Source organism: Anabas testudineus, chromosome 5, assembly GCF_900324465.2.
Source record: "Anabas testudineus chromosome 5, fAnaTes1.2, whole genome shotgun sequence".
NCBI lineage: Eukaryota > Metazoa > Chordata > Actinopteri > Anabantiformes > Anabantidae > Anabas > Anabas testudineus.
Genome location: NC_046614.1, coordinates 20756741 through 20812763, shown reverse-complemented (window position 1 = coordinate 20812763; position 56023 = coordinate 20756741). Strand labels below are relative to the sequence as shown.

Here is a 56023-nt window from a genome sequence, read left to right as displayed (position 1 = left end):
ATGATCCATAAGTACATTTAGAGAAACTGTCCACACAGTGGACAATCTAAGTTTTGATCAAAATGATCATTAACATACAAAAAGTCATATACTTCATTTCATCAAGACTCAGCACAAACTAATGAGCAGTTTTCCACAGTTTACAAGTAAATGCTCATTTGCTTCTATTATAATTTGACTCATTCACCAAGAATGACAAAGGTTCTTTCTTATGAAAGATAATGTTGACATGTTTCACTGTTTCCATAGGAAACGTTATTTTCTTCCCAACAGGAATTATTGACATAAACATCCTTCTGTTCATACAGATGAACAACTTCATAAATTTCATAGAATTCAGTTCCAGTAATCTTTGACCAACATGGTCGTCTCAGTTTGTCTGGTACTAACTCCACTGAGTAGGGGTCTACCACGGCCTCCAGGGGGCGATGTTGACTGGACTCTTCTCTTTGGTGATGCTGGTCTGGACTGTGGAGCTCAGAGCAGAGAGGCCAGTCTCTTTCAGGATCTTATCAGAGGAAGACTGCAGGTTGTTGAAGTGGTTCAGCAGTTTTCTCTGGGTCTGTGTTTTCACCTCCTCCTTGGACAGGAAGTGCACCACCTCCTGGACACACCTGGAGTAGCCCTGTTCAACAGCTGCTGAGTCCACAGCTTGATGCTGCTGCTGCAGTCGTCTCAGGAAGCAAACCGTCATCTCCAGGATGTCTGCTTTCTCCAGTTTGGACTCTGGCTGCTGTTTGAGGAACTCTGGACCCAGGAGAGACTTGAGCTGCTCAATGCTGCTGTTGATTCGCTCTCTGCGCAACTTCTCCACCAGAGGTTTTCTGAGCTGCAGGAAGACAAATAAAGTCATTAATAACATAGTTCTGGATTATAGTATTAGTATAAACAAATACAAACTGTAATGATCCACGTTCAAGTCTTGTTGAGTGTTGAATTTACCTTGTGGGTCAGAGTCAGATGCTCCTGAGAACTGGTCATTGCTGCAGTGATTGTAGGTGCCATGTCTGGATCTGTGTGCTGTAGAGGTCTCTGTAGAGAGAATGTGATCTCTGCTGGCTTCATCCCTCCTATTTATAGTCCCACATCTCCATATCAATGTGTGGGTCCTGGTCTGGCTGCAGTTTCTCACACTTTCAACCAATCAGAGAATTCAGTGAGACAATGGATGGTGCAGCACACTTAATGCTGTCATTGCCTCTGGGACAATAGATAAATCTCAAGGGAGCAGCTATTAGAGGGGACTCAGTGTATCTGGGAAAGAGGTGACCCTGTAAATAGAGCAGATGTGGCTGATGCTGAGACTTTTACAAAGTACGTACTGATCATACATAAATAAGAGCTGAAGGACAAAAAACATATTGTTCATTATAACTTGTGCCATGTTTTCACTGCAAGTAGCAAGTTGTTGGTTTTATTTTGAATATTTGTAATTAGCTGTAATTTGTGGTGACATCTAAGAATAAACATACGACTGAAAACCTCTCACATACCACTTCATAAAACTGGTGATTACAGCAAAATGTTGACGCAGCAAACATGTCACAAAAACGAAGGTAACTAATGTGAGTCAGTTCAAAGCCCTTCATCAGTCCACATGAAAATGTGTGGTATAGTTCTTACCCTATATTCAGTGGACCTAGTCTAGTGGACCAATTAATGAATAAAACCAGATTAATGTAATGTCTTAAAAATGTCCTCAGGGTGGGAGGTTGAGGCAGCTGCTTTCTGAAGTGTGCCAAATCCCTCTGGACAATAGGCGGCTGCTGGTGGGGGTGATGACGTAAATTAACTTGAACAGTTTTCCACACTTCAAGAGATTTTAAAAAGTTAAGGTCCTATAACAGAACGAGGTTGTGTAATCAAAGAGATTGAAATAATTATTTTTAACTTCATAAAATGCCCGAATGATCTGTGTTACTGAATTAATACTCTAACACTTTATTTCACCTAACAACAGAAAGTGAATTAATTTGTATACTAGCAACATACATGCACATTATTTTTAAATGTATTATAATTTGAAAAGCATTCCCATTTATTCCTCTTAGTTAATGTGAAAGACAATGCTCCTTTGTTTTACATTTTCTAGGAAATGCATTTCAACAGAAATGTTTAAAATAGTTTTCCTACTAATATGATCGTATGTTTGTCTGGTAGTTTGCAGGTAGGTGTCTAACACAGCCTCCGGAGGGCGCTGTTGACCAGGCTCTTCTCTTTGCTGATGTTAGAACTGTGCAGTTCAGCAGAGACAGGTCAGCCTCTGTCAGGTTTGTGTTAGAGCAAAACAGCAGATGGTGGATTGTTTAAACCAACTGCGTTCATCCAAACCTTGCTCACTCTTTTTCATGTGTGTTTATGCGTTATTGATGTTGTGCAGGTCCTGACAAATACCTGAAGGTGAATTAATGTGTTGTACATTAGCATGAGTTAATCTCTTATAAAAATAAGTGTTTCAGCTGCTCGTTAACACAATGAAAAGCACAAAACCACAATGTCATAGCTAATTAAAATCTCTTTATTACAATCACATGTACATCATCATATTCCAAAAAGCTTGGTGTAGTGAAAAGTACCCTTGCACAAACAGATGGAGGTGGTGTTGCAGGCTGGATGGAGGGATTGTCGGATGGAGTATAACAAGTGTTGAGTTCCCCAGCAGCAAGCATCTCCGCTTCAGTGTGCTTTTAATTTCACATCATATGAGGACAGCAGCGCTATTTTCAGCTCTCTGTGTCCTTGTGTAACGTAAGCAAAGAGAGTGAAGGGGGTGGGTGGGAAGGAAGGATTCTCTCTTCGTCATCCATTATTCAGACTGTTTGAGTCACAGCCGAGAGAGAGAGGGAAAACGTGGACACAAACTGGTGCAGGTTTGATTTTTAAATCTTTTCTCTCAGAGTCTCAGTGCTTGTAATTTTTGTAAATCATCTTGTTCTCTCACTTTCCAGAGTCACAAGTGAAAATACATATCAGTTTCACCTCTGTGTCCAGGGCATGCTTTGGTCTGCACAAAACCTTGAAGCACAGGGAATGAAAAAGAAATCCAAAGCTGTTTGATTTGAAAAGCGTGGCCTGGTAACCTCACATTTTTAGGCCCGCTCAGTGATTTAAATATTTCCCTGGTTGCAATTTTTTTTTTTTTTTTTGGCTGGAACTAGACATTGGAACATGTTAAGAAAAAACGTTGCCAAGCATTTAAATGAATGAATCGCTCATAAATCATCATCATTCATGACAAATGTTAAAATTATCCTCTCTGGCTACTTCTAATACAGCAAATATACTTGCCAATGACAGCTCATATGCTATGACTCTCCACAGGACACAATATTGAAGTCGGACGGCTTCAGAGTTTCTTTCTGTCTTTTTCATGTCCTGGATCTTTTTCTCCTCTGCACTGGACACAGAGTCAAATCTGATATATCTATCTGAAACAAGAACGAGGATAAAGAACAAGAAGATTTGTCTAAAATGTCGTGGTGTTCCTCTAAGAATTAACGTGTCAGTGATCCTACTCATAATTCATGGATGCCACGTTTAACATTCAGAAAAAAACCGAACCACTTCCTGTGAATTAGGACAATATTGTGATTTTAAAACATACTAATACTACAATGTTAATCTTGGTGCTGTATATACAGCCTCCACAACACAGCTATAAAGCCACAGAATCACATGATAAACAATTGGAGGCGTCTGATGGTATCAGCATGTCCTATTAAATCCAACCTCATCTGCATCTTCTGACAAAATCAATATGTACATGTCATAATGACACAAAACAACAGTAAAATTCAATTTAGCCATTTAAAAAGACTAGAATATTCACATTTCGTGTTCACTCCTTGAAACATGGTAAATCACCAGCAAAGTTTCACCAGCTTTAAATTAAATCAAGTAGATTTTAAAGATAATATAATCTGTTCACATTGGTTTTGTAACCATCACAAGAAAAATATTGAAATATGTCTAACACAATCACAACAAACTGATTTTTGTCTCCATAAATTACTATGATAATTTATAAAGAAAACATCAACACACACTGTCGTTCTATCTACAGTCGATCCACTGGCCTCTGTCCCTTGTACAGAAAGATAGGGAAAACTTTTGATATAAAAAAATGATGTGCAAAAGGTTGTTTTCTTCGGCCCCTCTCCTGGAAAACTATGTAAATAAGTAATGTAAATATCTACATAACCTTTTCTCTTGCCATGTTAGCCTCTAGGATTACTTTGCACTTGTGGTGACTCATCACTTTTGTGCATGTTTGATTTAAAAGAAGTTACTGCATTTGATGGAAACCTGACAGGTAGCGCACACGACACCATCATTGTCATATTAAAACTAGCTTGAGGTATTATTGCACATTTTCCCAAACTGCAGACCTGGAATCAGTAGATTTCAGATTTACTCGTACTAGAATGTCTCAAACTCTGTCAGTCCCGACTGTGAAGACACTGCAGCGGTCTGGGCAGCCTGCCACGATAGAATCATCTCCACACTGTCAAAGCATCATTGTAGATTTCAGTAAACATGCATAAGCTATCACCTGGGTGGGTAGATCTGTAAACATCCTGCCAGCAATAAAGACACCAGCTGGAATGGGGAGCCACGAGCCACGAAGGGTTTATGCTGCATTCACACCATGTTAGCACAAACCTCTTGTCACTACGACTGTGGATCATTTTATACTTATGGTGCTGTCATAATTCTTCCAGACAGAGATCTTGCACGATCACAACAATGGTTTTCTTCTTCCAGTTTTCGAGACCCAGACAATCAGGGGATCTGCTAGCTTGGTGTTTTGCTGGAATATAATATAAATGAAATATATATTGGCTATAATGAAATATTTCTGATTATTTCTGGTGAGAATAGTCTCTGCCAGGAACTACCCTCATTCACAGCACAGGAGGGTTCACTGAATGGTTTGTTGCATATAAAAATGACATGAATCACCAGATCTAGACTGAGGTGAACACCTATGGGACATGGGAAGCATTGACTCTGAGTCTGTACACTATGACTTGAATGCAGCATAAACTCCATCCCGGATACTACAGCAGATGAATCTACAGATTAAAGCTGTGGTTGAAATGCTCTGAAAACCTCTGTGGCACATTGTTCCCCATCTTTGATCATCACAGTTTGACTAATGTTACATAAGCAAGTGAATCAGATCACGCTTCTTGTTATTTTAGTTACAAAAACTCCCACCTATCAATTCTTTAATTGTAAACAGAGTTTCTATAAAAAACATCCAGGATTTGGTATTAAATCTCAGTCGTCATTGTCTGCATTGCTACAGTTGATGTCTTCTGCGGCCCTGATGTAAAAGCAGTCCTATGTGATCTGTCATTAGTGCACAGCCAGGTACATTACACAGATCAGTATTGCTCCCCATACAGGTCTTTTTGAAGATTTAAGCCTAATTTTTTAAATTCTGTCAAAGATTCTGTAAAATAAATGTAGCATACAATGTTGCATGAAACACATGATGCAAACATACGTTTCTCTGACCTTGTTCAATTCTTTGTCATTACAAGCGTCATGCACTGACACACACGTTTTAGCCGCAATGCTGTACAATGGTGACACACCCACACACAAAGCTGAGCTTCAGTTGAGGTGATGTACAGCAATGACGGTGAGGTTCCCACTCTCGCGCACACATTCATTAAAGGAGCAGTCCAACATTTCTGTAAATTCATTTGTTTTGTGCCTTTGCCAGAGCACTGTGAGAAGATGGACAGACTGATAACTGAAGTCACTAAAACACTCCAAGTCGGACATGGACAGCAGGGTGGATACCTATAGCACATTGTGCAATAGATACATACAGTCTCTGCTGTCTTATATTTTGGAGCTGTGTGATATCCACACAACAGTCTGAAACTAAGCTGTTTTCTTTGCAAATGTGGAAGGTATCATTTATTTAAGATAACTTAACCCTAGATTCACAAATTATGGAATATTAATTGGATGAGAATTAATAGCTTGGCTATTGAATCGCTTAGGATTAATTAAACCGTCTTCCACCATCTTCAAAGCTGTCTGATTTTATATTTTGTGAGCTAACAAGCTAGTTGTCAAATCTTTAATTGTGACAAATGAGAAGAACAGAGAGTCATAGTTAAGTTTACAGTCAGGCTTCAGCTGTTTGTTTAAATCTGACAGCTGTGAAGTTGATGGAATATATTTGTTAGTGTTTTCTTTTTAACTCTTTTTAACAAATCCAGCTTCCAGTGCAAAGGTTGGCTAAATATGTCCTGAACATGAAGCTCTGTGCTGGTTCCACGCATATGAAAGAGATGTTCATCTTCTCAACTGACTCTGGAAAAGACAGAACCAGCTAATTTACTAAAATATTGTATTGTTAGGTTAACATCTCACACACAGTCACACACAGTGTTACAGTTAGATGTGGTGTCCATGCAGTTAGACCGTGGTCACTGTCAGCAGGGAGCTGGGACACAGTATGTCCCCCTGGCTGTCCAGTCTGGTGCCATGAGTCAGCAGCTCCTCTACCGTTGTCCAGTCATCCAACAGCTTCCTGTTCCTCAAACGATTCAGCTTCCTCTGACTCAGCTCGAGGACCGTGTTATACCGCCCGTCTGCAAAAGCTCCAGTACCTCTGCTATCTAACACACCTCCATCTCCAAGAGAAGCTCCTCCTCCCCTGCTGACGGCCTCTCGCAAAGTGCCCCCTCTGGCCTGTAGCTGCTGCTGCCTTTGTTCACGGGCCAACAGAAAGTGTTCTCTCCTCTCTGTCCTACTCCAGTACCGACCCATCAGCATGTCAGTGTTGGTCTCTTCATCGGTACTCATCCCACTGCGTTCATCTGCAAGCTGAGATGCCCTATCTCTCAGAAGCTGGCTCCTCGAGACCCGTGAGTTTGTGCTGGGTTTGAAGTTTGGGTTAAGTTTTGGCTGCAGACCAGAACTGGGATGTGGACTTGAACTTTGATTCATGTGTCCTTTCTTTGCATCCCACCCAGCACCAACACCAGCCACTGTGTGGCCTTCCAGGGTGCTGTAGAGACCTCTCCCTCCTCCACCGCCCTGTAACTGGCGACTGGCTGGTTTCGGCCAGGTGTCGTTGACATCGCCGGCCTGAACAGGGTGTATGAGACTCTGGGGCTGCTGCTGCTCTCTGGTTCGGCTCCTCTCCAGCTCCTGCTGGCGCTCTCTGTCCATCTCTTTGTGAATCTGTGCCTCCCTCTCTCTCTCCAGCTCTTTTTCTTTTTGCATTTTCTGTTTTTGTTCCAGTTCCACTTCAATCTCTCTGTCTCTGTCTGTCATCATTGGATCATTCATCAAGGTCCTCTCTTGCGAGTGCCACCAGTCGTGGTGAGCAACCTGGCTGTTGGAGTTGTCGTAGCATCTCTCATGGGTGCTGGGGCTCCTCAAATGTCCCAGGGTTGTGGGCTGTTGCTGGGGTGAGAGCACCAGGCCTGCTGGGTGGGAAGGCATCACACCTGCCACTAACTCCCCTTCCTCTGGCAGGCGTGGTGGCAGGACGTTATGTGGTATGACACCTCCACAGTGGTGCAGGGTTGCTGCGCAGTAGGAGGGGGAGGCTGGATGGCTGGCCCTGCGGCGGTACTCTTGTGGAGGAGGGCGATGGTGCAGCGTTCGACTTCTCCTCAGCATCCCGACTGAGCTGGAACCCTGGTGGTGCTGCTGCATGGGAACTAGAGGTCTCCTGTGGCTGGAGGGAGTGCTGCAGGTGGACAGAACTGGGGCAGTCAATCTTGACACTGTGGCATGGGCATGAGAAGGGTTGAAGAGGGCTCCGCTGCTGGAACTGTGACGGTTGAGACAGGGCCGGTCAGCTTTGTGGAACTGGACGGATGAAACCCTAAAAATATGAACATGGCAGTCAACAAAAGAACAGCCCTGATGTTCTACATCATAGAGGTTGAGAAGTCAGGAGAAGGTTTCATAGAGACAGACTTTACTCGTAAGAAATCATAATTTCATAGCTACGTGCAACAGATTCTAATTTCTTAAGGTTTAATTTCTAATTATTTGTACATTTTTGATAAATTAACATAAAGGTACAGATATTTGGATCTGCTGTTAACATCATTAACTTAATGTAGTGTAAACTGTTTTACATTGGTCTAAACTAGATTAAAGAGCTAAAAATGTAGTTTTGAACCATTAATAAAATGATTCAAGCCATAAATAAACTGCTCCAAACTGTCAATCTAGGGTATCTTCTGTGAAGCACTTAAAATTACAAGACTTATTTATAAGTGATGCCAAACAAACTGTTACTTTTATTTTTAACTTCACAACACTATCTTTCCAAGTTTTTTCTTAAATTTGTTCTTGAGAAATGTGCTTCAGGTTTTGTTCTTAAACTGCAGATTTGCTTATACCCTTGTTGTAATTTAGATAAATTCTACTATGCTTGAATTTGAAAAGCATGCTCTAGTTTTTCCTATAGGTGAACACACCATCACTGCCCATGAAAGGGCCATGTGCACACAATGACATCAAAACGAAATTGAAAAGGAAAGTTGAAGAACGCCAGACAAAAGAAAAGCCTCAGTAGTTCTGCACCACTGCAGGAAGTGAACTGCAAAAGACCTCATATTTATCAGTAGTGGATATAAAATAACACAGCCACACAAAAACTACGCATGTGATTCTATTACATTTAGTCATTCGTAAAGAGGTCTTGCAAATTAAGTAAAAATGGAAAAATATGAAATTTAAAAGCTAAAAAAAAAAGTCATATTGCTTCTCCTTTGCAGAACAGGCTTGCCGAGAGTTATCTGAGCTGAGCAGGGCCACATTTCAGGATATTTCATGGTGATATTCTACGTGAATTGTGCAGTGCTAGTATAGTGTTTACTTTCAAAGGACCATAATGCTTTATATAATATGATATAAAAATGAATTAAAATTCTATAATATCATACCACTGCAGTATTTAGGAAGCTGCGATAAGCAGTTTGAGTGCTGACATGCACAAACATGTAAGCCCTGAAATCCACTAGTGTGCTCTTGAGTGTGTGTACATTTTGTTCTTACCTGAGAATAAATTAAAAGTAAGAAGATATTGGAGAATATCAGAATCAAGTGATCTTAAAGAGGAAATTGTTACTAAACTATTTTCCTTTACTCAGGTCTGGTCATTGACTATTAACAGGGAAACATGGGCTGGGCAGCTGAGTTATAAGGCTTTAAATTTTAAATGTTTTTACTTATGTGCAAATGACACATTAACATTATGTTGACACTAACTATGCACATCTTCTTTTTACTCCTGTGTCATTTTGTGAAGGAGTTGTTTGTACCAGTGGCTACCTGAAAAGTCCTCGCGGTGGGAGGTCCATGACAGGCCCAGTGTTCTCTTCCACACCAAGTGCTCCAAGATGCTGACATTGTGGCTGCATAGTCAGCGCCTCAGGGATTGCCTCCAGCAGCTCACGGTGGCTCTTGGGACAGCTGTCACGCCGCTCCCGCCTTTCACAGGGTTCTCCTTGATGTTGCAGCCTGGCATTGTACAGCCGCATTCGCTTCTCCAGCAGCCTCTGGAAGTGCCTAAATTCCCCAGTGCTAACACTGTAGAAGCCAGAGTCACTGAGCTCCGAGGAGATAAAAGACTCAGAGGAGGGAGAGCCACCGCCTCCAAAACCTCCACAACCTCCTGGGGCAAGGGCCCCATGTGAATGACAGTCTTCCAGTCCTCCCTCTTCCGTCTCCAGCCCTGAAAGATCCCCCTGGTGGAGGGAGCCATCAGTCCAACCCAGACCGCTGTCCAGCTCATGGTGGAGGGGCAGGAAGCCCAGTGGCTTCTCCAGCATGAAGTCCTCGTCATCCGTCTGCAACAATAGGGAGCAGCCCATCAGTACTTAAACAGCCTTGGCATACAGTAGGTATTAAAATATGACAATATACACGTCTGACACAGTTCTGAATACCTGACTGTGGCATCCATTAGGTTCTTCTAAGTTGGTATTGCAGCATCCCATCAGGCAGTTCTGTCCCTTTGGTTGTCGGCTGGTCAGTTCTGTGTCCTGAGTGATTGAAGATATGAAAAACAGAAAAGATTCAGTATGTTTATAGATTCACATTTATACATTTAATAATTATATTAAGTCTTAGTTAAAATATAATTCTTGCATCTGAATCTTCTCACCTGGAGGCTGATGTCCACTGTGTCTCTCGGAGAGCTGGACAGGTAGCTATACCGTCCTCTCTCACAGTGATCTTGTGGCAGAGGCAGATGGCTGTAATAATGTCTGTGTCAGATGACAGGAACAAAGAATTTAGACATTTTAAAGGCTAAATAATTTGTATAAGTACAACTAAATGCCTCAATATACTCATGTATGTGTGTGTGTGTGTGTGTGTGTATACCTGTCCTGGTAGGAGGGGCTGGATGCATTAAGCCCCACCCCCATTCGTGGCAAGGGCAGGTTGAGGTGCTGCAGGTTGAGGGGGAGGGGCTCCCAGTCTCCTCTGTCTGCTTCAGTGCCACAACCTCTCCGACCCTTAATCTGCATGGTGATAGGACGCTGACTGGCCGCCAAGATCCGCAGAGCATCACGCTGGCTCAGGTGTGCTAAGCTCCGCCCACTCACCTGATTCAAGCAGACAGGTGGAGAAGGGAAACATTTGTTCAGACCCACATCATGCACACATAAGTCATTTTCAACTAAAAGAGATGCGCATGACACAAATGTCCAAATCAGGCAGCTGGATATAACCTCCAGACAGCAGGTAATAGAAAGGAGAATTCACAGCAAGTGAGTGGGTGTTCCCGGTCGGTATGCTCAACACAACACCCGAAAATATGGGAAATATTTATCATGCTTTATCATGTTGTGCCGTGTTTCTCTCCTTCAGGCAGCCAAAGTTATATGCGTACTGCAACACAGAGGCTGTGCTTCGATGTGCTGTAAACAAAGCACTTTCCACAGTGTACCTTTTGCGTCATGTCTTGCCTCCTGCATGCTCTATCCAGGCACCACCCCTCGGCCAAACCAAATGGAGCATTTTCCCAAGTGGGAGCGCATCAACCTGCTGTTGTGTATAAGACCAACTCTAAACAACATCTGGACCTGATTCTCCAGACAAGGCCTCTATGTGAAATCAATAAATCAATAATAGAGCAACACATCATTTCGGTTTCCACTTGATGTAAGTCCAGTACTCAGTCTTTTAAGTCAAGTTTGATCTCCATAAACTCATTCAGTTATTAAATGGTCCACTCTCCTCACAAGCTACACTCTAAGGCTATGTTCACATTGGATGCCTCGGTGCTCAGTTCCAGTTTTTTTTTGTCAGCTCTCTTTTTATGTTTCGAAGTGTTAAGTACACAATTCCAGTGAAGTGTTGTGCTAAACTGCTGTGGATGCACAAATTAAATTGAATTGTGAGCCACATGTTTACAGTAACAACAGCAACATCAATTGTATAACCATCAAATTGTATATTTTCCTCAAATACTGTATTTATCAGTTGTGCTTTTCCATAAACGCCTAACAAATCTGAACTGTCCTCATCTCACTGTACACCCTTTTCTCTGTTGCTGCTCCCTTGTGTGTTTATTTTTACTGGCCTGTGTGATGCTGAGACTGACTGATGATGACAGGCAATTTTCACAAGCACAGAAGTGAGACATTACAAAAAAAACATGAATTTAGTTCTGACAGTTGACAGCAGACACATTGTCAGATACTGGATATGAATAAGATCTAGGACCATATGTGAAAGTGGCCCAGATTAAATTCTTTAAACTTTTGTGGAACTAAAATCAGATCTAAGTCACTTGAGGGCAAATTATAAGATTGAGGTCAGTTCAGCATGTAACATGACTGAATCATACTGTGCAACATCTTAATACGTTTTTTTCTGATATTGAAGGTACTTCAGGAAAGAGGAATAAAATAATTTTGACATTTAAGTCTTCAGTGCATTACTGTAATTACATCGTATTGTTGTAGACAGTAATTACAGTTCACACTTATGTGCAGATGTTTATTGTAATTAGTTTATTTTGTGTTGGTTTTAAGTTGGTTACTGTGGTAGGCCATTAATTGTAGGGATGGTAGTTAGACCTCTGACGCCCTCTGTTCACATGAATGTCTTTAAGTAAGACACTAGGTTTCAAGTTCCTTCAGACGAGCAGACTAAGTCTGAGTTTTATCAGGTTATGGGATGTTTGTAATCTTCCTTCCTATGCTGTGGTAGCATGTTTCTCTCTTCATATCAATCTCAAATCAAAATCAGCTGCTTAGCATGTATACAGGCCACACAGCATGGCTGGATGTTAATTGTTCAACTGTAACATGCTGTGTACCTTGATGGAACCAGAAGGTGCATCTGCTATGTTTCACCACTCATTCTGGTGGTTTTTTTTTGTATCAACACACCACAGACGAATAAAAGGGAATTAGTCGACATGCATTATGCAACTGGGTCACAACACACAGATAGATGGTAAATTTATTCCAGGATAACAACCGCTGAATTTCAACCGCAGTTTCAGTGAAATGAATGTGGACACGGTGTCCATGTTTGGGTTAACACCTAGGAGCCATCATAAACCTCAGCCTTCCTCACACACACGTGCACACCCCCCCACACACACATGCAGCTCAGCAGCCCTTGAATTAGACACATGAACAGTATTGTTAACTCCAGCACATCACAACCATGAGTCACCCTTCGCTACATTCAGCCAGGCACACACACGCGTACACATGCACACACACAGTATGAACTGGAAAGCACAAAATGGCACCTGTGTGTGTGGAGACAGAGGACGGCCACAGAGCGACTGTGAGCCTTCAGCGGATGGAGATCACAAATATGAACAACATGCAACAACACACAACTTAACCATTCTTATTATTCAGATTAAATCTTCTCTGACATTTAGAAAATGTAGACATTTAAACAGTTTTAGGATTAAACAGACATATTAGGTTTCTTAATCACACAAATGCAGAGCTATACAGAAATTATAAAAATACACAAAGCCTTTGGTCGCTCACCGTTTGGTCACCCATCCATGGCCCAGAGAGCCAGCAGCCCATCGTCACGGCAACAGACAGCTGCCTTGGTTCCTGTGAAAATCAACGACGCTGGTGCTTCCTCCAGCAAATTCTCTCTTCCTCCTCCTCCCCACTCTCCTGGTGAATCTCTCCTCAGTGTGGCTTTCACTATCACTGTCTCCTCAGCCTCTGTCTTCTCTTTAACATCCTCCTCCCTTCTTCCTCTCTTCTATATTTCCCTCTTCTTTATTTTTTCATTTGCCTCTTCAGCATCCCCTTTCTCGCCCCTCCCCCTCCTTCACAGCTCCAGATTTTTGCATCCTGCACTCACACATACGCTCATGCATGCATGCAGAACTGCAAATGTAAAAATATGCGCAGGCTGACACGGTGCATTCAGAATCTGAGAGGGAAACACGCACAGTCACATACTGAGGAAGGTGTCTGATTGGTGGTGTTTTAAGGCTCATCAGCCAATCGGATGCAGTGGTCTCCCTCTGGATATCTTCCTCTCTGAGTGAAGCTCCTCAGCAAAGCCTCAATATGTGCAGGAAGCAGCCTGTACTGCAGCAGAACATACAGTAACTGAGGAAACACACCAGTTAACCATCCATGTTCTGGTTGTTCTTCTAGGCTCCTCCAACAGATGCGATTCAAAGCATGCTGGGGCATGGAGTTCCTGCACTGTGTCTATTGGAGGTCTGATTTTTTTCAAATCATGTCTAAAATAAGGGAGAATCTGCCTGAACCCAGTGTGGACACATTAACTATATCTTAAACCTCCTAAGACATCAAATCAGTTCATCAGTACAGAAAATGATCAAATAGTTTTTAAATGTAATATTTTACCCACTGTGAAAAGTGTCCATCTTATTCTCAGGGATCACTGTCCTACCAATTGTAGGAGTTGGTAGGTCAGTATTCATGTAACTTATTATTCATATTTTGGTCAAAACAATTACATTTCACATCATACATTTCTAAATGTAATGCAACTGAAGAGCATCTTGTCATTAGACCTTTCCTGTCTGGTAAACACCAACTTCTTTAAAACTCCAGTTTGTAATGCAATTTATGTATTGTTCATTTATTTAAATATTATTTTGTTTGCAATTTAGTAGGATTATTATTAGTAAATGTAGTTGATACTACTTCTGTTTTACTTACAGTAATTAGAATTGTAAATGCAGGACTTGCAATACAGTGTTGTTAAATAATTGTATTGCTACTTTTGTTTTTGTTTTCTGTACCGCTGGAGTCTCACGAACATCCACACACATCTTTAAAGAGGCACCTCACCTCTATCCAAATGAAGCAGTGCTAGTCAGTTAGCATTTAAAAGTTTAGTTCAGCTAAACCTCCGGGTCTCCCAATCTGTGTAATAGTAGAACTGATGGTGAGAGCGATTACATATGTTGTAGCGACCATAACAACCGTTGTCAGGGAAGTTTACACCACATTTCTGGTTGTAAGTTGATTTTAAAATGTCCATTAGTGACTAATTTCCATGTGTCAGTCACGTATCTCCTACAAACTCCTCCTCTCCCCTCCCAGAGCTGCTACCACAGTGTGCACGCAACTGTCGTTCTGCTCCTCTCACCTCATATCTCAAATACTTATAATAACCAGATGGATGGAATTGTAGAGTGAGCATGATTCGGACCCTCTGTGGACGGTGGCCGGGCTTCCACTAAAGTGTCTCCGGAGAGGACACTGCAGGAGATGGACAGTCACCGTGGTCTCATTATGGACAGAATCAGAACAAAAACCTACAGCCTCTCTTCTGCTCTGCAGTCACACTCACATACACATGTATGCAGGCTTCATTTCATCTGATTCACTCAGTGACCCTGCTTTGACTGTTTGGTTGTTATGGTAACCAGCTTCCCTGCTAAATCTGTGTGTGTGTGTGTGTGTGTGTGTGTGTGTGTGTGTGTGTGTGTGTTGCTTTGTTAATTCAGCTATTTATCTTTTTAAAATGAAAAAAGCAGAATCTCTGCAGAGCAGACCTGCCACAGTGCAGAATACCGTTGAAACCAGTGGTATTATGGCAGTGCAGATGTTCATGATCGTGTGTGAGTGTGTGAGTCTGTGTGTGTGTGTCATGAGGTTGATGATGGGTGCATCTAGATGCTCACAGAGCTCTGCCATTTCTGTACTGAAGTATGGAGGCGGAAAGAAAGAGAGAGAGAGTGCATGTGTCAGAGTTACACACACACTTTAGAGCCTCAGCTGCGACACACAGACCTGTCTGTGTCTAAAAATGGAAAGCACAGTTGCTGTTGCAGAGAAGCCACATGAAGATTCTGTATGAGCAGAGTGTACATGCAGGGATTCATGTAACACCCGCCAGCCTATGAAATGAGAAATGGATAAAATCTGGCAGCTAGTGTCAGATGGAGGTGTTACGCAGGTGCAATAAATGAATTAATTTTGTCTCCACTCTTCAGTAACACTTCACAAATCAACCCATGATTTACATTGTAATGGTACAGTATGAATCAGGTTCAATCAAATTACTACTAGTGAAAGGAAAAAGAACAAGTGAGTAATAATTGGGCATGTTAGAGAAAAGAAGAAATAGTCATACTGCCATAAGTATTTTTGTAAATACTAGGCAGCTACAGGATACGGGGGTGGGAAACAAAGCTGAAGTTTGTGGGAAGTTGTGTTATGTAATTAAAGAAGACAATGTGAGAAACAGTTCATCATTTTGTTGACCACATTCCTTCCTTACTTCATATAATTAAAAATGCCTGGACAGTTTGGAAAAACTACAACACTTTTCATGCTTAAATTTTCCAGTAGTATAAGATGCAATGAGCTATGACAGCTTGCTTTCAGCAATCACATGCATTTTCTTTAGGAGATGCACATTCAAGTTTGTAGTGTAAAATGCATATAGTAGTTACAAAATATCTGAATGTAGTTTTTTAAAAAGCTAATAATAACCATCACATTTTATAAGCTCTGAAAGAAAGAGTCAAGTAAAACGTTCATTCCGATTGTTTGGAGTTCATTAATGTGGTCACAATTTTTGTGAGAAAGAAAATTTTCACCCAGTGCAGCAGTTTGCCTTACTGATTAGTTTTTAATAGTTTTTTTAAAAATTAAGCCCTGTGGCACAAATCAATTAGCTAAAATGAGATTTTGAGTTGCAGAAGGTTTGGGTTCACCCCCTTCACAGACACCAGGTGTGTCCTTGAGTGAGACACTCCACGCTAGCTCCCCGGGCGCTGATGTTGTGCCCAATGATCCACCCAGGGTGCTGGGTTAAATGCAGAGGACCAATTTTGTCTGTAACATGTAAATGTGACAAATAAAAGCGTTTCTTCTTCTTCTAGATGCTTTTTTGGTTTCTGTCTCTTTGTGTGATTTTTCTGTAAGGATTGATTGGGATTGGGACATTGTTCTGTTGGAATGTCCAATATACCTATTCCTCACATTTGGCAGGTTTTCCTAGGATGTCCTGAAACCTGAATGACTCCATCTTGCCCTACAGGTTTCCAGTGCCAGAGGAAGCAGGGCAATCCCAGAGCATCACTGACCCACCACTATACTGCACTGTAGGCAGGGTGTTCCTTGCTGATCTGTCGGTCCAAAATGTTCCACAGAACTCAATGGAACAGAATCCAACAACGCCTGTGGTTTATATGATTTTGAGCTTATTGGAGGTGATTTTTGTTGCATTTTTGGGTCAATAGTGGGTTATGTGTTGGAGTTCTGGCATAGAAACCTTTCAGCTTTTAGTGTGAGCCTAACTGTGCAAATTGAAACCTCAGTGCCTGTTCCAATTTGCACAGACTTTGCACAGAAACAGGGTTTCTCTCCACCTGCCTTCTCAGGTGTCTGGTTGCAACCTTAGAGCTTCTTTTTTTCTGCCAATCCAGGTAGTTTAGCCACTGTTCCTTTAAAGTTAAACTTCCAAACCAGTTTTCTAGTAGCATACAGTGCCTTCACTAAACCTTAATATCCTTTCCACCTTTGGGGAAAAGCAATAATGTTGAAAATGACGATTTCTGCTGTTTTCTTTCCACACGCGCGTTTAGTACAGTTTGTCGCAAACAGGGACCTGTACAGAAATCAGTCCTGCGCATGACAACAATGAGGAGCACTTTGATTGGTCGGGCAGTCAGAGAAGCGCTGTGATTGGTCAGATCCTCAGCGGCACCGGAGCGGGGTCAACAACACATTTTAATCTCGACAAATTGAAATTGGTGCTTTACAGCTTCTGGTTTACAGTTTAAACACGTTTTTACCGTTTAACTTAGTGATGAAGTATCGTGTGAAGGTACAGTAGTATCAGATACTGTTAACGTGCATTTCATGAAGTGTTACCTGATATTTATATACTGTTTTGACGGAGTGAGCTAAGTTAGCTTAGCGGGCTAATTTCCCTTGATATTTTAGCTAATAGCTACCAGGAGCACCAGTAGCACCGGGAAACAAGGTAACGAGAGACTCAGAGGAACTGAGCACTGATAACTACTAACCGACTTCGTTAGAAGGTTCGTCTTAGCCTTAGCGAGAAACTGACAGCTGTCTATTCTAGTCACTTTGGTAGGGATGGTGGTTATGAACCACGTTGGTATTTAATAAACAACAAATCATGCCTGAAATGTGCTGCTGTCAGTTCATCTGTCAGTCAGCAGCAGGTTGACCTCTTGTGGCTTTAAGAGGATGATGAGCTGTAATAAGCTCCTCATTCTGAAAGATGAAAAGAAATAAAAAAAAGAGTCCTATGGACATTTATAATGTACTGTTTGTGCCACGTCCAGTGTCTTTTTATCATTAACATACAGGCAGAATACAAACGGTGTACATCCTTTGACTTTACGTTGTTAACTTTTAACTGTCACCCAATTTTACTTTTGGGTGACATTATGGATACTGACCCATGTAAGTCCTGTGTATATTATATGACTGAGAAGTCATTATCTGACTAAAAACTCTCACTACGATTCAATATTTGTCTTACATTATGGTTTACTACTCAAAAGGATTTGACCAACTTTCTCAAATTGTGAATCATTTGTATATGAGACAGGTTTTAGGAGAGCTCTGTGATGAGCTACATGATTCAGATAACTGTGGGAGCATGTGATTTATTAAAAATCAGAGATATCTTAATACCAAAACTGAACAAGTTTTGTGACTTGTCTTGATCATAGTCCATGTGAGAATGTGATGCTTTTAGCAACAGGGATGAGTCTGTCACAACCTGAGATTTCTGCATTAATAACCACTGGTTAGCTTTCTAAACTAATCATTCAGTCACTGAAAATCTATTCCATTCATACATTGCCTGTACTATGTTTATGATAATGACTGATGAACATGGTAGATTTTGGATCCTTTAAATTAGTCATTGATATTCTGGCATAAAATAGTGTCACTTTCCAAATGTTTGGCAAGTTAGAACTTTTGTTTTCTGAGGTGGTGGATAAATATGAGACAAAATGTTTTTCCAATAATAGAGCTGGCAGCTTTTAGATTTGTTTGTCCTTCGCTACTTTCTCCATCACAGTATGAACTGCCCACCCACTAAACGTCTCCGAGGCCTGAACCACGACAAAGCAACTGCAGTGGCCTTTGATGACCCATTTGGAGATGATGAGGACTTTACCCAAGATGACTTGGATGAGATGGACATCATAGCCTCACAGGCTCTAACCTCAACCACTACAGGCTCAGGGCTTGGGGCTAAACCTGTGGAGCCAGCACGTGGATCAGCCTGGTCGTCATCTGTAGGCCATAGCAAACCTCAGAGCAGAGCCACAACAAATCAAAGCAGAGAGAACACACTTGTGTTCAGCAGTAGCACCAAAGGGAATGCTGGGAAACTGAGCAGAGAACCTTTTGGTGAGTTCAGTGCAGATTTCTTTCTTTATTTCTTTTTAAGCTTATGGTATTTTTAAAGAAACAAACCTTAATTAGGATATTTAATTCTGTTGATGGATTGCATTATTATATCATCAAGGTCCTGCTAATCATCTTTCAAATTACATTTCTTTAATCAGATTGAGTTCCGTCCTCTCAGGGAGCAAATAAGTTATTATGTTATTGTTGCTGTGAAAAGTTATTTATTTCTTACACTGGCATCAAATATAACAAAAATAATCAAACAATTAGTGTGAAAACACATGCAAATATATTCCCCTAGGTGCTGAGTGTAACTGTGAATTTCATCTCATTTGATCCTGTTAAATTTCTTCTTGTTCACATTTTGAAAAGTACAACGTTTTGGCTCTTTTTCTGGTACAGAGAGTCTGTGACCAAGAGCCAATTTGGATTTAAAATGTGCAAATTGTACAAATCTACTCAACAGTGTTGTGTCCCTTTGGCAATACAATATACAGACTCTGAGAATGTCTTGAATTTTAAAGCTAAATGAAAATGATATTTTAGCAGCATTGTTAATATCAATAACACGGTTAATTGGTACAAATTAATCGTACTGTTTAGTTGCATTGATCATTGTGTTTAAATGGACAGTAGTAAGCTGATGTAAATAGACCTGGTGTCTATAATCAGGGTAGGGGATTAAAGTAACTTGATTTTCCCGGGTAATTTTCTACTGGAAGCAAAGCAGTGTTGCCTCATTTTTAAACCAATCTCTCCAAACTAGCTTAAAGTAACATAAGTGCTTTTATACTCATTCTCTGGTTATGCAGATTAAATGAGTGAGTGAGTTTGTAAACCTGCATGTCTGATCAGTTGGGGAAATTGTGCATGTCATTTCATTTCATACACTGGACCAAGATGTATTGACAGATCCCTTTTGTTAAAATCTGCAGAAATACTACATGGTGTTAAAGCTCTGTGTTATGTGTTCAGGTAACAGGCAGCAGCAGTTTGGGTCAGACAGAACCGAGTCCTACAGCCTGTTGGAGGCCCAACATGCTGAGCTGAAAAGAAAGGTGAGACTGGTTCATTGTTGACTTTTATAAACTGTTAGAAGAAATCAGCTAAAATCATACAGGGGGATGGACACAGTGATCATAACTATATAAGAAAAACTCATTACAGTGCTTTTATTGTGATTTCTAAGTGAGTCCGGTGTTTTCAATTCTTAACAATTTTTTTATGAGTGATGTTTTATGTATGTTTTAGCTGAAGGAGGTGGAGGATGAGATTTTATTGAAGAATGGGGAGATCCGCGTCCTGAGAGATTCTCTGAAAACCGCTCATCAGGAGAAAGAGGCTCAGAAACAGAATCAGATTTTAGTGGAGACACAGAGACAGAAAGAGCAGAGCGACAGGGAGAAGGAGCTCAACAAGAAGGTGAGGAGCTAAAGAACACACACATATTCAGTGAAATAATCCCCAGAGTTACACAACAACACGTCGTCTGTGTGCAGGTTCAGTCTCTTCAGTCTGAGCTGCAGTTTAAACAAGCAGAGATCACTGAGATGAAAACCAAACTGTTCAGTGCGGACAGAAACAAGACAGCCTCTCCACTCCGTAGAAACAGGTCAGCTACTTATTATTAGTTTTTTTCTGTATTAATTCAAACTCCAGTCATTCTCTGCTTGAACATAATGTCATCTGCTCATAATGTTGGCTTCTTTTTTCTTGTTTTAGTCCTAAAGTGTCCAGCTCTCTTGCCCAGTTGCATCATGGGAGTGGGAGCAGCTCCTCCTCTCCAACAGGAAATGGTTTCATCACCAAGGAGACATTTGGAGCTCAGGTCCTTTCCAGAACGACTCCAATGAAGACGCCAGTAAAGACACGACGAGACGGTGGGCGACTGAGGGTCACAGGATAGTTGTTTTGTTAATGGTCACTTAGACCATGATGGTGAAACTGATGTATTTATTCTGTTAATGAACCACCACTGAATTTTGACCGACTTGTCTATGTTGTTTTATTTTTTTCCCAGCTGATAGAGGGGCGTCCAGATCTGGTGACAGACAGGAAGTGTCTCGTCCAGACCCATTCCTGGCTATCAAACCTGCACACGTACAGCACAGAGGTCAGTTAGCCTGTCAGTCTGCAGCATCTTCAGATAGTTCTGATAAATGGTAATAAATAACCTTCAACAAATTTAAACTAAATGTCAAACTAGTAAACAATTAAAAATTTGAATCAGCAGCTGTAATGTGTCAGTCTGTGAACTTGCCCAAAGCAGACAGTGTAATTACCCTACAGTATTATTCTACATTCAGTTATACCCAGGGAATGACAGCAAGTGGTGAATGAGGTCATATGCTGAGAACATCTGTATTAGGAGTGTTAAAGATGTTACAGAAATTCAAAGGGACACTAACTATCCTAACATTGTGTTGCACAGATTTTAGTTTCATGTCCGTGTTGTACTCCAGGTGGCGTCCTGCTCGCGTTGTTGCTGCAGCAGCCTCTGTCCCCCAGCAGCCTCTCACTTTCTCATCTGCTGTCTATGGGCCTGACTGACTTACACCTGACATCCAGGTAAACATTCTGTATATATATTATTGGAACTTGGATACTAATGCTTAAAATGTAAACACAGTGTTGAAATACTTTGAGGGAAGGTGTCAGTTGTTGTTTCTTCATCACTCAATGGAACAAATACTGGACAATAATAAAGTCTTTTATAAATTATTTCCTATGGTGTTATGGTCACTACAACATCTGTCTAAGTCTTTTGAAACAACCATTGAACACCACAAGGTGTCACCAAACCCACTAACATTTTGCAAAAAGACTTTAATATTATAAAATGTGCAGTTTCTTTGTAACTCTTATAAAACAAAAAATGTAGATTAAAGTATGTAAAATTGTTCAACAACTATTTGTGTCCAGCAGGCTGCTCCACTCTGATGCTGCACCCAGTGTTGGTGGTGCAGCTGCCCTGAGTCCTGTCCAGAGTTTAGCTGTTACAGGGCTGAACCTACTGAGTCTGAGCCAAACGTCAGCTGCAGTGAGCCCCAGAAACAGCAGGTAGACTGTCTTGTACTTTAGTTTTACACAATAGCTGCTGGTACCACTGAAGAATCCAGAAAACAAACAAGCTTCACAGTTCTGTGGACAGCAGAGCTCTCTTGTGGCCAAATAATGTAAAAGCAGCACTAAACAGTCCTCTTGGCAAAAAACAGTATGATGTGTTAATGTTAATAATATTTTAAATGCAGTGTATAACATTGGTTCCGTAAAGTGGATGTCTAAAGGCATTTAGTGTTGTTGGGTATCTAATTATCCATCTGTAAACATTGTTCTCAGCTCAAAATAAAATAAAACATTCAATGTGATTTTGTTGAGGTCATGTCCCGGAGCCATCCTCTTCCTCCCTCTGTTGGACCTTCACCTGTCTCGACTGTGTCAGGCTCTGGACTCGCTCCGTACCACCTCTGCTGGCAGCAGTGGTTCAGACCCTGCAGCTTCCAACTTGCCACCAGGAGGCTGTGCTGCCCCTACTGCTGGATCACGAAGACATGAAGAGACTGGTTTGACTGGGTTCAGTGTGGAGGATGCTGGTTTGGCTGCTCTGAGGCTCCTCTACATGTTGTTGGCCCACAGTGATGAGGTGATGCCACAACACTAATCATACACACTGAAATAAGAAGCAGACATTTAACATATGAATAGTACCTTTAAGTGGCTTTGTCCTGATATAAGAAATATACACTAATTTTGTCACTGTTGCCTCTGCTGCATCTTATTTAAATTAAATTCAGGTTATTTGTTCAGTGCTTGTTGAGTACTATCTGACCTTCGACCTATTCCCCAGGTGGTGGAGGCTGTGTTGTCAAGTGAGAGTCAGAGCAGAGTTACAGAGAACAAGGTATAAACAGTCTTTCACTTAACTCTCAATTTTATTGGCCTGTATTTAACTTTAGAGTAGAAATCTAACGTCAACATATGAACTTTATGAAAACTGTGTTTATTACATGTAATAGTTACAGAATGAGTTTAAAAAAAATTATTTGTTGATGTTTACCTTCACAGACAGTTATTTTCTTAAAAAAAATATGTTGATTAACTCCTCCTCCCTTCTTGTGGTTATAGACTGAGCACTCTGCTGCAGATGTTGGCCTGTGCTCCCAGAATGCCTTGCTGCAGTCACTGTTACGGCTATGTGAAGCAGGAATTGGCTGCAGCAGCTCACAAAGGGAGGAGGTCATGAAGACACTGTGTGTCCTAATTGAGAGGACGCCACAAACACACACCAGCAGGTACACATTTTATCCAAAGTGACTTACAAGTGAGGTACAATTCAAAGGCAGGGTAAGCATAAGGAGGTATTGCCTAAGGACCCCTGCTGGAGTTAGGTCACAGCCAGGATTCAAGCCCTGGTCTCCCACATGTTAACAGTTTCTGAACAGTCTTTGCCAGCACAGAGACAATTGAAGGTTTGAGCACCAACCTGAATAACCTCACAATGAATCAAAAGTAAAATGTGTCAGTCCAATCATAGAAAAACACACGTACACACAGAGACTAACTTTCACCTGAAAGGGACATTGCTGGAGGCAGAGGAGTGGCTGAGCAGGGAGTGTCTGTGTGTTTAAGACTTTCCACCTCCTGTCTGCAGTGATGTAATATCTGACTGATGACTACCTGCACGTATTTACACTCACTGTGGTGATGTAACCCAGAGTGGATTTACAAAGATATTCTATCTCTTGGCATCTACTGGAGCCACTTGTTCTACTCTCTCCTAAAAATTATCTGCAGATTAGGTAAGATAACAAGACATTTTGTAAGAGCAGGCCACAGTGCCCACAGAGGAACCCTTTGAACCTGATTAGTGCAATTTGTGTTAAATATTTCAACACTTCTGCTGAGAGTCAGTTCTGAACATGTAGACTACTTGTTATCCAACTAACCTCAGATGTTGTCACACAGTTATCTAGTGATTGTTTCCTGTTCCTATGGTTACAGAGCAAAGACAAACCTTTATCACTATGACCTTTCACGATATAAATTCACCTACATGGATATCGGCCAATGTGAAACGATAAATTGATGCTTTCAGCTTTGACTATTGATGTGTTCATTTGCACCGGTTTCTTCACTGGTATCTCTTCTTTCTATTTTTCTCTCTGTCTCTCAGGTTGCAGTGTGTGCTGCAGGTGGTTTGTGTTTGTTTGTCAGCAGACGGCAGGTTCCAGACAGTTTCTGAGTGTGTGTCCATCCTCAGGTCGATGTCTGACCATCAGACGCTGGCTCAGCATCTTTGCTCTCAACATGGTGAGGATTCAGAACTGTTCTAGTTACTGCCAAGAGTCTTTTTACCTTAAATATTAAAAGCTGTGAGAAAGTCAGATCAGCTGTGTTTGATGTTTCTTTGTTTGTTTGTGTTTTTAGACCCTTGTGTTTTGCTGAAGTTGTTCCAGTTCGTCAGAACCAGACCAGACAACCAGGCAACACACACAGACTGGATTCTCCTGGACCTGCAGGTAACACACACACACACACACACAAACACACACACACACTACAAGAAATGAAGAACAACCACAGTTATTATTTAGAATTTTATTCAACGTGCTGACAATGGTGTCCGTTCCTCATTACTTAGAAAATTGATCAATGCTGTCTGTTGATTTCTCAATCAATGAGATGAGAGATAAAACAACACGACTACATAATAACTTTTCAGAGTTCTACAATTCTGCCTGTGAGATTTTAAATCATTGTGCAATCGTTTGGTGTGAGATAAGCACAAACTGGACTTTGTGGATGATGTTTCTTGTCTCACTGGTTCCTGGAGCAGCGTGCCCCCACCAACGAACTCCTTTACATTGTTTTAATATAGATCTAAATGTCTGCTTCCTCTCTCCCTGTGGTTTTAAATGGAAATAACTGTTCTGGTTCACCTGACAGTGAGGAACCATCAGCTAAATTAGTTCACCCAGGGTTCCACCTATAATGTAAAAACATGCTTTTAAAAATGTCTTTATAGTATTTACAGCGTTTCCATTTGTTGTGTTTGTGTCTCAGCTGGTTCGTTTGTTGAGCAGACTGATGACGCAGACAGCAGAAAGCAGGACTAACAAATTGCACAGCAGCTGTCAGTGTTACACTGAGGTAAAACGCTGACCCTCGTCTTTACTCTTTAAATGGGGGCATCACACCCTGTGTGAAATCTTTTTACTCACTCCTTTTTCTCTCACTCAGCTGGTTCAGACAGTTGTCATTGTTTTCCATCGCCAGTGGTTGGATCTTCGAGGTTCTCAGGAGCTGACAGACTTAGTAGGTGGGTTGTATTTCAGATCTAAACCATTAGCCTGGAAATATTTAATGTTCTGTCCCTAAAGTTGATGACCGTGAACATTGACACCTCAGATGTTTTTCCTGATGGCTCTTCCTCAGGCCCAGACCCGCCCCCATCACAGTGGTGGTGCAGCCCCGCGGCGTCGCTGCTCAGAGAGTGTCTGCTACTGCTGCACTGGCTGCTGCTGCATCATGGCAGCTTCTCAGAGAGCTGCAGGCCCCTGCTGCACATGTACGACCAGGTGATCCCTGCTGTACGAGACACGCTGCGGAAGATCCCTGAGCTGAGCGAGAGCGAGGGTACACACACACACTCACACTCATTATTGCCACCTTGTTGCTTTCTTATTGAAGGGGATTTTTCCATGAGCGTCCAATAGTCAGTCAGCATTCTGCAGGTTTTTGTTTCAACCAGAGCCTTGAAGCTTTTTTTTTCTTTTGCATTTTATTTTCTCTGGCACTTAGTGTTTCTCAGACTATTTCTGGGCCGTTTGTCAAATTGTCAAGTTCGCCTCTGCCATTTTCTTTTTCAATAAACCTGGTACCTAAGCTGGATTTCCATTGATAGTGATGATGTTGCTTTTTCTCACATTTGATTATATCTCACTGCGAAGAACCTATGGGATCATGTTATCTAGAGGTAACATGAACGGTTTGATGTACGGCAGATTGCTGTGACTGAATTAATTAATATTACATGACATGCCCCTATTTCTTTATCCCTCATTAAAAAACCCTAAATATTACACCTTATCTGGAATATTGGTGGTGACCACTTACTTCTGGGAGTGTAATGTAACATCACTCAGATCTCTGAAGTAAACAGAGCCATGTTTTCCACTTCCTTTTTTCTTTTCTGTCAGAGCTGGCGTTGGAAGAAATTTGCCGCTCAGAGGGAGACGACACTGATGACATGGACACTGGCTCCTGATTGGCTCCAGTCTATGACTCTGCCACTGACCAACAGGCTGACACAACAGACGGTTTACTGACAGCTGATCTGAGATTTCAGACTGAGGCGAGGACAGAATCAAAGACTCTTTGTTTGATGAAGTGGACATTTTGAAAGACGAGCCAGCAGTGTAAACCGGTGACAGAGTCACAGGATTTTATCTGCTGTCAGATTTAGCAATAAAATATCAAGGTGAGAAAAGCTGCTGCAGTCAGTATTTAAGTTAACCTGCTGTATTCTTTCTTTATTCTCTGGCTTTTTTTGCAGCCTCCTCTCGTTCCTTACTGTTTGCACTTAGTTTAACATACACCAGCTAGTTCCTTCTAAATTAAGTCTAAATTTCACTAATATCTATACTTGCACCAATCATTTGAGACCGATTCTTTTTACTGCTTTGTAATGCCATAAAAAATGTAATTTCTTTCTTTCTAAAAAAATAAATTATTCATGAGGCATTTGTTTGATGGGCAGCATTAGGATTGTACCAGAATCACCACTTTAATACTGCTCACAAAGGAAAAAAACGTGTTTTTAAGAATAGTTTAACGTTTAAAAAATTATTTATACTCAACACTCGTCTGCATAGAAAACCTGAATTACAAGTTGTCACTTTGGATTTACTTTGTGTTAAACATAATTAATTAAACCATCAGTGAGCTTCAGAGGTGCTTATACTAAGTATTTTTTGCTTCTATCTATTCATTGGATAGAGGTTTCCCCGTTACCAGTTGTTGTGCGAAGCCCAAAGTTCGCTGTTTATAGCTTCACATTTACAGTACAGATATAAGAGTGAAGTCAATCATCTCTTCTTAGTCTCCACAACAGATTTAAACGGTGCTTCCCCACATGTAAAACCATTATTTTGAGATAAACACACTTCTTCAAGCTAAATTAGGCCTTACAGTTACCTTTTGTTTTGGGTTTGGACAGTCTGTGTTTGTTCAAAACAGGAGGTGTCTGATAAACTGTGTCTCCTTCCTGGAGGATGTTTGACTAAACCTATACTGGCACAAAATAACTCTTTCCTGTTGGGCAGTCACAAAGTAAACTGTGTCAACACATTCTCAATGTTAAAATTTGGATCATTACAGGATTGTTTTCTGTTTAGTGTAGGTTGTACTACTGGTGGTAAAGGTGAAGAACACAGCAGGAATCATTACAAATAATAAAGTTTCCTTAACTAAAATCAAACAAAAACCACTCCAGAACCAGAGCGTTGTATGAAACATCTTTTATTTATATAACTGAGGTCTGAATCATACAGTAAATCAGTGTAAGGCATCCTGTTAGCTGCTGCACGAATGCTGCTCAAAGACTGGCTAATATTGGTCAAAGGGAATAAAAGACGTTGTTGGGATCATTTTAGTTCAGTTTTGTCAAGGTTGTCTTTTTATTATTGTGATTTATCCTATTATCCTAAGACGTGATTAAGTATCATATTTTGGTAAGATGCTGATCACATATAGTATTAATACAGTGAACATCTTTGTTATTCAAGGAAAAATGGACAAACAAGAAACATTAATTAATAATTTATATGTGACATCTATCAGTTGTTTTGTCAGGATAACTGTTCTTTTGTGCATCACATCAACACAAGAGAAGTAGAAAGTGAAGCCGAATATGCTAAGTGGAAAAAATATAAAGCAGTCATTGTTCAAGATGATGAGACACTGATGTTTTAAACACTCTGGGACTCGTTTTCTAATGTTACTTCTCTGATTATTTCCAACAACGCTGACCTGTCCTCCTCTGATAATCTGACAAAGGATCTGGGAAGAAAATGGGAAAATAAACACTGAGGAAAAAGAAGCAGTCAGCACTCAAACTCCTTCAAAGCACACTGTTCAAAAGCAACAAGGGGTGTTTAGGTCCTTTTCATTAACTCTGTAAAGCAGAAATGGTCACGTAACCAGGTGTGTCGAAAGTGCATCAATCAAATATTCCCTGCAGGATGCCGTCGAGTCTAAACGCACACTTTGTGGTTTTCCATCACATCCGTCCACAAAGGCTGCAACACTGGACGCCGTACACTTGGATGCACTTAAGTCACCGTATAATTCAGAAAAATTAGGTTACACAGGTTATCTGAAGATGTAGTAACCTGTTATTACCAATCTGTAAACATGTAGCAGACCAGTAAACCGATTTTTACCTATGTGTGACTTCACACAGCTTTGCCTCACTTCTACAGTCAGACTTTGGATCGAAATTGTGTAATCTACACGCCCAATTTTGTGTTTCTGGTTTCTCCGGCCTGTCTGTGGCTCTCAACCACTAAGTCATTTTGTTTTTAGCAAATTTAGAAGACATTTTTAACCTCTGGAAACTGAACCCTGCCCACTCACCAACATCACCCAGTTCAAAGTCGTGGTTCACTGATGTGTTTTTAATAGATCTCAATGGCACAGAAGGATTTACACAGACAATACTTGTTCAGTCAAATTAATGCATTGTTGGTTTTGGTCTTTTAGTGGGTTTTAACATCTGTGTATGTTAAATTGACTGACTTCACGTCAAATGTCCCAACTTAAAAATCCCAAATTAACACTATACAGTCCCAAGTTCTTTACTCAGTGAGCAGATGAGGAGTACCTGAACACACCACTGGTTCAGGTACTTTTGATCCTTCGATGTTGGCTCTTCCTGGATTCTTCGGGGGATTGTTTACACACTAATAGGGAACGTGAGCTGAGTTTAGACCCTGGAGCTGATTACTGGAAGACATGGAGTAGTTTCTGGTGTCAAGGTCGTCAAGGTACAGTCCCCGTCGCAGGTCAGGGGCCCTGAGTCAGAGGAGACTGAGTAACAGCTACATCGAAAATAAGGCACCTGATTGTCAAGTAATCCAGGATCAGACTGTCTCTGTTGTTTCTGGTGTTTCTGTTTTGTGTGAGAACGAATAGTCTGTGGGAGTGAGTTTTGTCGGATCTTCACCTGTTTGAAGATTCAGAGATGGGTTTTAGATTGTGCTTCACGTGTCGTTTGGTGCAGTTGGTCTGAACCACGTGGAAAAGTTGAAACGCAAAATCTTCAAATTCTGACAAATGACAGCAGGTCACAACACAGCTTAATGCTTCTTATGTTTGTTTTTCAACTCACCAAGTTAGTTATAAATAGGTAACTGATAATGAGCCATATTAGTCTTATTTGATTGCAAACTGTTTGTGCAGACTGGTTATAAGAAGACTTCCTGAGTATCTGAGTAGTGTAAAATCAGCAGATGAAATCATGCGGCAAATCATCTTCAGCGAGCGAATCCACCGACGTTCAGGTTAACTGAACCAAACAGGTCACACGTGAAAGCACTCTTAGTGTTAGAGTTCATGTTGGGCTTACGTAGGGTCCTCACAACCATATGAGTGTTAGTGTTTTTCTGTCCATGTTGGCACCACCTGGTCGTCCTCTTGTGTATTCTGTGGTGTCGCGTGTGAGCTGTGATGCGTCTTGTTTATGTTGTGATGGTGAGTGCAGGGATTGGTCAGCCACGGGTGCATCAGCAGCTCAGATGCCTCCAGTCTCTCAGCAGGTGACTTCCTCAGCATGCAGCCAATCAGACACTTGGCCTGTGGTGACAGCCAGTCGGGCAAGCTGAAGGTCCCGCGGCGGATCTTGGTGAACAGCGCAGCAGGCTGCGTGTCCTGGAATGGGTATCGTCCAATCAGCATGGTGTACAAAGACACGCCCAGGCTCCAGATGTCTGCGGCTCGACCTGAGTAAGACCTGTTCCCATTGGTCAGCAGCTCCGGGCCGACGTAGGCCGGGCAGCCGTGCCTGTCGGTCAGAGAGTCGTCGCTGTGGTTACCATGCAGCAGGACGCAGTCGTCGAGTCCAAGCAGAGCGAGACGAGTCCTGCAGAACAAAACCACACGTTTCACAATTTGAATCTTCAGCAGTGGCTGCAGTAGTGTGTGTAGTACTAGTACCTTAACTACAGGTGCTACTGCGAGTATTTAAATCTGTTCCACAGTCATATTATTACTCATTGTACTGTTGACAGCAGTATATTTTATTACACCATTCATAGTACTTTCATTAATACAAGCAGTGTTATTAGAAGTATTAGTATGGTAATGTTGCACATTCAGCTGTTTCAGAAGTATTATTTGCAGCATTAGCAGTATTTTCTTTTTTGTACTATTATTATAAGTAGTAGTGTTTTTGCAGTGTTTTTACCTACATCTACTGACGACTAACCTGCAGAGCTCAACGGTATAAGTATTATTACTTCAGTTTTAGTAGTGTTATTTGTACTTCATCTGCCTTGCAGTTGATAGTAGTATGCAGTGTCAGTAGTATTTGTAGGTGAGACTCACCTGTATCTATCAGTGAAGACGAACCTGCGAAGCTTCAGGTCCCTGAGGATGACTCCGTGTTGGTGACAGTGCATCACGGCGTTCAGCATCTGAGCGAAGAGAAGCCTCGCCTCCCCCTCATCCAGACGCTTCCTGCTGCGCACGTACGCGTGCATGTCACAGTGGTGAGCAGGCAGGAAGATGTACACGTTGTCCTGCCCAATCACCACGTCCAGCAGTCCGCAGATGTTGTCATGGTGACCGATCCGGTTGTAGGCAGCCAACCGCTCCTGGTAACCACGTAGAGGGAGCACCTGAAACCACGGCAACCAGGAGGGACAGTTAGGATAACATAGTAACAGTTGCCATGGACAAAAACCTCATTGTTGGTGTGTTTTATAGTATTCTGAGTATTTTTAACAATGCTACTAGTAGTATCAGTAGTAGTATTGACTCTATTTTTACTTGTGTAGCAGCATCACAGATATTTCCAGAACTTTTATTGGTATATTTTAATTCTTTGCACTATCAGCAGTATTACTGTTGTTATTAGTCGTACTTAGTTCCATTAGTAGTATTAGTAGTAATTTCACAGGATCAGCAGTATCCGTTTTGCCTGTAGTCTTAGAGCGTTACCTGGCAGGTGTACTGCTGCTGTGTGTCAGCGTGCACAGCCCTGTAGGTCTCCTCCCCTTCGCGGCGTTCAAACAGGAAATACGGTCCGACTCTGGATGGCGACTGGTTCTGACTGGGCTTCGGGGTGGGGCTTCTTGGCCTGACACGGGGTGACAGGCCAGTTGCTGGAGGGGGCGGGGTCAGGCGGGCTTGTTTACATCTTGGTATGTTGTCCTGGGGCTCGTCCAGCAGCCGCTTCAGACACAGTTGAGACCTGGCTGACACTTCTCCCACGCTCATCTGTGATTGGAGCAGACCAGTGACATCATCAGGTTAATTCATTCTCACATCTTTATTCTGTCACAGCAGCAGCACCTTCAAAACGCTTCACATGCACTTATTGAGCTGGTTTCTCATTTGTCACGTCAGCGAGAATCAGATCACTCCTCTGCTGCATGTCTAAGTGATTCACTGTGTATGGACATGCTCTGAGGACAGATATCTATAAATATTTAGACAGAAGCCTTTTCTGTACATGCTGCAGCTCAGGAATAGTTCAGTGCATATTTTGCAGCCTTTTCACTTTAACAGGGAGATTTAATAATACGTTATGTTAATGATGTTGTGGAGACTCAGACTGTTACAGGCTACAACTTGAAGCTGTTTCCTTTCTGCACTGCAGCTCCCTCTGCTGGTGATACAATCTGCCCCCCCCCCCCCACCTCCCCTTAAGTAATATTTACACACATACATAAAAGTTTTATTAATATCTCAGTGCTCTGTGTCTCGGCCGCTCACATGTTACACTGTTGACGCGTCTATAGGCTTCATGATGCAACTTCCTGTAAGCTGACAGTCAGTTTCAGATCGTTGCATCAGAGCACAACAGTTTATAGTTTAAACAGGCTTTACATACAGTCAACACCTCCACACACACACACACACACACACACAGTGAGAGAGAGTGAGTGTGTGTTTTATAAAAAGTTTGTCAGAGCCTGCAGCCACCGCTGTGTGAGTGTGTGTGCTGTGTGTGTGTGTTTGCGCGCTGTGTGGAAACTTGCTGTTGGCCAACGCTGCTTTCACTCTGGTGAAACAACCTGAGTCAGTGCGTCGCCATAGCAACGTCATCCTCCAACACACACACACAGTGAATCAGTGTCGTGCGATGTCTCGTGACTTCAGCTCAGTTTCTCCATCAGTTTCTGAAACTGCAGTTTCACAATCGGAGCTGAGAACGCAAAGAGAAAACTGTGTGTTCGGATCCGTCTCCATCAGAACAGCTGGATCTCCAGCTCTCTAGGAAACTGTAACAGCGCAGACACTTTGGTGTCCTGTCTTGATCCTGCAGGTTCACGTTAAGACTGAGACTGAACTTTGGTTTTGGACCTCTCAGCTTCATGGATCAATCTGTTCTCAGTTCCACTCTGCATCTTTTTAAAATCAACGTAAAAGTCAACAGGATGCAACTAACTGTTATTATCATTTAGAAATAATCTTCAGATAAATTTTATCCATTAATAAATTAGTATTTTGACCAGTGAGTGCAAATCACAGATGTATTCAGTTGGTTATAGTTTTATATAAAAAGACCAGAAGAACTGCACATTTTCAATTGTAGGAAACTGAGACTAGTATATGTATACTAGTATGGGGCCTTTTTTTAATCCAGATTTATCATGGAAGCATTTCTGTCTTAAATGACTTTTACTAATTAACTAAAAGTCACCATCCTCATTGTGTTTGTTTTCTTCTTGTGTGCTCACTCCTCCCTCAAAAAACTTGATTAAAGTTAGTAAATACTAGAAATTTGAATTGTAATAAACGACATGCTGCATTTAAAGGTGGATAATTAACATACTGCTGCATACTAGTGAACTCCTAGATCAGCTGCTGCTCTTAAGCACTAGTGGATCATAACAAAGTGCAGTACTTTAGTACAGTTTTGGAGTATTTCTACTTGAGTACTTGTCTTTACAACCATTTCAGAGGAAAATCTGTTGCATCTTCATGCTTCCATAATGTAATGCAGTATATAATATACAAGAAGTCCATTCTGCTAATGCTTTTATTATTAGTATCAGTTTTTTAAAGTAACTTTACTGTAAAGTACATTTATTCAGGTACTGTACTTTTGCACAATTTGCATTTACTTATCTGACATTTTAATTTAATTAATAAATGATGCATTATTAAGAATTAAAATCCAATCAATTATACCTATACCAGCTGCAGCATTAATGATTATACTGCAGTAATATGTTTAAACTATTCTGCACAGTGAGTACTTTGAGTTACTTTAGTATATTTAATACTTAATACTTTAATACTACACTGTACAAGTACTGCTTTCACTACTTATTTATTACATAGTTAGAGTAAAAGATGTGAGTACTACTGATCTCAGGCCGGTTTCTCACCTTGTGGTTTTCACACAGACCAGTTCCAGGAGTAGAAACCAGTAGGAACCCAGTGGAGCTGCTGTGGAGCTGGTCTCTGTCTGTGTGTCTGCAGCACAAGTTGCTGACGACATAAACTAAAGGTTTTCTTGGATTCTTCTTCTTGGATTGTTGCACCCGGACCTGGGACCAGCAGCTCAGGGACTGGGACCAGCAGCTCAGGGACTGGGACCAGCAGCTCAGGGACTGGGACCAGCAGCTCAGGGACTGGGACCAGCAGCTCAGGGACTGGGACCAGCAGCTCACGGACTGGGACCAGCAGCTCAGGGACTGGGACCAGCAGCTCACGGACTGGGACCAGCAGCTCACGGACTGGGACCAGCAGCTCAGGGACTGGGACCAGCAGCTCACGGACTGGGACCAGCAGCTCACGGACTGGGACCAGCAGCTCAGGGACTGGGACCAGCAGCTCACGGACTGGGACCAGCAGCTCACGGACTGGGACCAGCAGCTCACGGACTGGGACCAGCAGCTCACGGACTGGGACCAGCAGCTCAGGGACTGGGACCAGCAGCTCAGGGACTGGGACCAGCAGCTCACGGACTGGGACCAGCAGCTCACGGACTGGGACCAGCAGCTCACGGACTGGGACCAGCAGCTCAGGGACTGGGACCAGCAGCTCACGGACTGGGTGACGTCTTTGTCTCCGTATTGTTGCCTCGGTTGCGCAACTCGTCGTCGCTCAGTCAGCTGTTAGTTGACTTTCTTTTTCAGCTTCGGTGAAAAAAACACTCACAAAAACACAGAAACAAAAAGAAAATGTTGATGAAAAAGATTTTAAAAGGAAACTTTAGTTAAATATCCGGGACTGAGGCGAACAAAGCCGAGTCGAACCGAGTCCTGTTCGGAAATGAAAGAATCCCCGTGTTTCGGTCTCGTTGAACTCCAGTCTGGACTCCGGACTCCGGATTCTGGTCTCCTCGGATGCTGGTCTCCTCGGATTCTGGTCTCCTCGGATGCTGGTCTCCGGACTCGGGTCTCCGGACTCGGGTCTCCTCGGACTCTGCTCGTCTCCAGAACTTTCAGCCGGACTGACTCGGGGTATGTTTGGTTACGTTGTTTCCTCCCGCGATGTCGTCATCCGGAGGGGCGGGGCCTCGATGCTGCAATCCTGGAGCGATCAGTCGTCAGAAAAACGAGACGTGAGCACATGTATTAAAATACTTAAATTACTGCAGGTACAACCTTAAAAAACACCTTAACTAGGGTGTTTTCTTTTTATAATCAGCTACTTTATCATTACCACTACATCACAGAATGTAATCATTTAAATTTGATTGTTTTTAATAGGAGGAAATTCACATTCAACATAAACAAATGAAAAACTAAAGCAGAATTTAACCAAAACTCTGATATCTTTTATTTAAATAAAGTAATTGAAGTACATTTTATTCTCTGATTGATTTAAGAACTACACTTTTTTATAGTAATGATTAAATTAAAACCTAGGCTGTGTTTTAAAGGAACATTTTATAAGAGCTCAGTTGATCCACAGATGAGAGAAGGATTTTATCTTTAACTCAAAGTGAAAATGTTAAATGCTCATATTTAAGTGCACAGATACAACATGAGACTATTTTCATGTCTTGAACTGAATCCTTTGTGAGTTGGGTACAAACTAAACATATTATAATACACATTTCTACAGAATGTGTCACTTTACTTTTAATACTTCAAGTAGCTTAAAGTTTTTTTATAGTATTTTTTTTTCCTTTTGCTTGAATATCAGACTTTTTCTTGTAATGTTTGTGTATTTCTACACTGTTCTGCTTTTCCTTATTTTTATTAAATGCTCTTTTTTATTAGGTTATTAAAACTAATGCAGCCTAATACACGTATCCTGCAGGCACGTGTTCAGTTTTTGTTGACGTTGTCCTAATCTGTTGTTTACCCTACCCTTATTATAGACTAATGATATTTATTTGTTTGTTTTTGATGAGCGGCCACTTCCTGAGCTTCCTCCTGTTTTCCCCACCTTATCCTCTGATTCAACCGGTGTGAATCACACGATGACCCGAGAGAAACCTGTTTTATACAAACGTTAGTCACTTTGAAAGTTCAAGAAGTGAACCGATGACATTCCAGCTTCTCAGCAAAGAATAATAAGCAAACACTAAAATAGAAACCTCTGCCAGTATAACAGAATGCAACAGCATCACAAACCACACATCTGAATCACCACCTTTCTGAAAGCGTTTGAACAAAAGCGGGAGCGTTTTTTTGGTTTTGACTGTTGCATAAGTTTTCCTGGGACGGACCCAATAAACCACTCACTGTTCTTCTAAACCCTTAAATGGGAATTTTAGTTGTTCTGACCTAAAAGAATAAAATAAATTATGCGATTACATGTTTTTAAAGAAACAAAACTACCATATTAACCTTCTGAGCTTGCATAGTTTGAAACTTAAAACTCTACCCAGGCTTTTCTTTTTGTGGCCAGACCAATTGAATGTTGTTGAAAACAGCGTAGTGAGGATGTGAGCAACAGTCGCAGGTTTAATTTTACACAGCAGCTGCTTGTTCCATCTATAGATTATTTCATTAATCACTGACATACAGAGCAGTTTACTATAACTTTTATACTATATACTATAAATTCACCATTTATAAAGGCTTTACAACCCATAATAAACATCAATGTTATTGGATTATTGTGTAAATTACTGATTTATTAACATTTATTTCAATGAATTTACATATTGAGATAAGTCACCCTGGATTCTGTAGAACAGTGATACTTCAAAATATAAACAATGTATATAAAATATTATATATACGTAATATAAAGTTTAAATATAATTCTTTGCTTCAGTATAAAACAGTAATACAAAAATAAGTTGTTAGTAGCTGTAAACACCAGCGTCGTATGCAGGTTTTCCTCTGACAGATTTGTAAAGTCTGATCTCATCCAGATAAACAGTCGGCCTGCTGACCTTTGACCTCTGACCTTAATCTATGTTCAGATTGTGGCCACAGGGTCGCCAGTTGCTCACCTGCTGCTCTTCGTCTGTTCATTTGGATTCGATCCAGCATCCACTCAATCAGAGCTGAGGATCATACAGGAAACTGGTTGAAGTCAGGAATGAAAACGTTGTATATTTTTCCCAATAGAATAACAATGGAAGCAGTTACAGGTCAAAAACAGACTTTAAGCTGTGTTTTTATCTGCTCTTCACTTCACACACGACTGTTTTCACCCCAGTATGTTGGTTATGTTCAAACTGGGCATGTTTTCGTACACAAGCAATCACTAGAGCCATCGTATTTAAACCCCCAGAATAAACTCTAAAATAAAATCTGTTCCTGTTGCTTCTTCAAAGTGCAGTTAACAGAAGGTTTACCCCTTCTTAACTCAGCCCAATTCAGTGTTCATGTGGGAACTTGAACTGTTTCCAGACACCAAAGTTGTGAATGTATCCTTTAAAATGATCCATTTCACCAACATTCACACATGCATTAAAACTCTTATTCTGTATTTGCACCTACCCAACCCACAGTCTCATGATTAAATGGAAATTCCACCAACAGATAATGAAATGTTTAATGTTGAGAGACATCACGCTCCCTCTCGTCTTAGCTACAGGGTTTTCTTTGGTAGATGTTAAAAGGGGAAGTGATGGTGCAAAGGAAGATGTTCCAGACGAGCGATGAAGTGACTGGATTCATTTATGGGTCACATGAGAAGTGAGGAAACACTCAGAGGCAGACTAGGAGACTGAGGCTTTATATTATCATCAGCTAAACCTGAAGTGAAGTCTGTGAGAAGCTTCACCTTAAAGCCACAGGAGGAGCGATGTACACGAGTGTACCTGTAGATACCTCCCCACAGGAACCACAAACACCTGCTGCTCAACGGGAAATGAGGTCGTGTCTCCGTTATGTTGATTTCCGCTCGTGTGTGGTGACCTGTCTCTGTGAATCAGCTGTGCTCTGATTGGCCAGATTCCAGGCGACAGGTAAAGAGGTTGACTGACCTGGTTTCACACACACACACACACATACACACACACACACACACACATAGAGCAGGTTATCTCCACGTGGTTAGCGTGTTTTTACGCCACATGATGAAATATTGAAGAAACAGCAGGAGGAACAGTGTGTGTGTGTCTGTGTGTGTGTGTGTGTGTGTTAAACTTTACTGTCTCTTTTATAACCGACGTGATGAAATCAGAGGCCAAGTGTCTGACTCAACTACGGCCTGCCACAAGAACACACACACATAAATAACGCACACGTTTGTTCTCTCGCTTCCAACACACACTGTCCTCGTTCTCAGGATTATCACCTGAACGACATCTGTGCTGCGGTGACGCTGAGGTTTTGATCTGCACCTGAGTCAGGCTGCAGTCTGTGACCCGGTGTGTGTGTGTGTGTGTGTTACAGTTTGAAATCCACTTCCTGTGTGTTACCCAGCTCTGTCCTGGTGATCTCTCTCTCTCTCTCTCTCTCTCTCGCTGTGTGTGTTTTGCTCCAGGGCATCCTGATCTTTTGAGCCTCGGGGAGCTCACAGTCAGAGCTTTAAGAGACAGTTTAAGGCTCGTGGTGGTGAGACGATAAATCATCCTTGAATGTTTTATTTTTTCCCCCGATCCAGTTCAATGCGTGGTCTGAGCTAAATTCAGATTACAGTTTTTTTCCTACTGGACTGAACAACAGTAGCTGTGGGTTTATAAACCTACAGAACATCTCTAATACCATCTGTACAGCACTCTCACCTACCATCACCACACTCCACCATTTATTTTGTTTTTATCTGAACAACTATTCACCAGCTGCAAGGTTAATGCTGCAGATTTGTGCAGTTTTTGTGAGTAGTGGTTTTCATTCTGTCTGTAGAAGTTCACTTTATACAGTTTCCTTCACACAGCAGCCAGAAGCACCTACCCATCTGTTGTTCAGTGCAAAGTGGAGCAAACAGCAAATAGGCTACTTCACCTTCAGTCGCTGGTGCATGACTCTTCCTATTCTTTCCACCACTGCTGCTCTTGTATTTGTTTACTTTTAATTGCAGTTGTCCATGCGATGAGCATTAATTTCAAATCCCAGGTGTAGTCGCGTTTGTTTTGAATGTGTGATGAAAATCCAACAACAAGGAGAAAAACAGACCATTGCAATAACAGAAGAAGAAGAAGAGTAATGACTTGAGGGTTTGTAGACTGTTCCACTAACTGATCTTCAAATTAAAAAAATATACAACTATTGTTAACAGGTTAGATTTTGAGTCATTGAAGTGATATTGTGCAGAGGGATAATCACTGTTGTGTGATAAACTGTTAACTGGCCCGTGCAGAGCTGAACTCCTCCGTTCATTCCAGATGTGCTGTAGATGAGTAGATGATATCTGCACCACACTTCATGCAGTGAGTTTTATAAAGTCTATAAATACTCTCTCCATTTGTTACAGAACTATTTTGTCATGTTTATTGTGGACACCCTTAATGTTTTGTCAATTCATTTTCCTAAAGACACCATGAGCCAGAAAGTATTTACATCTGAGAAGCCAGAACCAGAGAAAATTCAAATGATTTCATTTATGTTTTGTCGTTTGACTAATTGATTAATCGTTGCAGCTCTACAAGTAACAATTTAAGAGGATTATGCAGCCTTGCCTGAGGCACTATTAGTAGTGATACGAATTATTAATGTCCTTCTTCTCCTCTTCTTTGTGATGCAGAGATCTCAGGGAACCTGATCTTGTCTCATTCAGTTCGGTCTCCTCTGTAATCCCCCACCACACACACAGACAGAGAGGTCACCAGGGATGATGCAAAACTGAGATAAGAAGACACTTAAATACTGTGTGTGTATGTGTGGCCGGCCTGGGATCGTCTCTGTGATGAAACCAGCAGTAACATCTGCTGTTGGCATGACGTCTCCATCCACTGTGACATTATTATGTGTGTGTGTGTGTGTATGAGTGTGTATGCGTTTGTTTTATGGGGGAATGTGACCTTTGAACCCCTGAATATTATTATAGGAGCATTTCTAACAACAGCTGAGTTTGTCTGATGATGATCTTCATCTTCCAGTTTTATTTTTTATGGTTCTTCTTCTTCTATCGACAACCTGCACCTGCTCAGGTAATCACTATCAATGCAATGTTAGCTGGGAAGTGGTTGAATGTTCATGTTAGCTATCTAAGAGATTCCAGTACTACGTTGCATCTGATATTTTCTACACATTTCACAGCATGAATCACCACATTTATAATGCAGATTCACAGTTTAATATGGAATCAAACTTCTAGTTAAATACAGAGTCACTTTCCACTGATGTCTTTTGAAATTATGTGTTCCTGTTGTGGGTATATTCTATTTCTCTATTTTTATATTTACAGTTGTGACTCAACTGTTTAAAATCTAAAAGGCCATTTTCTTAGATGTCCACTGGTTTTGGGACAGTGTGCTGTTTTCTACATATAGTTGAGGATTTAAAGGTCCCATCAAGTCGTAAACATTTTTAAGACATTTAAAATGGCTCAGCTTTAAATACCAAGACACTCAACCCCATTGCTCATTGAGTTTCTTTTTTTTTTCTCTTGAAGTTTTAATGTGTGCAGAGAAACCTTCCTTGTAGTGTCAGTCTCTGCACAGGAGATAGGAGCAGCAAAACATATTTTTGAGTGAAGGGAGATTTTAAAAATGAAACAAAGAGTCAAACCAGTCACTTGCTGAGGATCATCTTCTTCAGAGTCTCCCCCGGTGAGTTGCATCAGAAGCTAATTAGGAGTCAGGCTCTTCCCCCCATGTGAAATCTCTCCCTCATTAATTAAAGTGAAACATAAATCTTAACAATAGAGCGTGAGACTTGGTGTTTACTTGATGAGTATTCACGTCGGCTGATTTTCTCAGGTTGATGATTGTGTGAGACCTCAGCTGGTAACAAGCTCTGCTGTGGCTCAGTAGGAGCTTTTAGCCAGCACAGGTTTTGTTCTCATCCAAAAACAGTTCAGTCTGGAACCTATAGGTCTGGTTCCTAGCTAGATCTTCATGCAAAATGGATCTGTGGACCATGGACCATGACGACATCTGTGAAAACGGAAAGAAAGTGAAGCCCACTCCAGATCCAGAAGGTGGCAGTAATGCTCCTGGACTTTCGGTTTCAATATGAATGTCATTAAAATATCTGTAAGTGGAAACATTAAGGCTCTATTTAAGCTCTCACGGCCACTGTAACATGCAACCACAACTCTTGTTCTTATGCGTCATGTCCAGTGAAACAAAATGGTTCTGCAGGCGAAACATACGAGTTCACTTCAGGAACTTCAGCCACGACCTGGTTCACAAATGAGAGCTGAACTTGTTCTCTTTCCGCTGTGGCTGACTGGTGACATGCATAGTACAATAATACTCACAGAAAGTACCTTAGAACTGTGCACATGCTCCTCCATCCACCTGAGTGTTGATCTGCAACAGGTGTGTGTTTTAAATCTTCACAAATTGCAGAACATACATTTACTGTTTTAATATGATGTGATTTTATGTTAATACAACAAAAACAAACAGTGAACAAAAGTAAAGCATGATCATCAACAAATGATAAACTAAACCAGTTAAGCAGCTAAAAGAATAAAATAAAGTAAAAACTTTAGAGCATTTTGTATCTAGGATCCATTTTTTAAAACTATTTTCCTGACTCCGTCCTTGTCAGCGGCTTGGATTAGCATCATGTCTCCATCAGTTTGTTTTATCATCAGGAGAGTCAGTAACAAATAAAACCCTTCTGGATTAAAGTTACAATTAGCAGAACCGATACTCTGGATTTTCTGCTAATTTAAGTAAAAAGAAAGAGAAGAGTACTAGTGTGTTTAATACAACAAATAAATGATATCAGTACGACATGAAAGTGTCAAAAAGTTTCCAGCATCAAGACGAATGAATAAATACTATGAACTTTATCAAAACCTAAATAATGTAAATACATAAGGAATATCAAATATTAATTATGGTGGTGTGTGTGTGTCCGTGGTTCCATTGCTCTGTGCAACCATCAAATGCAACTTGAGGCAATACCCAACACACTCACACACACGCCCATCTCCAGCTGAAAGAAACAAAACAAACAAACACATACACACACACTGACACACACTCCCTCCATCACCACCCTGCTGCTTTCTGCCGTAACGAGGTGCAATCAACACGCAATGCTGACCAACACACACACACACAAAGAGGCTGGTTGAAGGATGAAGTCAGCCTCTGATTGCAGAAGAGTTACAGTGTTCCTGTGTGTGTGTTGACCTCATACTGACATGATGTCACATCTAAAACAGTTGCATTAATGGCGGCAGCAGCTGTCTTCACATCCTCACATTAAAGTTTTATAACATTTTGGCAAGAAAATAAAAAAATAGCTGCAGTCAAACACAAACAGTTTTAGTTTTTGATCAGATGATTTTCACTTTTTTATTTTTTCCCAATTAAACACAGAAGGAAACAAAATGATGCATAAACCACTGCAGCTACTACTGGGGGCATGCTCTCTGTGTTTTTGAACTAACCAAATCTTGTTGCTCTTCATGTTACACAGCAAAATCATAGAGTTAACTAATTCATTATCATAATAAATTAAACATTTTACAGGTGTAAGTGCATATGTCCAGTGGATATGATGATCCTAATGTCTGTTAAGATATATTTTTGTACATTCTTTATATTTCTGCTGTAAGCTATTGTTTTTTTTTTATCCTCCATTTGATTATGGTTTAGAGTAAAGAGCAATACATTAAATGAGAAATGACCCCCCTCTAGTGGTGACTGACTGCCAATAGACATTAATACATGCAGATTCAAGATTAAAAAAACTATTAATCTCAGAGGGAAATAGTTTTGCCTTGTTACAGTTGCTCTCATTTCAGAGAGAAAGAAAAGGAACCACAACCACAAAGATCCTTAATAACATAAATATATGTTATGTTAATACAGAATAACATCAATCAGTATATACACTGGACACAGGATATCTGAGATGGATGAAATAGGTCAATAATAATAGACCAGGATGGAATGAGAACAAATATATGACATAAATAATGATTCTGATAATTATCAGTTTCCCCACCCCTTAGGGTGGAGGAGTTGTACAGTTTGATGGCCACAGGTAGAAAGGATCTCCTGTGGTTCTCTGTGGAGCACTTAATGTTGATCAGTCTCTGGCTGGGAGGGATTGTCCAGGATTGAAAGGAGTTTGGACAGCATCCTCCTCTCAGCTACAACATGTAGAGGGTCCACCTCCACCCTCAGAACAGAAGGTCATAGAACTATGCTGCAGATGTCTCCACAGAAAGTTTTTTTTGTACAGTGCTGATGAGTTCTTTGTCCAGTTCAGTTTGTTGTCCAAGTACACTCCCAGGTACTTGTACTCGGATACACTGCCCTGCATAGAGAGATGCGTGACAGGAATTCCAGATTTCCTGGAGGTCGATCACCAGTTTCTTTGTTTTACTGATGTTGAGTTGAGGTTTAGTCCACACCAGTCCACAAAACTTGAAGATATGTTGGAGAACACCACATAGCTGGGGAGCACAGGTTTTCCGCCCCCCTGGGCTGATTCCATTTGGACCTGCAGCCTTTGTGGAGTGAAGCCTGTTCAGCTGGGATGGTGGCTGAGTCATGTGGGGGAAGGAATGAAGAGCCTGTAGTGAAGCTGAAGATGATGTTCATTTAACTTTGTTTCTTTAAGCAGATGGTTGTGTAGGGGGTGTGTGCTGTGGTGGCGCAGTGTATGGAAACGTACATGTCAGACTGAAAGTAAGCAGCATGTTGATCAGATCGAAACTGTTTCAGCTGCATTTGGTTCAAGTTCAGTGTGAATTCCGAATTATTCATAGTTAACTAGAACTTTTTTTTTTTTATAGTCTGTTTAATGAAAGTAGTCTAGTTTCTCACACCTCCACGATCACTGGGATCTGCACAGGATGTCATCATGATTCAACACACACACAATCACCAGTATAAAACACACCCACACACACACACACACAAACACACACACACACACACACACCTTTATGATGTATCACTTGAGAACTCCTGATTCAGAAACTCATTCATTCTACAGCAACATACACAGAAATAAGGTGATTTGTTTTTCATCAAACTTATATAAACTGCTAATAATAAAGAGGTGATTTTGTGATTACTGAACAGAGTTTGTTCATTTCTGGTGTCAGATGTGCAGAAGATCAACTCACAGCCACCAGAGGGAGACCAACTCCACCAGCTCATCAGGTCTGTTCAGCGTTAAAGAAACACTGAATTCACTGAGTGTGTGTACGTTCAGACTGTAACAGTATTGAAACCTCTGTGGTGTTCTCTGGCAGCTGGCATCCAAACTTGTGACTGTGAGCTGACGGTCACAAGCCGTCTGCAGAGATCTATTTTTTTGACAGCTTGGTAAGAAGCTGCAGATCTCTCAGTGAGAAATGTGAGGTAATGTGTTTTTATGATGTATGAGAGCAGTATGAACAGGAGTGAGGGCTTAGAGCCTCACAGTCCTGCAGGCATTCAGATGTCAAGACGTATGTGTTGTCTTATCCTTCATCATGTGTAGTAATAGCCATACAAAACTAACTTCACACCCCACACAGTGTTTACTGTATTATCCATATAATTTCCACTTTTTCCTTCTGTTGGAGTCCTGTGTTGAGTTTGCAAAGTGTCTTCCTATCTGATAAGCCATCACCAACACAAGTTACGTCTTCGTTAAAGATTAGTGAGCTGTAAAGCCCCAGCTATGACACCTCCATTGTGTCACAGACTTTGGTCTGTCCATCACCTTTGTAGAAGTTAATCTCGGTCTTGGTAGTTCTTCCTGCTAATGAGGAGTTGTATTTATATACTAATATAATATATATACCTTTACCCTTGCTCGGTGGAGGTTGTTAGTGATGTCAATGAAATCCATGTAATTATAGAAGATTGTGATTTTAAATAAGGCTAAAGACGGGATTGATTTAACAGTGAGTGGACTGTTCCACAATTTATAGAAACAATTTTGATTTTAACTGGTCAGCAGATCTGATGGGTCTACAAGTGGCTTTCGGTTTCTACCCTCCCACCAGCAGGTCGAGCTTTAACTGAAACATAAAGGGGACTAAGCACCATCTCATTCTTCCATCAGTTTCAGGAAACAAAACTTCACAACCAAAAAAATGTAAAAAAAAAAAAAACTGACCGTCCCGAGCAGAGAGTGAAAAAACATAATAGCATGATTTGTCCCCTTTAAAATTGGCTTTCCTGTGTAGGGAGATGGTGTCAGTTGCAGGTCACAAGACTGAACACCTTCTACATGCTTATTCATCTCATTTTATTTCTACACCAACCACTGTGGTGCCATCATGTGGAATAATTTCAGCAGTCAGAAGCACAAGAAGGTTTAAAGGCAGCAGTCGTGCTAAGAAACAATATTAAATTTACCCACTACATTTGTTATTGTTGAAGATTTGAGATATTTTTCTGATTGAAGATGTATTTCAGTTCAGTTACCTGTACTACTGGATGTTTTCTGTCTGTGTCACTCAAACTACTGGTTTCATCACAATGCACTCTGTTTCACTTAGAGTCAGAACAAAATAAAAATCCTCCAGTTTGTGGAGAAAACAAACATGCAGCAGACAGTCTGAGTCAGCTCGCTGAGAATCTGAAACATCCTCTGACGTTTTCAGGATTTTACACACGCACTTTGTTTTTAGAGACACACGTCAGTTAACGGCATTTAGAGCACAGGCACTATTCTTTGTGTCTGTGGAGATTCTCAGTCATTCATATCACCCATTTATCAGCCACAAGCTAGTTCTGGCATCCCTGGAAACATCCTCCTGATGGAAGAAGACTGGGCTCACAAAATAGTGATTAATTCTCTTTTTTATTCTGCGTATTCTGCTCTTCCTGAATGGCCTCGTCAAGAGTTACTAGTTCAAGCTGTTTATTTATCTCCCAAATATAAATCACTGTAAAACTAAAGCGTAGAAAGGAAAATATATATAAATCAACCATATCAAAAGTGACAGCACATTTAAATATCTACAACAGTATAACATGTTTCCCATTCTAGTCAAATGACATTAGCTCGATGCTAATACATAATGAAATTCCACATTAACATGCTAACGGAGATAAACATCAGTGGTGATGTTATACAGTAGTGAAGGTTAAGCCCCCCTAAGGATGAATCCTAGAACCGCCCCTGCTTATGTCTGTTGTTTTAAGACACTGTATTGTATCTTTTTATTCTCTTGTGACAATGTATGAATTCATCTAGTTTTGGGTGAGCAAAGATGTGGCTATTTAGCCATGTTACAACCCTTATCAGAGCGAAGCATTAATGAAGAAACACTATTGGATCAACCAAGGGTTTAAATGTAAAATGCAAGTGAAATTACAAAAGCACAGTAAACTACTTGGTGTGGAGCTGTAGCTGACAGAAAAAGAGTGAGAGACATGGAGGAAGGGCCTCTTGTAGGTGAATCAGCTGCCACAGCTCCGTCACAGTGAATGGTTGATCTGATCTTTCTAAAACAAAAAAAAACAGAAATATCCTACAACATGCATCCTAAAATGATACCTAAAAGGCCGCCTGCTGGTCACCAATGTTCACTTTAAATTCTAAGGTATTCAGTCAGAGGCCAGTGTATGATCCATACTTATGAGGGACATTTCTAGGCTGTGTTTCTATGTAAACCAGCTTCAAACACTGGGCATTTATTTTATTCCAAACCACCTCTCAAAAAAAAGTGGATTGACAATCCTGAAGTAGGGTACAGGAAAGAAACAACTTCAAAAAGAAGCAGTACTGTGCATCCAGTGGAAACACAGGAAAGATGTGAAGGGCAGCAGGCATCTTCCCATGAGATCGTCATTAGCACCTTTTTGTCACTGGTTTGTATCTTTTACGTTGTGTTTTCCATTTACTTAGCATAATTTTTTTTATTTTTTTATGTCTTAAAAACTCTAATGCCCCAGATATCATTTGTGTTCTACTATGAGACTCTTACCACTTTTGGACTGCAGATATTTACTATTGATGTATATAAATAAAAATAATAACAATAATAAAGCTGAAGCAGCTGGAATAAAGTATGAGCAGGATCAACTGCCTACATGTCCCATATGTTCAAAAATGCCAAATATCTGAACGTGGTCACATTTTTCTGATTTTGACAAAGGTGAAGGAATGCAGTAATGTTGAGCATTCAGCTGAGCATTAAACACGCAGAGGCAGCAGCATCCAGAACAGAGAGCAGCAAAGAAAAGCAGAGCAGCAATGTTTCAGTACACTTAACATGTGACAGTAAAACTTAAGGTCAAATGATACAAATCTAACTGTTAAAGACTTGGACAGGAACAAAGATTATTTAAAGCTGATCAGATTTCTCCTGGAGGTAGTTTAGGTCCCAGGGAAGCATCAATTCAATTCAGTTTTATTTGTATAGCACCAAATCACAGCAAACGTCCTCTCAAGGCACTTTACAGTGTAAGGTTTATGACCTTACTGAGTATAATTGTATAAAAAAAAAAAAATGTTATTATAATTTCATAGTCCTCTCCAGGTCCTTGAGATTACTTCTGTTTTGATTTGGTGCTATACAAATAAAACTGAACTGAAGTAAATTGAATAGTTTTGCTGTTGGTCACTATGCAGATGCATAAATGTGGTCACTATTTTAAACTATGTGTACAATGGAGTTCAAAAATCTGTGAAATGTTCATATGAACCTGGAAATAAAATGTAATAATAGTAGAATTTAAAGAATAGTTTTGGATGCCATTGCGTTTTAATTTAAGACATATACTATAGTACATTTTAATGGGTGGATAGTCAAAGAAAGCAGTACCAATGTAATGTAACACAGAATTAAAACATATAAAATATCATAATTTCTCTTTTTAATAGAAACTGACATCAGTAAGTCGGTCTCTAACAGCCAGCTGTGTTTTCTCCATTAACCTTCTAACCAGTTCCACATGGCTCCAGTTTAACTCACATACATTGTGGCACGTGTCAAACTAAAAGACAAAAGACTGAATGAAGAGACAGACAGACTTATCTGTTTTATGTTCAGATAGAAGAACATCACTGTCATGTGTAAACTTAACAATTGTTAAACATTCAGTTTTAATACCTATGATTTAGTGATGCTTAGTTTGAAGGTTCAACTCATCATGAGTCAATGATGATTTTAATGGATGCTACAAACACACTGATCTCTTCTTGTCAGTTCTCACTTCCTTTCAGTTCATACCCGGTCTCAGTGGTTCTAGTCCAGCTCTGGTTGTTCATCAGAACCACATGAGCCTCATTAACAGCAGTTGATCAGACCAGTAGTGGAACACGTTAGTGGTCATGAGACTTGATGTGGGATTTTAATTAAAACAGAACTGACCAACGAGTTGCTGCTTGTTAAACCAAAACTCTTACCTCTCATTGGCTGAGTCCAGTTTGGACTCTGAGACTGGATCTAACAGTTTGAGTTAATTTTGCTGCAGTGGGAATGTGTAAGCCAGATAATAAAATACCCCTCGAAGTTCAGATTAGTTAATTTGATAATGTAACATTTTGTTTTTTACGTTACTGTCATGTAAAAGGCACAGCTGGATAGTGTAGTGGTAAGATCACTGCCCTCCATGCGGCAGACTGTGGTTTGAATCCTGGCTGTGACCTATCTCAAGTAGGGGTCCTTAAATGGATAAAACTGTCACTGTCAACATTTTGGAAGTGTGCTGCCAGACGTTTACATGTCATTACGAACTTCAGAGTAAGATGTGGTTATTCTGCCAGGACACTGCCGATTGCATGCTGGGTATTTATTCGTGTTTTCTGTGTTGCAGTATTGGAAAGTTGTGCAAAACACTGGTCAAGTAATTTAACTGTGTGAAATTATTCGTAGATAAGCATGTCTTGTTAAAGTAGGCACGTTTAAACTCTTTTGAGAAGTTATCTACTACTAGTTTATTGGGGTGGCTTTGGTTCAGATGCAATGGGAGCAGACCTCATGAAAAGTCTGGCCCCATGTTGTTAAAGCTGTGTTGTCAGTTGACTAGTGAGGTGATGTTAATGTGCAGAAAACTTCACCATGCTGCTGTATTCTGTTCCTAAGGGAGAGTACACCCTAATTCTGTAAGGTATTTTCAGAACCAGTGTAAACAGTGTAATTCTCTGCCAACCTGTGAACCAGATTATTTAATTTCACAATCTGATAATAACAGAGTTTGGGTGACAACTTCACGCATTTAAAAACTTTTTAGATTTATAGGTTTAACGTCTGTGTGACTCCAAGGTGATAGCAACAGAAACAACACAAACTACATTCTCCAAAATGATCACATGGTTAATTCAGCACCTCAACAGAAACTGAGCATTTATTGTCGCCTTGCATGTTTATTATAGTTTAAATTAAGACTGCTCCCTCGTTGTCTTTGAAAAATTGTAATTATCTTCCCTGACTACTGTATTAGTGTGTGTGTGTGTGTGTGTGTGTGTGTGTGTGTGTGTGTGTGTGTGTGTGTGTGTGTGTGTGTGTGTGTGTGTGTGTGTGTGTGTGTGTTCAGAGGTCGTGAACCAAGCTTTGTATGTGTGTGTGTGTGTGGATATCGCGCCTCAGGATCAGACTTGAAATGAATTACCACAGAATAAAATCACGTTACTGTCTGCAGGAGCGTGATGCTCAACCAGACACTGCTTACACAACCAAAATATTAAAAAACTATCTGAATCCTGTTTAGAGAGGAATCCAAACACACACACACATGTCTACAACACTGTGACTCCATTGGCTGATGCTGATGAATGGACGAGTTGTTGACCAATCAGCAGCATGTGACTGGTGAATATGTAGGCCGATCAGCACCAGCCAGCTTCACTCTAACGCTCCATCACACACATATATTCTTACAATTAAATACTAATACAGGGAGGTAGTGACAGAGGTTTCTTATAGAAACACACACATCCACACATCTGCCTTATATTCATCATCATCACAGGCCCCCTGACGTCCGTCCATCATGCACAGCAAAGAACAGATCAGGTAAGAAGACCCAGCTTTTGCAACTCTTCTATGTCTCTTTTTAACATGAAAACGTGAATTTTATTCTGTTAGTACTGCTATATATAAGCTAAAAGGACAGATGCATGGTTTCAGTTTTACTGTAAAAGCATCATCACATACAGACAGTGGAGGCAAGGCTGGTACCAGTGAAGGATGGTTTTAAAGTAAAAACAGTGCCTCAGCTTCTTTTCTGCATCATCTTTACTCTTGTGTTGTGTTATCTTGAACATTATTGGATCTCCTGGCACAATTAATACTTATGAAACAATTTACTCCTTCCTACTGTTTCCAGTCATGATGAATACCAGAAGACAGCTGATTGGTTGATGTCTCAGACGCAGCACCGTCCCCAGGTGGCGATCATCTGTGGGTCTGGATTGGGCATGCTCGCTGACACCCTTAAGTGCCAGGACTCGTTCGCTTATTCTGACATACCGGGCTTCCCTCAGAGCACAGGTACTCTTTAGCCATATTAAAGCAGCAATATTAGTGTCAGCAAGGTTTGGTACATTTTCTTTTTGGCTCCCCCTACAGTTGCTGAATGTAATTCACTTTTACACAGCTGTCGTAAATACCTGTGGTACATTGACTCCTCCTCGTGGACAGAAGTACATGTGCATTTACTTATAAGCTGAAGCTGTTGAGTCTGTCTGTTGAGGAGTCTGTTTCCCAGTCTAGTGGTTACCCTTTTCATTACTCTGCCACCCAGTAGTGTCTTTGTCTAAAATATTACATCTTCAAGTCTTAGAAATTAGAAGATGGATGCTTGTTTACTAATATCAATGCTAGCTTTACGACACTTTGCCTTAGGAGATATCCACATATTTGTATCAAACAAATACATAATAAGCAATATATAACTAAATAAGTGCTTAGCAATTTCATATATTAATCCAAGAAAGTGATGTTGGAGGTAGTGACGATGAGATGAATGCAGAGTGGCCGCGGATAAGACTAGCCAAAGATAGTACTGGACCGTTTTTTACTGTAGGCGACAGCTAAAAGAAATAAAAGGATACAGACAGATGCTGATCTGGAACTGCTGTTGTTGGAACAGTGAATTAAAAAAGCCGGCTATGTTTCATGTTATAGCTAAACATCTTAAGGTTAGCAAAAGTAGTTCACTTTCTAAATAACACTAAGACACTGCCTGTGTTGATTGCTGTCTACCTGTATGTTGTGTGTCTGGTCAATCTGAGATTTTTGTGGGTGTTTTAAACATATCATATATCAGCATGTATATTTCAAGATGTAACTTTGGTTAAACCACAAAGTTTTGTTTGTGATTCCTATTTCACAGTTCAGCAACAGACATTATTACATATCAATGTACTGTAAAAAAATATTTTTAAACTGCTGTTGAAAGATTGTTCTATTTATTCATGTATGTATAAAGTGTTTTGTTAAATTATAAAAAGGACTCTTCCGATGCTAAAGTTATAAATGTATGTGTGAACGTTAACTAAATGTTTCAGGTTTGCCTTTTTTTTATCAGTATGCAACCAATTTTTTCTATGAGACTGGTTCACACACCTACAATTACTAATTAATTCTCAGATTAACCACTATTATCACTAAATACTGAGTAAATTCAGGGCCTGCAGAGTCCAAATTGTGACTAGAGGTTGTTACAGAGCAGATCAACCAGCCAGTAGATTTACTGATGGAAAGATTTACTTGATTCTTTATCTACAACAGTGTACATGACGTCAGGCTGTGTTTAGCCCACTGACTGGAAGCAAAAGGAAACTGCCAGTATCTCTGGCAATACAGAAAAAAACAACAATCTCTACAACCTAAAGGTTGTAGTTGTGTTATATTTATATTATTTATAATTGTGTTGATTTACATAATAGTGCCACTGGGGTTGCATTTGGTATTTCCTAAGCAGTACAATGAAAAAATTGGGAGGTTCACACCAATAAAATAAAACCAAAAGCTTATCAAAATCAAACAAACAAACAAAAAAACAATGGAGACTCTGACTTGTATTTTGCCATATGCCATCAGATATAAATCATTGGCCATCCCATGATGACCCTATTGAAGATCTTCTGCTGGCGCCCCTGATTTACGTAACACCATCACACTTCCTGTTTCTCACTGTGATCCTGAATGTGTGTGTTGCAGTGCAGGGTCATGCAGGTCGGCTGGTTTTCGGGGAGCTGAAAGGGAAAACATGTGTGTGCATGCAGGGTCGCTTCCACATGTATGAAGGACACTCACTCTGCAAGGTAAACACACACACACACACACAGGTGTAAAGTACCTGCCATTCATTGATTTGACCCATTCTCTAACTCCTAAATGTTACTGTACCCACTGAGGAGGTACAATGAAATAGAGGTTTGTGGTGTATTTTGTTAAATTCACAAATCAGGCTCTGATGTAAGAAAATACATTTTCCAACTGCAGCACATGAATGCATCATGTCAGAGTTCCCACATTTGACTGGCACCATAAATTCACACAGACCAACAACCAATAGCCACAAATTATTTACAGGAAGCGCTATGCACACACACACACACACACACACACACACACACACACACACACACACACACACACACACACACACACTCTTGCACTGAGCTGATTAAAGCTGCTCAGTCTCACAACCTTGGTACAGGGCACATATGACTTTAATCAGCAGCATGAGACTGCCTCACATTTGGCAGCTTGGCTCAGATCCTGCATGGTTCTGGTCACATGCAGCCTTTTAGCAGACAGTTCAATGCTGCTATTGTTTCCTTCTATATAACTCTCTCTCTCTCTTACTCTCTCTTAAACACACACAAAACACAAAGTGAAAATGGCACTCATATGTCTACATGCTATATTTATTTCTGCAGCTTTAGTCCCAATATATACCTTCATACTTTCAAAGGCTCAGAAGTTTCCTAAAACAGCATGTCATGTTGAGAACTGCTTTTAGCGATAGACAAATCCATTTTTGGTGCTTTATCACACGCAGAAGCATTTTTGCAGCACAATGGTGTACAATATGTGGGACTGAGCCAAAACAAACTGGGCTATAGTAAGTGCACGTTATTAGGAGATACTATCTGACAGTGTAAGCACAACTTTAAGAGAGTGTTTGTTCACTTTGACACACAAATGATGACCAAGGTGATAACGAGATACCTGTCTGACTGTCTGTTTGTCTGTCAGACAACATTTCCAATACGAGTCTTCAAGCTGTTGGGGGTGGAGACGCTGATAGTGACAAACGCTGCCGGCTCATTGGCTGATGGCCTCCAACCAGGTGACATCATGATCATCAAAGACCACATTAATTTCCCTGGACTGGTTGGTTTGAACCCACTGAGTGGACCTAACGATGACAAGTAAGTCAGACATACACCTGGTTATCTGTTGTTTCTGTCATTGTTCCATGTCTTTGTCTTTTAAATTTGTTTTTCTACTCATGTGTGACTGCTTGTTACACTCAAGTTGATTTTTGTAACGTTTGTGTTTTAACTCAGTGTTGATGTTGTTGATTATGTTGTTTATTGTTTGTTGTTTACAGGTTCGGGCCGCGTTTCCCGGCGATGTCGGGTTGCTACGACAAAGGCCTGCGTTGCCTAGCAATGGAGATTGCCAAGCAGCAGGGTGTTGCTGGCTTCATGCAGGAGGGTGTTTACGCAATGGTGGGTGGCCCAAACTTTGAAACCATCGCCGAGGCCAGGCTGCTTCATCGACTGGGAGTGGACGCTGTTGGTATGACAAACACACAGAAATCAGACTAATAATGGAAAGTTTCTCAGCACTATGTCAAGTGTCTTAAATCTGAATATTTCAGTAGAGTAACTTTAGTAGAAATAAGCTCCAAAAGCTGATTTGAAGTGGAGAGGTGTTTAATAAAGAGTAGAGAGCTTAACTGCCAAAATGTAGAGTCAAATCTGGAGCAAGTCGAGGGTCACAGTGAGTTCACACCATCTTTGTAGCAACAACACAGCGAAGAAGAGTAAATACTGCAGAGGTTTATACACAGCTGAGTTTATAGCTAGAGCACTGAAACAATAACTGCACAGCGTTACTGAGTTTTATGGACACAGATGAAACCACGTTGCCGTGATGTAAGCTGTATTTTTTCAAATGCTGTAAATAAACGATGATTTGTGTAGATGTTGCTGGTTTGTCTAGAATATAAAGAGAAATCTAGACGATTTCCTCACAGAGAAAAAACTCAGTCTCTGTGAAGTGCAGTTCCTGTTGAGTTGAATTACTGTCACAGTCATTTAGATGTGATTTCAGTCATGTGACATTAGAGGAAAAGTTTATCATTAAATAAAGTAAAAGTTTGACACACTCTGATTCACTCTGAATCAAAAGCGTTCGACAGACTGACGTCACCAAACTCCACTAAGACACTAAACCTGCAGTAAATGTATATTCTCATTATGTATTGCCCTTTGTTTACTGGAGAAACATGTTGTGAGTGCGATATTATTATTTCCATAATTCGACTTAAATTCTGCAACATCTCCTGAGGGAAACATCTTCTTTTTAGCTGCCACACTACTTTTACCTAGTTGCCAGTAGAACATATCTGCTACTTTATGTAATTGTAAACACAGTGGAGTACTGTAGTGGTGTCAGTACTAACAGTAGTAGTAATCAGGTTACCAGTACTTACCTCCAGGTGTTGTGTGTTTACAGGGATGAGCACAGCTCCTGAGGTCGTTGTGGCGACTCACTGCGGTCTGAGAGTGTTCGGTCTTTCTCTTATCACCAACAAGGTAAACTCACAGCAAGAAAATGTCAAAAGTACAAGTACTTGTTCCCCCTGACTAAAGGAGGAGAACGTCCTCGATTAGCTGACTGTTTGATTGATTGATCGATGTGTGTCAGGTGGTGAAGAGCTACGAGGACTCGGAGTGTGTGAACCACGAGGGCGTCCTGGAGGTCGGACGACTGCGTTCTCACACTGTGCAGCAGCTGGTGACTGAGCTGATCAGCAGGATGGAGATCAATAACAACAACAATACCAGTAATGCTGTCTGAACACACACACATACGCTATCTGATTATTGTTTTTATAAGGAGTTATCTCTGCATCTTATTTTTGTATGTTTTCTGTAATAAAAACATTATTTATATCACCATGGAACCTAGTAGTTCTCTATCAGGGTAAATCTGAATGTAAGTATTCATTTGTGATATTTGATGTTAGTCGTACAGATTAATATAACAATGACCAGTGTGTTTGATGGTGCTTTACTATAAAAAAATACGAACAAAGATCTGTTTTCTCTTGTACATTGTTCCTGTTGAATTATGGGATTTTATTTTGTAAGTGGAATTATTGGTGTAATGATCCACATTAATCTGATTAAAACATGCTGCCAGACTTTCTGTTTCCAGATTGTGTTGATCAACTAATTAGCTAATCTGTGTTGATGTCAGAGCTGATGTGTGTTCAGCTGCAGTTCCTCTGATGTCCACTACCTGCCTCTGTAATAATAATTAACTAATACTGAAAACATTTACATTTAGACATTTGGCAAATGTTTTTATCCAAAGTGAGTTACAGGGTAAAAGGCAAAGGCAGGGAAGCATCTGGAGGTCTTGTCTAAGGATCCCTACTGGAAGTAGCTAGGTTTAGTGAAAAAATGCTCAGTCGTGTGTTTTCTGATCCTTCCATTCACCCTGGACTCTATAACTATGTCTTTAGGTTTGGGATTTCAAATGACATAACAGGGGTCCGAGCTAAAAATAACTTAACCATTAAGTTTGGCATGTTGAAATGCTACATGCTAATTAGCTCCTAACACAAAGTAAACCTGCTGCTGGAGTGAATTGTTCTTTGTTTCGCAGGTCGGTAGTCACATATTTAAATTTGCTGCTGAGATATTACTGCAGCTCTCGAATGGATGAATGTGAACCTCTTGGTGGCACCAGTGGACAAGTGAGCAGATCACAAAACTTAGAAGAATCTGTCCTCTTCTAGGTCGACTGGATGTCTTTACCAATTGTTATTGAAATCCAAATAAATATCTGGACTCAACAAATGTCTCAACAATTATTCCCTTCCAGAGTTGCATTTGTTTTTTTCCAAGATCTTATAATCATTCACGCAATAATTATCCAATGAGTGGCTCTTACCTTTCCCTTTTTGCTTAGTTAAATCCAGGTTTTTCCACTGAACCAGCATCAATTGATGCTGTACCACTACATTTTGGGCTCCTCTGTGCTAAACTAGAATGCTTCATGTCTGTGATGGACATAGAATATTACATGATGATGATCAGCTTGGTGACATTTAACTACATTCCAGCAGAGAAGAATGTTTTCTTTTAACTTTCTTTAATTTTTATTTTAACATTTGTGTAAGACAGACTGATTTCATTCAAACTGCAGGATCTCACCAGAGCCAAATGGTAAGTTAAGTGTGTTGTTACGTTCTTGGTTGTTCAACACTT

The 56023-nt window shown here is 40.7% G+C and overlaps 5 protein-coding genes across 9 annotated transcripts; 2 read left to right on the top strand and 3 right to left on the bottom strand.

Moving 5' to 3' along the window:
• Nucleotides 1–352: 352 nt before the first annotated feature.
• On the bottom strand, nucleotides 353–1065 carry LOC113153220 (transcription factor HES-5-like). Its single transcript, XM_026346741.1, has 2 exons — nucleotides 943–1065; nucleotides 353–829 (listed from the first exon to the last, which is right to left on the bottom strand). The coding sequence occupies exons 1-2, from the start codon at nucleotides 1063–1065 to the stop codon at nucleotides 407–409; spliced, it is 546 nt and encodes a 181-aa protein (XP_026202526.1). The 3' UTR covers nucleotides 353–406.
• Nucleotides 1066–7390: 6325 nt separating this feature from the next.
• On the bottom strand, nucleotides 7391–13206 carry LOC113153486. The gene is made up of 7 exons (XM_026347132.1): nucleotides 13023–13206; nucleotides 10381–10604; nucleotides 10160–10262; nucleotides 9942–10037; nucleotides 9325–9842; nucleotides 7482–7864; nucleotides 7391–7437 (listed from the first exon to the last, which is right to left on the bottom strand). The coding sequence occupies exons 1-7, from the start codon at nucleotides 13062–13064 to the stop codon at nucleotides 7391–7393; spliced, it is 1413 nt and encodes a 470-aa protein (XP_026202917.1). The 5' UTR covers nucleotides 13065–13206.
• A 3958-nt stretch (nucleotides 13207–17164) lies between these two features.
• On the top strand, nucleotides 17165–27285 carry atrip (ATR interacting protein). Of its 5 annotated transcripts, XM_026348133.1 has the most exons (19): nucleotides 17165–17313; nucleotides 17433–17530; nucleotides 18550–18884; nucleotides 19860–19942; nucleotides 20136–20306; nucleotides 20384–20496; nucleotides 20607–20764; nucleotides 20905–20997; nucleotides 21347–21452; nucleotides 21807–21944; nucleotides 22263–22527; nucleotides 22732–22785; nucleotides 23010–23176; nucleotides 24058–24194; nucleotides 24312–24403; nucleotides 24948–25034; nucleotides 25125–25203; nucleotides 25320–25520; nucleotides 26084–27285. In XM_026348133.1, the coding sequence occupies exons 3-19, from the start codon at nucleotides 18551–18553 to the stop codon at nucleotides 26149–26151; spliced, it is 2346 nt and encodes a 781-aa protein (XP_026203918.1). In that variant the 5' UTR covers nucleotides 17165–17313; nucleotides 17433–17530; nucleotide 18550; the 3' UTR covers nucleotides 26152–27285. The 5 variants fall into 5 exon arrangements, with proteins under 5 accessions (XP_026203918.1, XP_026203919.1, XP_026203920.1 ...); XM_026348134.1 differs by lacking the exon at nucleotides 17433–17530; XM_026348135.1 differs by having other exon boundaries at nucleotides 17165–17472; nucleotides 21810–21944.
• Nucleotides 27286–27388: 103 nt separating this feature from the next.
• On the bottom strand, nucleotides 27389–33636 carry trib3 (tribbles pseudokinase 3). Its single transcript, XM_026348137.2, has 4 exons — nucleotides 33503–33636; nucleotides 31104–31382; nucleotides 30489–30781; nucleotides 27389–30024 (listed from the first exon to the last, which is right to left on the bottom strand). Exons 2-4 carry the CDS (start codon nucleotides 31380–31382, stop codon nucleotides 29538–29540), a joined length of 1059 nt encoding a protein of 352 aa, XP_026203922.1. The 5' UTR covers nucleotides 33503–33636; the 3' UTR covers nucleotides 27389–29537.
• A 15861-nt stretch (nucleotides 33637–49497) lies between these two features.
• Nucleotides 49498–54605, top strand: pnp4a (purine nucleoside phosphorylase 4a). The gene is made up of 7 exons (XM_026349073.1): nucleotides 49498–49574; nucleotides 49888–50051; nucleotides 51726–51829; nucleotides 52770–52945; nucleotides 53128–53318; nucleotides 54261–54340; nucleotides 54453–54605. The coding sequence occupies exons 1-7, from the start codon at nucleotides 49552–49554 to the stop codon at nucleotides 54603–54605; spliced, it is 891 nt and encodes a 296-aa protein (XP_026204858.1). The 5' UTR covers nucleotides 49498–49551.
• Nucleotides 54606–56023: the final 1418 nt, after the last annotated feature.

Excerpts from the sequence above, each read along its gene's own strand:
- LOC113153220 (XM_026346741.1), bottom strand. The coding sequence starts at position 1,065 with ATGAAGCCAGCAGAGATCACATTCTCTCTACAGAGACCTCTACAGCAC. Across the intron at positions 830-942 it reads ATCTGACTCTGACCCACAAG|CTCAGAAAACCTCTGGTGGA; the intron begins GTAAATTCAACA and ends GTCTTCCTGCAG.
- trib3 (XM_026348137.2), bottom strand. The coding sequence starts at position 31,382 with ATGAGCGTGGGAGAAGTGTCAGCCAGGTCTCAACTGTGTCTGAAGCGG. Across the intron at positions 30,782-31,103 it reads AGCAGCAGTACACCTGCCAG|GTGCTCCCTCTACGTGGTTA; the intron begins GTAACGCTCTAA and ends CCGTGGTTTCAG. Across the intron at positions 30,025-30,488 it reads GTCTTCACTGATAGATACAG|GACTCGTCTCGCTCTGCTTG; the intron begins GTGAGTCTCACC and ends TTTGTTCTGCAG.
- LOC113153486 (XM_026347132.1), bottom strand. The coding sequence starts at position 13,064 with ATGGGCTGCTGGCTCTCTGGGCCATGGATGGGTGACCAAACG. Across the intron at positions 10,263-10,380 it reads AGCCCCTCCTACCAGGACAG|ACATTATTACAGCCATCTGC; the intron begins GTATACACACAC and ends CATCTGACACAG. Across the intron at positions 9,843-9,941 it reads CTAATGGATGCCACAGTCAG|ACGGATGACGAGGACTTCAT; the intron begins GTATTCAGAACT and ends CTATTGTTGCAG.
- atrip (XM_026348134.1), top strand. The coding sequence starts at position 18,551 with ATGAACTGCCCACCCACTAAACGTCTCCGAGGCCTGAACCACGACAAA. Across the intron at positions 21,453-21,806 it reads GACTTACACCTGACATCCAG|CAGGCTGCTCCACTCTGATG; the intron begins GTAAACATTCTG and ends ATTTGTGTCCAG. Across the intron at positions 25,204-25,319 it reads GGAGCTGACAGACTTAGTAG|GCCCAGACCCGCCCCCATCA; the intron begins GTGGGTTGTATT and ends GCTCTTCCTCAG.
- pnp4a (XM_026349073.1), top strand. The coding sequence starts at position 49,552 with ATGCACAGCAAAGAACAGATCAG. Across the intron at positions 50,052-51,725 it reads GGGCTTCCCTCAGAGCACAG|TGCAGGGTCATGCAGGTCGG; the intron begins GTACTCTTTAGC and ends TGTGTGTTGCAG. Across the intron at positions 54,341-54,452 it reads TTTCTCTTATCACCAACAAG|GTGGTGAAGAGCTACGAGGA; the intron begins GTAAACTCACAG and ends GATGTGTGTCAG.